Here is a 72,089-nt window from a genome sequence, read left to right on the forward strand (position 1 = left end):
CTTCCAAGCTTCCGTTCCTTCGAACTTGCCACTTCTTTTGGTAAGGATCTGGAAACTTTTCTTTTGATCTGGCAGTGGGTTTATTCGCCGAAGTTCCTGGTTTGAATCGCCGTTCGTCTTTGCAGCTTTTACTTCTCGCGATCGTGCTGTGCAGTGATCCGGTTACTCCTTCAAGCCCCAACTACCCGAATATCAGTAAGTATTTCTACTTTGCTCTTTCCTCCCAAACCTTAGGTTGTTGGCAGTTGTTAGAGTAGAGGTTTCTGCCATTATCGCCTATGTGCATGCGTGAATAGGGTTTTGGTAGGCATGTGATTGATGTGAGTCGATAAGTAGCCTTTTTTGCATGCTTTGACGATTTGCGTTTGGAAAGTCGTTCCTTGTTTTGCTGTTTTAGGGCATAAGCATGAACGCCTTTAGGGTGTCTTTCTCTGGAAAAACACTTCTTTTGGTGGGCTTAGGCTCGGAGTCTGAGTCTGGTTCCTTGCTGCCCTTCGGGTGGCATGGTGCCAACCCCTCGGCAAGCTCGGTGGGAGCCTCTCCAAGCAGTTTTCGGGGAGGGTCTCCCCGACGCCTTTGATACCACTAGGGTATGACAAGGGTGCTGACTGCTTAGAGTGTTTTCTTCTTTGTTTCTTTTGTTCAGTGACGAACATCTCAAAGGAACAAATCCTCGCTGTGGTGGAGGCTGATTCTGCCCAGGAGAAGGGTTCCCCTGTCGCTGGCGCAAAGGGGAAAGGAAAGGCAAAAGTGGTCGCGGCTAGCCCATCGACTTCCAATAGTTCAATCTGGGAGATGGACCAGAAGCCGAACCTTTTCAGGAATTATGGCATGCTGGAGCTGTATTCCTCCGAGGCAGGCCTGAAGAACATCCCAGGTCTAATGTGGCACCGTCTGTCGGTGCTGGGCGAGTCGGCTAGCCAGAGTCACGAGGGCTTTGGTACCTGGAGCTGGGCACACATAGTGTGTGGGGCGCACTTGCCCCTAAGAAGTTACTTTGCCAATTTCTGTGTGAAGGCGGGGATTGCCCCCTTCCAGTTGATTCCTCCCAGCTACAAGCTCCTAGCGGGGTGGTTCATCTTTTGCAAGTCCCGGAAACTGGAAGCTCCTACCCCGGAGGAGGTGCTGTACTTCTACGGGTTGAAGTCTCAGCCTATGAGGGGTCATTCAGACAAGGTGGGGTTTTACAGGCTGGAAAGGCACCCGGACGTGATGTGCCCCACCTGTCATACCGCGAGGGTTCCAGACCTCCGGGAGTACTGGTTCCTGACGACTGGCTTCCCGCTAAAGAGGGTGCCAGCCCTATCTTTGGACTTCAAAATCCCTGGTAAGTGCTCCTTCCTCTCCTTTTCAACTTTGTTTCTTTGCGTTTAATTTGCGTTTTGGGAGGATCTCTAATGCTCGTATTTGAATTTTGCAGAAGTTGTTCCGCGGACACCTCGCTGCGCGGAGATGATAAGGAGGTCCAAGTTCTACGAAGGGCTTTCTGAGGAAGAGTTGAAAGTGGAGGGACTTGTGACCTCCGAATCGTTGAGGGAGTATGGGCTACTCGCCTCTTTCCAAAACATCGAGCCAGTGAGTGGCAGGGGGCAAAGTCAGGTGTCAGCTGACATCCGGGAGCAGATTGCCCTGGAGCTGTCAAAGGTGATCACCCAAGCAGCCCGGGACGAAAATACTTTATCTCCTAGTTGGGCGGAGAGGTTCCCCGACCCCCAGCCGGAGGAAGAGGAGATCGAGGCTCGCCACGCCGCGGCTTACCCTAACGAAAGGGCTCCGAGGGCTAGTACCTCCGGGAGAGGTAAGACTAGTTTTCGATTGATCCACACCCCCAGCCTGTCTGAGGTTTCCCGGACCTCTCAGATGGGGTTTGATCCCCGTTTCGTTAGGCTAGATCCACGTAGGATACCCTTCGACAGATATTGCGATAGGGTAGATGAACTTCTCGGGTGTCTGAGTGACGGTAGTCTGCCAGAAGGTGTCATCATGGTTGACCCTTCTTCCCTCAGCATGTCATTCCCGGACTTCAAGGAGTACGGGAGCTGCCTGGAGCAGGAAGCGGTGTTTTGTTTTGCTCGGGGAAGGCCATCCACGTTTCTCGTGCATGGTCGTCCCTTTCAAACTTTTCTTTTTCTTGTTTCTTGTTCTCTGCTGGCCGACTTGCTTGTGCTTTTATGTTGTTGATTGTCTTGTCTTCCGCTTATCTTTTTTCTCATTGCTTGTTGGTTCGTTAACCTTGCTTTGTGTGTTTCTTGCAGAGTATCCAGAAGCCAAGATGTTGGGGAGAGTTACTTTGCTCATTAAGAAGGCTGCCACCAGCCAAGACCCGTCCACGGGGAAAGGACGGAAGACCAAGGCTGGTAGGGGGGGTAAAGGTGCCACCCCCAAGAATACAAGTGGCGAGGCGCGAGCGTCTCCGGAGGTAGAGAAATCTCCTGCTGACGGGCCTTCCGAGACTATGATGGTCTCGAGTAGCAGCAGCGACGGGGAAGGGCTTGTGTTCCCCGTGAAGACAACTGGGGTGAGCAAGCGTCCCGGAGAAGATGCTGAGGGTGCTAACAAGAAACGCCTTAGACACTCTTCTCCTGGTCGAAGGCAACAACAACAGCAACGACAGCAACCACAACTACAACAACAGCAGCAACAAGAACAACAGAGACAATCACCAACGCCACAGCGGCAGCAACAACAACATCCAAACCAGCAGCAGCAACAAGGGCAATTACTTCCACTGCCGCAGCAGCAAAAGCAACAGACCGGGGCCTTAATACCCCGTCTGCCTCCTCCTCCAGCCCAAAAGGGGTCCACCCTTTCGGGGTCTCCTTCTTCTCAGCCAACAAACCTTCCTCTGCCTGGCCTGAAGTTCCACTTCCCGCAGAAACCAACCCTTTTCCCCGCTGCCCTCCTGGAGGGTGTAAGACGGGCCGATAATTTTTTGAAGAGACGGTTGGAGGATGAGAAGGCCATTACCCAGGGAAGGGCAGACAACTTGTCTGCCGTGAAGAAAGCTGAGTTGGCCGAGGGGGTGAGGTCTCTTCACCCGGCTGGAGCGGTTTTGGATGGCCCAGCCTTGGAGAAGAGGCTGGTGCCTAGGCTTGGACGTGCATTGGCACCGTTCGGAGCGGAGATGATGGAGGACATGGCCCTGAGCTTGTGCAAGCTCAATTCTGAGAAATGGGCCATCAGTAGCAGTAAGGATCCGCTGTTGCTGACACATGCCGTGAAGCAGCAATTGTCCGGGGTAAGCCGTCAGTTGTTGTGTTTTGGGATCATCTGTCTCTTGGTTCGGCTTAACTCATTCTGTTGTCTTTCCTTGCAGGCCTCTATGATCGCGGAACGCTCGTTCCGGGAGGTTGGTGCAGTTCTGGTTCAGCTGGAGGAGAGCCAGCTGGCTCGCCAGGCCTTGGAGGCGGAGAAGCAGAATCTGACCCAACAGGCCTTGGAGGCTTCGGAGAAGATTGATCAGGTCCGGCGCACGGCTGAGGGAGAGGCGGACAAGAAATATCTTGCCAAATATCAAGAGTACCGGGCCAAGGCAGAGAATGAGTTCAGACAGCGGTCGGATGAGATGAAGGCCGAAAACTCCAAGCTCCGGGAAGAGCTGTCCCAAGCCAGGGTGGAGAAGGACACCTTGGAAGCCCGCTTGCAATCAAAAAATGATCTCCTCCTTAAGCAGCAAGAGGAATATTCCACTCTTCAGAGTAAGCTGCACGAGGAGGAGCTATTTCATAAGAGGAGCAAGGATCTCGTGTCTATGCTGGAGTTGGGGCTCGCCGAGAAGGATAAGGAGATCGGGGCCTTGCAATTCACTGCCAGGGGGCATGTGACCGAAAAGCAATCCGTGCTGAGCCAAAATAGGGAGCAGCGCAAGGAGATTGATTCTCTTAAGGGAGAGCGGGATGCCTCCAAGGCCGAGATGGACCAACTAAGGGCTTAATTGGCTGTCGCGGAGGCACAGCTGGCGACCTCCGAGGCGGAGCGCTTGAAGGAGAAGGAGGATGCTGAGGTGATACTGAACAGGACGATAAATATATCGCATGTGGTCCTCATGCATCAACTCTGGAAAGTGAACCCGGAGGTACTAGGCTATCTGGGGGAGGATGCCGACGCCATGAGGGAGAAGCTACAGGTGTGGGATCAAGGCCCAGAAGTGTACGTCCAAACTTACAACATTGACGAACGTGCTGGAGCCCCTGAGGCAGGAGATCCTGGAGAGGCGGGGACCTCTGAACCTTCTCGTGACCAAGTTCCGCCTTCCAATGAGCCGACTCCACCAGCCTCAGTTGAAGCCGATGTCCCCGAGGCCGCGGTCGTGGAAGCTGCAGCCACCCCCAATGCTTGAAGGGGTTTTACCTTTAATTACTTTTCATTTGAGTTTTTCTTTGGGGCGAAGCTCCTTGTACTTTTTTCTCATCGCAGACATATTTGCCATAATGATAGCATTCTCCTTTCTTTTCTGCCGAGTTCTTTACTTTTCTTTGCGTTTAGGGTAGACTTTTATACGGTAGAAACTGTTGTAGGGGCGCATGAGGTTTTGGTTCCAACGGCCAGAACCTATGCACTTCCCACTTGAAGCTCTAACGGCTGATGTCTTTTCCCACGTAGTTTCTAGGTTACGAAGGTTTCCTGGTTCCAACGGCCAGGCTCCTTTCACCGTACTTTAGCTTTCCTAAGGAAAATAGCCAATCCCGGGACTTGTAGTTATACTGTTCGCTGGGATTGCTTAAGGTGAGCCGTTCCATGGCTTGGAACGGGAGTTCTTTTGGTGAGCGTCGCTAGACTTAAGGTTAGATCTTTGCGAAGCAAAACTAACTGTTGTTGCGAACCTCATGGTGGCTGACTTCAAGGACCTGGCATGGAGCCCTGCGAGGCAAGGCTCGTTGCTGTCGGGGAAATCGCCATGCCCACCAGGTGTGATCCCGGAGCAGGGGCTTTGCGAAGCAAGGACTGCTGTGAGTGGGGGATCGACCATGTCTGCTCCTGGAGCTAAAACTTGCAATGGTCGAGGAGCTCATCATGCATTATTTTGTGAGATCCGGAGCTGGAGCCTGCGAAGCAAGGCTTACAACGGTCGCGGATCTTGCCATCTTTCGCCTTGCGGGACCCGGAGCTGGAGCTTGCGAAGGAAAGCTCTACAGCGATCGCGGATCTTGCCATCTTTCGCCTTCCAGGACCCGGAGCTGGAGCTTGCGAAGCAAAGCTCTACAGCGATCGCGGATCTTGCCATCTTTCGCCTTGCGGGACCCGGAGCTGGAGCTTGCGAAGCAAAGCTCTACAGTGATCGCGGAGTATCCTGCAAAGGACTTGTCTGGAAGTTGGGGGTGTTTCGGCGTAGCTCTATATACATGCCTCAACCCCCAGTTCTGTCCATCGCTGGGCTACACAGGAGATGATTTTCATGATACATACTGGCAGGCATTTCAATGACAATTTTCACATAAGCACATAATGCACATATGACACGTAATGCAAGCATGTTCATGGCAACAAATAAACCTAAGCTTAACAATTTAAACATTTCAAACAATTTAAAAATTTCAAACACAATGCTAGCACATAAGTGGTGTTCTGTGTATGTTTTGTTCAAGGGGCGTATGGCTATGCCTTAGCCATGTATACCCCCCCAAGTGAGCGTGGGGTCCGGACGTCTCCGGACCGCGTGGTCACTTGTTAAAACGCAGCTTTGAACACAGGGATAAAAAGTGCAGTAAAAGTGGAGTGAACCTCTCCGTGTTTCATTAAATTAGCCTGCTAGGCACGTGTTTTACAACAGGGAGGACTATTTCCACATTTTTCACTTTTGCTAATTTCACCAAGGACTTCCGACTAGATGGTCCGGGGCCTACTGGTAGTAACGGCGGAGGTGCTCCGCGTTCCAGGCGCGCGGGACTTTAGATCCGTCGAGTCTCTTTAAGTGATACGTCCCATGGCCCACTTTTTCTTGGACTTCATAGGGGCCTTCCCAGTTGGGTCTGAGGACTCCCACTCCCGGATCCTGCGTAGCAGGAAATACTCTCTGTAGGACCAGATCCCCAACTTCAAATGTACGGCTCTTGACTCTTGTGTTAAAGTGTCGGGCTATCTTGCCTTGGTACATTTTTAGTTGGACCTGCGACTGCTCCCGGAGCTCTTCGATCATGTCCAGGGACTCCTGGAGAAGGGTGTGGTTCCGGGTGGGGTCGTAGGTGTCCTTCCTGTGAGAGGGGATCACAGTTTCTACTGGGATGACGGCCTCGCAACCGAAGGTCATGGAATAAGGTGTGTGTCCCGTTGAAGTTCTTTCTGTTGTGCGATAGGCCCAAAGTACTCGCGGAAGTTCTTCTGGCCAGTGAGCCTTGCAGGCTTGGAGTTTTTTCTTCAACGTGGTCTTTAATATTTTGTTTACAGCCTCCACTTGCCCATTAGCCTGGGGTCTGGCGACTGCGGAAAAGCTTTTGATAATTCCATGCGAAGCACAGAAGTTCGTGAAGTGTTCACTATCAAATTGCTTCCCGTTGTCGGACACAATTTTTCGTGGAAGCCCAAAACGACACACTATATTCCTGATGACAAAGTCCAGTGCTTTTTTAGATGTGACCGTGTTCATAGGTTCAGCTTCAGCCCATTTGGTGAAGTAGTCTACCGCGACTATGGCATACTTCACTCCACCCTTTCCAGTTGGAAGGGAACCTACTAGGTCAATGCCCCAAACGGCGAACGGCCAAGGGCTGGTCATTAAGGTAATTTCTGTAGGCGGCGCTCGCGGAACCTTGGCGTACCTTTGGCACTGCTCACATTTTCTGACATAATCCACACAATCCTTCTTCATGGTGGGCCAGAAGTATCCTTGTCGAAGGATCTTTTTGGAGAGGCTCAGCCCAGAGGTATGATCGCCACAGAAGCCTCCGTGAACCTCATGGATGATGGCGCTGACTTCGGTTCCGGAAACACACCTAAGGAAGGGTATGGACAACCCCCTGCGGTAAAGCTTTCCATCCATAACCACGTATCGGGGAGCTTGATATTGGAGCTTCCTTGCGTCAGCTTTATCAGTGGGGAGCTCTCCGGTGGTGAGAAATCTGAGGATGGGTCCTATCCAGGAATGGGAATGGTCGATGATGGCATTTACCCTCTGTGTCTCGGTAGTGGGTGCTTCTAAGTGCCCGATGGGCACCAGGCCATACTGCTCGATCTCCGGGTCTGTTGCAAGCTTGGCCAGCGTGTCCGCGAGTGAGTTCTGGTCCCGGGGGACCTGGCGGATTTGGTAGCCTTTGAAATGCTGCAGTAGGCCGCGGGAGAGAGACACGTAGGCGGCCATTTTTTCGCCTTTTGTCTGGTATTCCCCGGATATTTGGTTTACCACAAGTAGGGAGTCGCTGTATACTTCGATTTTTTGGGCTCCGACTTCTATGGCCAGTCGTAATCCAGCTAACATGGCTTCGTGTTCTGCCTCGTTGTTGGATGCTGGGAACGCGAAACGGATGGCGCTCTGGAGCTGATGCCCTTGGGGGGATATTAGGATGACCCCTGCTCCAGCTCCTTTTTCATTTGAGGCTCCGTCTACGTAGACCTTCCAGGTGGGAAGTTCCGGGACAGGATCTTCCGGGAGGTCATTCATTCCCGAGCATTCCACAATAAAGTCCGCGAGAGCTTGACCTTTTATGGAAACACGTGGTTGGTAGTGGACGTCGAACTGGCTCAGTTCCATGGCCCACTTAAGCAATCTGCCAGAAGACTCGGGTTTTTGCAAGACTTGTCGGAGAGGGTGATTGGTGAGTACTTTGATGGTGTGCGCCTGGAAATATGGCCTTAGCTTCCGCGAAGCAATTAGCAAGTAGAGGGAGAGTTTTTCGATCATTGAATATCTGGACTCGACGTCCAATAACCTCTTGCTTACGTAATACACAGGGAGCTGGATACGGCCATCTTCCCGGACGAGAGCGGCACTCACTGCGTGCTTAGTCACAGCTAAGTATAAGAACAACGCCTCTCCTTCAACAGGTTTGGACAGAATGGGAGCTCGGGTTAAATGTTCCTTTAGGTGTTGGAAGGCTGCTTCGCATTCGGGGGTCCACTCGAACTTCTTGTTTCCTCGCAACACATTGAAGAAGGGGATACACTTGTCAGTGGCCTTGGATACGAAGCGGCTGAGAGCAGCTATCCTTCCGGTAACGCTCTGGACATCCTTATGCTTCCGGGGGGAAGGCATATCTATGAACGCCTTAATTTTCTCAGGGTTGGCTTCCACTCCGCGGGAGCTGACAATGAAACCGAGGAACTTCCCAGACGAGACCCCGAAAGTACATTTCTTTGGATTCAGTTTCATCCCGTACTTTCGGATCACGGCGAAAGCTTCCTCAAGGTCATCACTGTGGTCTCCGGAGGTCTTGGACTTTACCAACATGTCGTCCACGTACACCTCCATGTTCCTCCCCAGTTGGTCCTTGAACATCCTGTTTACTAGACGCTGGTACGTCGCCCCAGCATTCTTCAAACCGAAAGGCATGACCACGTAACAGTAGACACCCTTGTCCATGAGGAAGCTGGTGTGTTCCTGGTCCGCGACATGCATCTTGATCTGGTTGTATCCGGAGTACGCATCCATGAAGGATAAGAGTTCGTACCCGGAAGTAGCGTCTACCATCTGATCGATTCGCGGAAGAGGGAAACAATCTTTCGGGCAGGCTTTGTTTAGGTCCGTGAAGTCAATGCACATTCTCCAGGACCCATCGGGTTTCGGGACCAGAACTGGGTTGGCCAACCACACGGGATAGTGTGACTCCTGGAGAAAGCCTATGGACATCAACTTGTCCACTTCAGCTTTGACGGCTTCGGCCCTCACTGGGTCTAACGGCCTCCTCTTTTTGCGAACCGGAGTTGCAGATGGGTCTATGTTGAGTGCGTGGCATGCAACATTAGGATTAATCCCCGTCATATCAGCGTGGCACCACGCCAGGATATCCTGATTATTCTTCACAGTGGCCACGATCTTATCTCGAATGGCCGACGGCAGGTTTTTCCCCACCTGAATGACTTTGGTGGGATCTCCCGGGTTGAGGATCACCTCTTCGACTTCCTCCATTGGCTCTATCGCTTTCTCGATTCCCACTCTTGGGTCGAGTTCGTCAAAGTATGCCTCTTGAGCACCCCCAGTTTCTGGTAATTCTTCCGCCAAAGGAGTGGCAGCAACCGTCTCCTGGACCGTGTAGACAGATCGGACGGAGACGTTATAACAGCTTCGTGCACTTCGCTGGTCTCCTCGGAGGGTGCCGATACGCCCATCGTCGCATGGAAACTTCAAGCATAAGTGGCGTATCGAGGTTATGGCCCCACAATCTATTAGGACCGGTCGGCCTAGGATGGCATTATACGCCGTGGGGCAGTCGAACACCACGAATGTGCTGTGCTTGAAGGCACAAGCGTCGCTTTCTCCCCTGAGAGTGACTGGAAGTTGAATTTTGCCTAATGGCATGAGTGCATCCCCATTGAACCCTTGAAGCTGAATGGGGCATGGGGTCAAGTTTGTCTCGGTTAATCCGATCGCGTGGAAGGCCGCTTTGAAGAGGATGTTTACGGAGCTTCCGTTGTCGACCAGGATCCGTGAGACCTTCTTATTGGAAATTTGGGCTTCCACCACGAGGGGATCGTTGTGGGGGAAGTGCACATGTCGAGCATCGTCCTCCGTGAAGGTGATGGGAAGGTCCATCATTCGGGGACGTTGAGCGGGTGATTGAACCAAGGCGCACATCTCCCCAGTGTGTTCTAACTCCCTCAAGTACCTCTTCTGGGAGTTGCGGGTGCTTCCGGCAAGGTGCGGTCCTCCGGAAATGGTGGCTACGTGTCCGTCAACGGGTGGCGGAGCAAGGCCGAGCGGATATGGGTTGCCCGGTCCTGGAGCCAACAAGGCAATGGGTGCCGGAGCGGGTGGAGCAGGAAGCGCTGGGAACTGAGACCTGGGAGCTTGGGGGTGACCGGCTCCAGGAGCGCTAGCGGTCCCCCTCTGTCCCGGGGAATATGCAGCTCCGTGAACTACCCCCTGTCCGGGATAGATAATGGGTATCCCCACCCACTGTCCGAGGTGTCCCGCTCTTGCCAGGGACTCGATCTCATCCTTCAGCTGAAGGCACTCGTTCGTGGTGTGCCCCACGTCTCCGTGGAACTCACACCTCTTATTGGAGTCTCGCGGACGCCTTCCTCCGTGAGACACTTTCGGGGGCTTCCTGTAGTTGACCATATTACAGGTCGCCCGATAGACATTCTCTCGCGAGTCTATCAAACTGGTATATTCCGTGAACTTGGGCTCATAGTCCTTCCGGGGTTTCTTTGAATGGTCTCCCCGGTTGGAGTTTCTTCCGCTTCGTTTGCTCCGCGATTGGCTCAAATTTCGTTCTGGGCCTTCCGCTTGCGGCTGCGGCATTCCAGGAGCGATACTACATCCGTTTTGTACAGCTCCGTACCCAGAGAAATGGGTTTGACTCGGCGTCTAAGCAGACGCAGAAGGCCCATACACACTTGGAGTGAATTGGGCTCCTGGAAGCGTGAGGGCTGGTGCGGGAGCTTGCGAAGCAAAGCTCGGTGCAGTCACGGAAGGCGTTGGAGCCGGGGGAACTCCAAAGGCCTGCTGGTAGGCATCCTCAAGGTTGATGATTCCCTGAGCTTTTGACATGAATTCGGACAGCGTTTCTGCCCGTCTCCTTTGCATTTCCCCCCATAGCAGGGAGCCGACAGTAAGGCCCGATTGAAGGGCGATCAGCTTCATGTCATCGCTGACCTTGGTCTTTGCAGCAGCTTCCATCATTCTCTGAATGAAAGCTTTGAGGTTCTCATTGGGTTGCTGCTTGATGTTGGTTAAGGAACTAGCCTCCATGTCGTGGTCCCGGGCAGCAATGAACTGCCTCCTGAATGCAGACTGTAGCTCCTTCCAACTGTGGATTGATCCGGGAGCTAATCTTTTCCACCAGTCCTCCGCGGACTTGGTAAGGGTGAGTGAGAAGCACATGCATTTGGCGTCTTCACTGACACACGCCACTTGCATCATTTTGTTGTATTTAGCTAGGTGGGTACGCGGGTCCGTCCTCCCATCATATAATTCTATGTGAGGCATTTTGAAGTTGTCCGGGAGGGACGTTTCCGCGATCCTCCGAATACATGGTTCCGGGTCTTCCTCCTCAGAGTCTGACAGGGCCCCACTTTGCTTCCGGACCAGCTTGGTCAAGGCAGCAATCTGTTCCTCGAGCCTCTTCGTATCACTCTCCGGGAGGTCACGTCCCCGGATCTTGTCATTAATATGATTTCGGAGGTCATCTCCGCGAGGCCGGGCCTTTTCTCCTTTGGCCTTTTCATACTTGGCCTCCAACCTTCTTCTTAGGTCCACCGTGGACCAACTATCTTCGGAGTGCGAGTTCGCAGCCCGACCGTCCTGGTTGACGGAATAACTGGGGCGGTTGTTCCTTCCCCTAGGCCTGGGTGCCTTAGAACCGGGCCCTTTAGGCACGGAGTGCCCCCTTGGGGCTGAAGGACGTCTGGGCTTAGGAGCGCCAGAGACCTTCTGCGCGCGGGGGGGGGGGGGGGGGCAGTCGGCCTGGTGATTCACGCCTTTAGGAGGTGCAGGGGCGTCAGCGCGTACAGGCTCTCCAACTTTTTCTTTGCCCTTGTTAGGGGCGACTTTGGATGGTCCAGCAGCGGCTGGATCCGGCATAGCAGCATCAGCACCACCTAAAACAGAGGCGTCCTCGTCCGAGTCGCCTAGGTCTCCGAACTTGCTTTGGAGGCGCTCCATCATGCGCTGCATTTTTTCGGAGAGGCGCTCCTGCTCAGCAAGCTTGGCTTTGGTGACCTCCAGTTCTTCGGCTACTTGGACCAGTTCTGGGTCCTTCTCATAGTAGCCGCCGTCCTTGTAATAACCGTCTTGGACATACTCTTCTTCGTCTTCTAGGTATGTCGTATCTTCGGTACTGACCCGATCCTGGCGGGATGTCGGGTCTTCACCTTGGTAGTCCAGGGGTTCGGTTTGCACCGCATCTTCCATCACAGTATCGGGGTTGACCCTAGCATTTTTGTCAACCGCGGATTTTCTCGTAGTCACCATCTCTTTAGCACGAAGTGAATACAAAAAACGTACACAGAAAAAGAGCTGACTAACAACTTCCTACAGCTCTCAATGAAAGCACCAAAATGTTTACCGAGTTTTTCGGAAACGAATACAAACAGAATAATAAAAAGATAAGGACTGTAGAAGTACTAAAATGTAACTAAACAAACAGTGTTTTTTACGTGGTTCAGGCGTTAACAAGCCCTAGTCCACGAGTCGATGTTATTATACTTGGAAAGGATTACAGTAAGATGGCTGGTGTACAAGAACTTCACACACTCACAATGTTTCTCTCGGATTCTCTTGAAGAAGATGAAGCTAGAGAGATTTTAGTAGAGTTCTTGCTATGTGATTTGTTGGCCGTCCCCCTTCTCGTAAAATGAAGGGGTCTTTATAGCTAGGGTTTTGGATTAGGGTTTTTCTCTACGTACATGAGTCTTAATTACACCAGCCATAAATAGGGGATACAATTACTGTAGTAGCATGGCTACAAGACTCTATGTGGGTATATTTACGTGAAAGTATGGGGAACACACAAAGTCAGCCGTCTTTTCCAAGTTGTCAGCGGAACAGTAGGCGAAAAGGTACCCTTAGGCGTGCTAGGATGTGTGCGGCTTTGACCTGTCGGGCGTATCAGGCGGGATCCTGTGTCAGGTGGATATCATTCCAAATATGCCTCCTCCATGACTCGACCGTTTGGTTTTGTTCCGTGCGAGGCACGGAACTGTTTCCGCGAAGACTACTTGAAGAGCTTCTCCTGGAAGGAGCTTCCCCGAAGAATACCCCTTCGGGAGTTCGTGAGGGTTGATGAGCCTCCGTGTCGCGTTTGCTTGGAAGAGTAATCCGGACACTAAACAGGAGAGGCGAAGCCTTTCTGTCCATCCGCGAGCTCTGGTCACCTACCGTGAACGACATTGGTAATTCTGCTTCCCCGAGGGTATCAATCTAAACGCTATCCGGAAATCTGGATAACAGGACCCCAAGTAATAATGGCCATTATAGTATGTATGTGACATATGTTTATGATATGTTTTATGTTACATTATGAATTTTATGTATATGGTTTATGTGTTAGATTTTCCTTGCTGGGCATTAGGCTCATTCCTTTTATGTTTATATGTGTAGGAAGATAGCTTTGGTGGCGCGAAAGGTTCTTGGTAGTTTGGGCATGTGTATTGAGGCGGAATGGAATCGAAGGGCCGAGAGTTCGATTCGAGGATGAAGTTTCTTTACTTAATGTTTATATGTATTTTTCCGCATTTTACTATGTAATCAATTATGTTATGTTTTTATTTTAAAACAATGGGATCCCATATCCTACTTTAAATTTTATGTAAGTTTAACATTTGTTTTTACAAGCTTTAATAAAGTAATGATTATTTCATTTGTAAGTTTTATTAAAGATTAGTGTCTATGTATAGTTTTTGTTAATGGTCCAAAGTCTAGAATAGTTGGGTCATTACAGATATATGGATTGTTTGGAAGTGTTTTGTGGTGAGTTTTGAGTTGAGGAAAACAGGGGTGTTGGGTTCGCAGGGCCAAGTCGCGGCTGTGTTTTTCGGGCGTCGTGACCTATGCGAACCTCAGAGCCAAGATGGGGCTCTGTCTGCATAGCACGTCGTGCCCTCGAGGGCAAGTCGCGGCCTGCCCCTGGCACCCAAACATGGGGGTTTCCTGTCTGGGAGGCTTGCCGAGGTGCTTGGGGGCAGGTTGCGGCCCGCCTGGTTCTTTTTGGCCAGTTTTGGTTTTAAGGGCGGGTTTTCAAACCTTAAGGCTTTGGATCAAATTTACTACCCGGTTTGGTAAAATTCAAGGTCCCGGAGGCTAGGACTTGGTTTGGGAACCTTTATTTTCTCATTATTGATGGGATTTCATATTTGGTTATGATTAGGTTACCGCTAAGAGTTCAAGGGAAGGATCGTGCTCATGGGTCATTCTTAATTTATTTTACCCTCAAGTCTGAGGTAAGAAAAATGCACCCATTATGTGATATACATGATTATTGATGAACCATGTTGAGTGCTCTATATGTGGATATTTGTTGCGTTATGAATGCTTGGATGCATTGTTTACTTGAGAAAGGCACTGACTAATAAGTCAGGAATGACAATCGTGTTGAGCGTAGGTCGTATGGCATTGACTTATGAGTCAAGAGCGGAAACAGCGCATCGAGCGCTGGTCGATATGATTAGAACTAATCAATAGAGCGTCACACGCTCGTCTGACCCTATGGTTGAATAAATCTAAAGCGCTTGACTAGTTCCATGGCTAGTTACTCACAGCTAGGGCTAAAAGGCCCTGGGTGACCTAAGGGTCACATGGCTATGGGAAAAGGACCCCAGAATGACTCCATGGTCATCTATTAAGGGAAAAGGACCCTCGGATGACTCCACGGTCATCTATCCAGAGCATAGGACCCCAGGATGACTCCATGGTCATCTGATTTGGGTTATGGGCCCCAAAATGATTCCATGATCATTTATTAATACTAAATGCATGCAGTAATACGTTTTCTCGCTGAGCCTTGGCTCACAGGTGTTATGTGGTGCAGGTAAAGGAAAAGAAAGCTTACCCAACCATGAGTGGAGAGCTTAGGTGGCGACGTGTACATATGCAACCGCTTGACCACCATGGCCAAGGTTTCTTGGGGGAACTAGGGTTAAACCCTACTTTTGCCGCTTAGATAAGCGGAATGTAAATTTTGAGTTGCAATGACCATTTTGGAACTGAAAACAACTTTGTAAACATTTTTATGAGATCTCATGTACAGTTTAGTGTTTTTAATAAAATATCCTTTCATTTTGACTGATATTTAAACCTTGGCTCATTAATCACACTTAGATCCACGTTTATGGCCTAAAGACCCGTTTAGTGGGTTAAGCATTATTTAAAATACACAATATGATAGTCTTGAATAACCAGGGTGTTACAACTTGGTATCAGAGCATGCCAAGGTTAAGGGTTCCTGTAGACAGGCTGGGCATGTACACTCGCTACTAAAGACAAGCTCAACTAATGGTTTGGTAACTATTTATGTGGTTATGTGTTTAACTACTTAAATAGGATCTAAATGCTTTACTTGCATGCCTTAGTAGGTAGCATGAGATATACTGATTGGGCCTGGTCCTTGACTGCTGCATGATGAGCAAGAACATGCTTATTAGCACTAATATTGCTTAGGATTTCCAAAGAATCTCTTATTAGCGCTGTTGTATGGATTTGCAAGTCAGACCACACTTATTTGCACTGTCACAGATATATGTATGCTAGGAAATACTTACTAGTATTGTTAATTGCTAATTGTTATGTTTATGAATCGACATGCTTATTAGCATGACTGTTGAATGTGGATGAATATCTGCTTGATCTTGGACCGTAAGGTGGCAAGAAGTTTAGTTATCACTACCTAACTGGCCGCATTGATTATTGCAGCAAGGTATAAGTTGAAAATATGCTTCCAAGGCAGGTAGAATCATCAACTGGCTAGGAAGATCAAGGCCAAAATAACAGATAGGGTCGAACCCCTTAGCCAGTGTGACAGTCAGAATCCCATGATCCATAAGGGGAAAGACCGGGTAAAGCTGTGCAATCCTACACCGCCTGGGAAGGTCAAGTGTGATGATTCTAAGACTGTGTAGGTATGGGACTGCACAGTTGAAGAAGGCTTAAATGGATGGATGGGTACTACCTATATTAACAAGATGCATCTTCATTTCGGTAGCCCATCACTTGAGAACTCCAAATTTAAGTGTGCTTGACCTGGAGCAATCTGATGATGGGTGACCTCCTGGGAAGTTTTTCGCAGGAAGCGTGCGAGTGAAGACAAAGCACGCTAGAAAGACACGTGTTGGTTTGTAGGGCCATTCTTCATTCCAGGAAGCATTCATAGTGACGTGGGGCGTTACAAATGGTATCAGAGCCTTAACCCAGTCGGAAGTGTGGTCAACGGGGACATCAGGCCCGTAGGGGGGGTGATTGTGACAGTCAAAATTCCATGATCCATAAGGGGAAAGACCGGGTAAAGCTGTGCAATCCCACACCACCTAGGGAAGGTCAAGTGTGATGATTCTAAGACTGTGTAGGTATGGGACTGCACAGTTGAAGAAGGGTTAAATGGATTGATGGGTACTACCTATATCAACAAGATGCATCTTCTTTTCGGTAGCCCATCACTTGAGAACTCCAAAGTTTAGTGTGCTTGACCTAGAGCAATCTGATGATGGGTGACCTCATGGGAAGTTCTTCCCAGGAAGCATGCGAGTGATGACAAAACACACTGGAAAGACTCGTGTTGGTTTGAAGGGCCAGTCGTCATTCCAAGAAGCAACCATAGTGATGTGGGTCGTTACATTTTTTGTCTGGGATATCGCTTCCCATAAAATTTGGGCATCCTCTCGAAACATATACACGGAACAAGCCACCCTCTCATTACCAAACACCCTCATAAAATCTAGGATGGTGGAAACCATGCTCATCCACTGCTCGGCCTTTGCCAGATCTGCACTACCCTCAAAGACTGGAGGGTGTTGTTTGCTGAACCTTTTATAAAGAGGTTCCCATTTATTCCCAGCCTCTGGTGGTTGCTTAACTGTTGGCACCGTCACAGGTGGTGCCTCTAGTAAAATGTTCCCTGCAGGAACTTGTTGTTGTCTCAGAAGGCTTATTTCTTCTTCTTGCCTCAATACCCTGGCTTACAAATCAAAAATCACATGCTGCCAATTCTCAGGAGTTGGCTGTAACGCCCTAAACTCTAGGAACCATTACGGTGTGCAATTTGAACATTGCTAAATTTACTAATCGAGTTATTTGGCCATAATCGTGTAACTAAGTATGATTAGCGGTTTAGGATTAAATTTTTTGGATAAGATATAACGTTTCACTAAAATGTTTACTGTATACATTGGGATCCCAAAAATATAATTTAAAGGTTTATTACAAGAAAATATTAACAACCAGGCGATCTAAGCGGGAAAATAAGGTTTAACCCTTGTTCTTCTTTCAACCCTCGACCGTGGCGATCGAGCAGCCGCATATGTACACATCAACACCTAAGCTCTCCAACTCAAGGATGGTCCAATTTTCTTTTATCTTTACCTGCACCACATAGCACCCGTGAGCCGAAGCCCAGCAAGAAAACTCAATACGCTCATGAACAGTAATATCATGTCACAAAATCATATCTGGCATGCCTAGCAATTATAGCTCTATTCAAGCATGCAAATAAGTTCAAATAATGCTGGGGAATCTAGGATAAGATATCCTGCTCTCCTGATTGGATGACTATCAAGTCAACCCTAATCAGATGAGTGATCTAACACTGGTGGTTCCGTTAATTATAATGAGTGACTGATAAGCAAGTCACCAGGGGCTCAGCACCCACAACCATGCGAATGATGATCATTATAATCATACAGAGCTTATAGCCCTGAACAGATGAGTGAATATCACCTTGAGGTTCTATTTAACCATAATGAGTGACTGACAAGCATGTCACTACAAGGTTCAGCACCCATAGCCATGTGACGAAACAGTCACCTTGGCACCCACAGTCATGGCTCTAATCAGATGAGTGACTGACGAACAAGTCACAACGGGGCTTGGCACCCACAATCATGTGACGAAGTAGTAACCTGGGCTCAGTACCCATGGCCATGTGACGAAAAAGTCACTTGGGCCTTCTGGCCATGGCTCTAATCAGATGAGTGACTGACGAGCAAGTCACTACGGGCCCAGCACCCATAGCCATGTGACGAAGCAGTCACTTGGGCCATAGGCTAGACAAGCGCTTCTAGTTTTCATCGAACTTGAGGTCGGTTCGACATTAATGCTCAGTTGAGTCATTCAATGGAGATGTCGATTAGATCTAATCTTTGTCGACTTGCATTAAACAAGCAAAGACCATTCTTGAATTATTAGTCAATACCAGGTGACTAGTGCTCAGTACTACCGCCGAACTTGACTAGTGAGTCAAAACTTCACAGTTAATACTGAACCATTGCCAATTCTGACTATTTAGTTAGTGCCACGCACAAGTAAGCAATGCTACCAACCATATATCATATGTTAAATATCCAAATGTAGGGCATTCAGCATGCTTACTTAACAGTTGCTAGCATAATTATGATCATGCATAAACACAGAGACTCAAGCTCTGATCAATCTCATATTCAACATTCATGGCATGCCCTATTCACATGTTTCTCATGCATCACATACTGGGTGCAGTTTTCTTACCTCTGGTCAAAGCACAGGTTAACAATAAACGAGCCACAAGCACGATCCTGATTCAAGCCCCTAGCGATAACATAGTCACAACCATAAACGGTGATCCAATGAGTTCAAGTTCTAAAACCCAATCCTAGAACCAAGGCCTAGCCTCTGGGACATCGAATCCCACTAAACCGGGTAATAGGAATGATCCCGAGGCCTAAGGTTTGAGTTCCCATAATCAAAAAACCATTTTGGCAAAAAAATACCTCAAGCACTGCGGCCCATCCTTCCAAGCGTCGCGACCCTCAGGTCCTTCTGCACCATCGCCCACCTGCAATAAGCTCGGGCCGCGACGCCCAAGAACAGGGTCGAAACCCAGCCAAAACCATGTTTTCTTATTTTTAAAACCTTCCAAAATCCTATCCAAACATCTCCAAATCTAAAAATCAAAGTTCCCAAACATCCTACTCATCCAAAACCATTAAAACCCAAGTCTCAAATCATACAAAAACTCATCAAAACACAAAATCCAATTCAAGCATAAAAACTTTAATAACTTAGAACTTAAGACTTGAATTACCTCTGATTAATTTGTTTCCAAACTAAATCCTCTGGCTAATAAGTTTCTAATCTTCACTAGAACTCAAGTTTTCTTCAAAAATGCGATCGGGAGACAAAAATGGAACTTTGAGGGACAGAGAACTTACTGAACGTTATTTTTATTTCTTAATAGGTCACTTCAAGCTTAAGTAGCCTCAAACAAATCCTAATGCTCGGGGTCCCGAAAACGTCCCCGGGGGCAAAATAGTCAAAACTTCCAGAATTTCCCCTTGATCTTACTAACTCCCACTTTATCATCAAATATGTATTCCCATTACTAAATAACCCGGTAATGCTAAATACCCCTCGACTCACTCCGAGTCAAGTATAAATCCCGTTGTGACTTTCCCACTAGCTTACCTCCTAGGATCGTCTCGTGCTGAGTAACCCTAGCATAACCAAATAATAATGAAGCACCACACACATGCCACATATATGCCAAATATGGCCAAAATATGAAAAATCACCCAATTAATCATAAATGGGTTCACATGCATATTTAATACACCTAAACATGCATATAATCATTTACTAACATAATAAATCAATTATGGCCCTCCCAACCTCCTAATCAAGGTCCTAAACCTTATTAGGACATTTGGGGCATTACAAAAAATGTTAATGCTCTGAGTTGGGAAGAGTTTCAGATTATGTTTAATGAAAAGTACTACAAGGATGCCATCAGGGCTGCAAAAGCTGAAGAGTTCAGCAAATTGTTTCAGGGGAGTATGTCATTGAGTGAATATGCCTTGAAATTTGATAGACTGGCAAAGTTTGCAGGGGAACTGGTGCCCACTGATGGGACAAGAAGGGAGAGGTTTCTCCAGGGGCTACAGCCTAGGATAGTCCGGGATGTTTGCATTACCACTATGTCGGGAGTGACTACTTATGCACAGGTGGTCGAGAAGGCGCTCATAGCTGAGAGCGTAGAGAACAAAATCTGGCAGGATAATGCAACTAGGAGAGACATTAGGAGGGTGGGATCTCCATTTATGAGTTCAGGTAGGGGCGGAGGCCCCAGTGATTAGAAAAGGAATGGCCTTTGATGCCTTCTCAACTCCATACCCTGATAGAAGACCACGTCGTATTACAATGGGCCACCAGGGCGGAAGTGAGGGCTGGAGGACATTTCCTGAGTGCGCTAGATGCAAGAGGCGCCACATGGGGGAGTGTCGGGCAAACGCCTGCTTTTTAAGTGGGATAGTGGGACACTTGAGGAAAGATTGCCCGAGGGCAAGAAAGGAAGAGCCAAGAAAGGCGGATAGCTTGACCCCAACTCGAGTGTTCGCATTGACACAGGTAGAAGCTAAGGCTTGTCCCTCAGTAGTCACCGGTTAGCTTTTTACTGCTGGAACCCATTATACTATTTTCATTGATTCTGGTGCTACACATTCTTTTGTTGCTAGTAGAATTATTAATAGATTGTGTAGATCATGTGATTAGTATGTTGTGGGGTTCGGGACCTTATTTCTCACTGGGGAGTTAGAAGTATCCAAAAGATGGGTCATATCATTGCCAGTGACAGTGGAGGGCAGAGAATTATCAGTTGATTTGATATAGTTGGTTATGATCGACTTTGACATGACTCTGGGTATGGATTGGTTGGTGAATTATAGGGCAACCATAGATTGCAGAAGGAAAGTGGTAACCTTTGAGCCTGAAGGTGAGGCGCTTTTTGTATTTTTTGGCACTGTGCATGGACCCCATGTACTTATGATATCTGTTCTAAGGGCTAGAGATCTATTGCAAGGGGATGCATAGGATTCTTAGTCAGTGTGGTTGATACCACTCACGTCATGCCAGTGGGACCAGAGGAGACCAGACTAGTCTGTGAGTTTTTGGAGGTGTTCCCGGAAGAGTTACCAGGATTGACATCACACAGAGAGATTGAATTTTTGATTGAACTGGGACTAGGGACAGAGCCAATGTCTAGGGAACCTTACAAAATTTCCCCAGCAGAATTAAAAGAACTAAAGGTACAGATGCATGAGCTGTTAGACTTGGGTTTTATTAGACCTAGTTTCTCCCCATGTGGTGCACCAGCTCTGCTTGTGAAGAAGAAATATGGTTCTCTGAGAATGTGTATTGATTACAAAGAACTAAACAAGTTGACTATCAAGAACAAGTATCCTCTGCCAAGGATAGATGATTTGTTTGACCAGTTACAAGGTAGAAAGGTATTCTCAAAGATAGACCTTCGTTCTGGTTATCATCAGCTGAGGGTCAAGGAGGGAGATATACCGAAGACTGCCTTTCGTACTAGATATGGGCATTATGAGTTCTTAGTCATGTCCTTTGGGTTGACTAATACCCCAGCTGCTTTTATGAATTTGATGAACAAGGTGTTCAAGGATTACTTAGACCAATTTGTGATTTTTTTCATCGATGATATTTTGGTTTATTCTCAGTTAGAGTTAGAACATGAGCAGCTTCTAAGATTGGTTTTACAGAGACTGAGGGAGCATAGGTTATTTGCAAAATTCAAGAAGTGTGAATTCTGGTTATCTCATGTAACTTTCCTTAGTCATATTGTTAGTAAGGAGGGGATTAAGGTGGACCCAGCCAAGATTGAGGCAGTCAGAGGTTGGCCAAGGCCAAAGAATGCTTCATAGGTTAGGAGCTTCCTTGGGTTGGTAGATTATTACAGGCGTTTCGTGGAAGGATTCTCAAAGATTGCCACTTCATTGACTGAACTGACACGCAAAAATCAAAAGTTTGTGTGGTTAGACAAGTATGAGAACAACTTCCATGAATTGAAGCAGAGGTTGATTACAGCTCTAGTTCTGAGTCTCCCGACAAATCAGGAGAAAATTTTGATTTATTGTGATGCCTCACATCAGGGTTTGGGTTGTGTTCTTATGCAGTCAGTGAAGGTAATTGCTTATACCTCACGCTAATTGAAAGAGTATGAACAGAGATACCCCACTCATGACATAGAGTTAGAAGCAGTAGTCTTTGCATTAAAGGTATGGAGGCATTATCTTTATAGGGAGAAGTGTGAGATATACACTGACCAAAAGAGCCTGAAGTACTTTTTTCACACAGAAACAATTGAACATGAGACAAAGGTGTTGGGTGGAGTTAGTGAAGGATTATGATTGTGAATTCCTATATCACCCAGGAAATGCCAACGTGGTAGCTGATGCCTTAAGCCGGAAGGGTCTGGGACAGATTTTCAATGCGAGACTGATATCCAGAGAGTTAGAAGATGATATGACCAGAGCTGGTATAGAGTTGTTGGTAGGCCAGTTGGCCAACATTACGCTACATTCTACGCTGTTAGAAAGAATAGAGGAAGGTCAGTTGGGTGATCCACTGCTGAATAAGATCAGAGAGGACGTCCTAGTCGAAATGTCTAGGGACTATATAGTGTCAGATATAGGCTTCTTGAGATACAAAGATCGGATATGTGTTCCGATGGACACTGTTATCAGATGGGAGATTCTGGATGAATCTCATACTACTCCTTACTCTTTGCATCTAGGCACCACGAAGATGTATCAGGATGTGAGATCGTTGTACTGGTGGCCTGGGATAAGGAGGGATATGACAGAATATGTGGCTAAGTACTTGACATGTCAACAAGTCAAGGTTGAGCATCAGAGATAGTAGGGCTATTACAGCCTCTGGACATCCCAGAGTGGAAATGGGAGGCCATCACGATGGATTTCATGGTGGGGTTACCGAGGACTATGGGTCAACATGATTCAGTGTGGGTTATCGTGGATCGATACACCAAGTCAACTCAATTCTTACCAGTGAGGACAACTTATACAGTTGAGCAGTACGCAGATCTCTATGTGAGAGAGATTGTGCACCTTCATGAGGCACCGAGGTTGATCGTGTCAGATCGGGATCCTACATTTACTTCCAAGTTCTGGGGAAGTTTACAGAGGGTCATGGGTACATAGTTAAAGTTCAGTACTACTTATCATCCTCAGACAGATGGACAATCTGATAGGACTATTTAGATATTAGAAGACATGTTGCGAGCATGTGTGCTGAACTTTTGTGGGTCTTGAAGTAAGTAACTGCCATTGATAGAGTTTTCCTACAATAATATATATCAGTCGACCATTGGGGGTGGCTCCTTATGAGATGTTGTATGGTAGGAAATGCGGATCTCCCATTCATTGGGATGAGACAGGAGAAAGGAGATACTTGGGTCCTGAGGCAGTTCAGATGACCAATGAAGCCATTGAGAAGATCAGAGCTCGGATGCTTGCTTGTCAAAGCAGACACAAAAGTTATGCTGATCCCAAATGTAGGAACGTGGAGTTCCAAGTGGGAGATTGTGTCTTCCTTAGAGTCTCACCATGGAAAGGGGTGAGAAGAATTGGGAAGAAGGGCAAGCTGAGCCCTAGGTTTGTAGGACCATTTGAGATCCAAGAGAGGATTGGTCAGGTGACCTATATGTTGGCCTTACCACTGGCATTGTTGGCCGTGCATAACGTATTTTGTATTTCAGCTCTTCATAAGTATGTGTCAGATGTGACTCATGTATTGAGTTACGAGGATCTGGAGCTTGAGGAGGATCTCTCCTATGAGGAACAACCAATCTAAATACTTGAAAGAAAGGACAAGGTCCTAAGAAATAAAACTATACCTTTGGTTAAGGTATTATGGAGGAACAACAAGGTCGTGGAAGCGACCTGGGAGCTGGAGTCAGAAATGCAGAGTCATTATCCCGAGCTGTTCAGGTAAAATTTCGAGGACGAAATTCTTGTAAGGAGGGGATAGTTGTAACGTTCCAAATTACCTAATATGGCTTAGTGCCTGGATTAGGGGGCCAGGAGGTCAATAATTGATTTAATATGTTATTATGTGATTATATGCATGATTATGTGGGTTGTATTACTATATGGCTGTATTTTCATATGTGTGTGGTCGTTTCTTATAAGAAGGTCATTGTCATTATTATGTGGATATATTTGAGATATTCGACATAAGATGATCCTAGGAAGAAAGTTAGCGGTTTGGTCATAACGGGTTTAATTTCTGGGCTCGGGGTGAACCTAGGGGTAATTGGTATTTAGTATGTTACTGGGATTGAGCAGGTAATGAGAAATGATTTGGTAATTATTTGAGGATATTAGTAGTAACGGGAATTGAGGGACGTTAGTTATGATTTACGGGGTAGGTGGAAATGACAAAATTTCCCTTGGGTGGCTTGGAGGGAGTAGGTTAGCCCTAGGGGCATTTTAGTCATTTTAAGTTAATTAGATATTTAGCCTAGGGGAAAGCTGTGGAATGAACCAAAGAAGCAGGACACTCTCTTTCTCTCTCTCTCTCTCTCGGTTTGATTTTTGAGGCAAAGTTAGAGGACATAAGCATGAGGATCAAGACTTGGAGTCTAAGATTGAATTACAACTGCTTGAAGGATTCAATTCATAGCTGAGGTGAGGTTTACTAATTCTGTTTTGGTTGGTTTTCTTTAAGGTTTTGTTTGCTTATAAGCTTGAAAGTTTGATTATGGAATTGGGTTTTAGGTAGTGTTTTGAGTGTTTTAAAGTTTGGGTTTAATTGCTAGATTGGTGATAATGTTGTTTTGAGTTATAATTTTGATATTGGGAATGTTTGGAAGTGTTTTGTGGTGAGTTTTGAGTTGAGGAGAACAGAGGTGTTGGGTTCGCGGGGGCAAGTCACGGCTGTGTTCTTGGGCACTGCGACGTGTGCGAACCCCAGAACCAAGATGGGGCTTTGTCTGCATAGCGCGCCACAACCCTCAGGGGCAAGTCCCAGCCCACACCTGGCACCTAGACAGGGGGGTTGTCTGTCTGGGAGGCGCGCCACGACCCTTGGGAGCAGGTCGCGACCCACCAGGTTCTTTTTGGTAGAATTCAAGGTCCCGGAGGCCAGGACTTGGTCTAGGAACCTTTATTTGCTCGTTATTGATGGGATTTCATATTTGGTTATGATTAGGTTACCACTAAGAGTTCAAGGGCAGGATCATGCTCATGGGTCATTCTTAATTTATTTTACCCTCAAGTCTGAGGTAAGAAAAATGCACCCATTATGTGATATACATGATTATTGATGAACCATGTTGAGTGCTCTATATGTGGATATTTGTTGTGTTGTGAATGCTTGGGTGCATTGTTTACTTGAGAAGGGCACTGACTAATAAGTCAGGAATGACAATCGTGTTGAGCGCAGGTCGTATGGCATTGACTTATGAGTCAAGAGCGGAAATAGCGCATCGAGCGCTGGTCGATATGATTAGATCTAATCAATAGAGCGTCACACGCTCGTCTGACCCTATGGTTGAAGAAAACTAAAGCGCTTGACTAGTTCCATGGCTAGTTACTCACAGCTAGGGCTAAAAGGCCTAGGGTGACCTTATGGTCACATTGCTAGGGCAAAGGACCCCAGGATGTCTCAAAAATCATCTATTCAGGGCAAAGGACCCCCGGATAACTCAACGGTCATCTATTCAGGGCACAGGACCCCAAGATGACTCCATGATCATCTCATTAGGGTTGCGGGCCCCAGAATGATTCCATAATCATTTATTAATACTTGAATGCATGTAGTAATAAGTTTTCTTGTTAAGTTTTGGCTCACGGGTGCTATGTGGTGCAGGTAAAGGAAAATAAAAGCTTTCCCAACCATGAGTGGAGAGCTTAGGTAGCCACGTGTACATATGTGACCGCTTAACCACCATGGCCAAGGTTTCTTAGGGTGACTAGGGCTAAACCCTATGTTTTGTGCTTAGGTCGGCGGATTGTAAATTTTGAGTTATAATGACCATTTTGGAATTGAAATACTACTTTGTAAACATTTTTATGGGATTCCATATATAGTTTAATGTTTTTAATAAAATATTATTTCCTTTTAACTGAGAGTTAACCTTGGCCCATTAATCACACTTAGATGTACGTGTATGGCCTAAAGACCCGTTTAGAGGGTTAAGCACTATTTAAAATACACAGTGTGACGGTCTTGGCTAACTAGGGAGTTACAAAATAGCTCAGGGGTAATTTGAGTTTTGAAGAAGTGCAATAATTTCAAAATCCAAGGTGTTTGTGTTATAAGCCTATCATGATTAATATTTATGGGGTTATTGACCAAGGATATAATCACAATTTTTCTTGGAGATAAAACCTATGTTGACGCCGTTTTTCGTCAACAGATAAAAGAAGAGAGCACGTAAACAATTAAAGACAATGGCCAAAAGAAACAAACGAATCAAACACACAGTTTTTTACGTGGTTCAGCAGTTAAATCTGCCTAGTCCACGAGTCTCTGTTATTAACCTCAAGATTATCTCTGAACAATTCTTTAGCATGAATTCTCCAGAGTTTTCTCTCAAGGATCAGAATTTCGGTCCTTTACAATGGTGCATGGCTTCTCTATTTATAGAGAAGGATGCAGAATACTATCCCACATATTTTGGGTAGTTACTCTTTTGTGAATAAAAATAAATGGCTTTAAATGCCAATAATCAGATATAAAAGGAAACATCCCCCAAAGATCAGGGGGCGCATAACTGAATAAATAATATCCCACAATTCTTGGGGATTTACATCAATTAATGAGGGTTACATCTCATATTTATAATACTTGTAGATATTCAAGGTGGTTATAACGTATCTTCAAGGCTTCAGCGTTTCAGGTTTCATGTCATTGTGCGAGCCACTGACATCTCCCGAGCTAACGTTGCTTTCGAGATAGGATATCGAGCTCAAGACCCATGCTCCGAAGTTCCTAAAGATGAAGGTGTTCTCGGAGCTACCTTTCGAGATCGAGATCATTTCGAGATCACCGCATTCGAAATCATATATCATACTTTGCAGGCTCGACTTACAATCCTAGATCACTCTAATCCTCACGAGACCATTTGCTGCGAACTCAGCTTTCGAGGTCATATTTACTATGGCTCGAAATCTGGGTATAACATCTTGCCCCCTCAAAAGTATTTGTTCGAATCCTAAGAGAAGGAAACTTTTGAACTACTCTTTCTGGGAACCATACCGTCACACTCTTGAAAATGGACACGTGCCAGATGGGTATTGCTCACTTTAGGTACTTGAGTACCTTGGGAACACGCCCACGATCGTTCGTCTGACAACTTTTTGGCGCCATCTTGTCACCGATCCCCATCCATTCGATCTGTTGAGGATTTTAATCAACGCTCCTGATTAATTTAGTTTTTCCATCTATATATACAAGACCCCCCTCTTCGTCTTCTTCTTCACGTTTGTTCATCATAAACAAGAAAAGAAAAACAACCAGAAAACCAGACTCTCTTAAGAAGCTTCTGTCCTGCGCATGTTTTCTCGACCCAAGAAACAAAGAAATCCTGGTATGTTCAAGTCAGTGAGTTCTTTCTTGCAACCTCTTCTCCAATCGACGATTTCGCTGCAATCACCATCACTGTGTAAGTACGCCATTTTTGTTGTTCTTTTTATACTGTATTTGCTGTGTATGCTAGTTTACGTTCTTAGCATAATAAGATAGGGGGTTTCGTTTCGATGGGCTTTCAAGTTTCCTAGACTTTCCCTGCTGGATTTCGCATCACTGGTTTATATCCAGTTTTAACGTTTGAGCGAAGTTTCAACTTTCTGGGTTTTGAAAACTTTAGGCCATGTTTCTTGTACATTAAGTTTTCGGGTAAGAACCCTTGTCCTTGACAAATGCACGAAACCTGAGAATGCCCTTCCTGGATAACCGCCACCTTTCTTTCCCTTGAATTTCAGGATTTTCAAAAGATCACCCACGCTCCTTTTCTCTCCTGTGGAACACACGCTCTAACTCTTTAGTAAGGGTCCCAATATTTAATTTTTTTTTTGTTCCTAAATCCCCGAGCTCATACCATCGAGCTCGTGATTCTTTCATGCATGGCCCTCACCATTTTTTCTTTCTCGTTAGATGTCACAGAATCTGGAAAGACGGTGGGGGTCATTGCGAGCCATCCCTTACGAGCCTAAATCTCTGAGCCCAGAAACGTTGTTCGCCCGGAATCAGCGTCGGATAAAAGAATACGAGCTTGCGCGCGAGCAAGAGGACATTCGAGCCCACTATCGCCGTCAGATAGACGAGGTCATCGAAAAGAAGAGAAGAGTTCTTCGGGAGGCCATCTACCCGGAGCCCAACCCAGGACCTAGGCCAATCCCCCTCGACCCTGCGTTAAAAGTCACGGTTGCATATCATCCGAGGGAACTCCAATTTTCTTTAATGGCGGAGCCTTCGTCTTCGCAGCATAGGAGGGAGATGTTCGAAGTTGAGTTCTACCAGAGCTCGGTTACCACCTCCGACCAAATAACTGACATCCTGGCCCTCCATGGCCTTAGTTCGTTGGACACACTGAAGTGTCGAGCTCCGACAAGGCATGAATGGAGCTATTTCGCCCCTGGGGGTCGCGATTCCAGTGTGAAATACGCGGCCTGGAGCCAGGAACATATAAGGGCAGGAGCTTTGCTGCCCCTGAAGTCCTTTTTCAGAGACTTCATTGATTTCGTTGGGTTGGCTCCATTCCAACTCAACACCAATTCATACAGGGTGCTGTCTGCCCTGAGGTCCTTGTTCCACGAGCTGGGATGGACAGGACCCTCACCTCAAGAGATTTTATATCTCTTTTGTTTGAAGAGTAATCCCTCCTGAGCTCGGGGAGGAGATGGTTTTTACTATCTTTCGAGCTACCCCAAAGAGACAAAGATCTTTGAAGATCTTCCGAACCACCCTCCTGACTTCAAGAAGGCTTTTTTCTGGACAGACGGCCTGTCCCCGTCTCGACACCGTTCGTTCAGGCGGATTCGTAAGTGTTCTCGTTACTTTCTAATTTTAAGCTCGGAATTTTAGCCCTGAAATCCATATTTAGTTGAAGTGTACCTCGTCTTTCAGCTAACTTTCAGCGTCCCACCCCTGACGAAACTATGAAGGATCACAGAGAGGCCCTGCTCCGACTCCCCTACGGCAGGAGGTCTCTCTCATTTCTATTACATGAGGACAAGCTACGAGCTTGTGGGTTGTTGGGACAGGGCCAGTCAACCTCTGACTGGTCCAGTAAAAAATATGAACGCTGGGAGGAAGTGCCACTGCCCACAGGCATCCTTCCTCCGAGGAGAGAAAGGAAAGCATCTCTCCCAATTCACTCGAGAAGTCCGCGGTCAGGAAATGAGGCCAATGACGAAGCCTCGAGTTCGGACTCCGGTGGAGGTAAAACCCTTCCTACTTCGTGAATGTGGTCCCCCACTTTGCTAAAACACAGGCCCAATAGACTAGTCTCGTGCCCACAGGATAGATACCACATCTACATATGGAGTTGGGTAGATGACTGTGTCCATAGGTTTGATAGTGGGCTCGGGAAATACGACACTATGTACCCCACGGACGAGGTGTGGAATGGGATAGCTGTGCAGTATGGGACCAATGATTATAGGGACCTTTCGAGGTTATCACCAACTTATAGGGAAGGCACTCCCCCCGCCTCTTCTGAAGACGGGGGAATTTCATGGTCCCCAAGCTCAAGCTCGGGGGAAAGTTCCAGTTAGGTTTTTTCTACCACCACTCTATACGTGATACTGAAGTAACTTGTACACCTCTCTTACTGACTCACTGTGTTGACTTGTGCAGGCGATATGGACTCCGACCTCGACGCCCTTATCGACAATGCGGGTGCCAAGAGGAGCAAACGCCCCAGGGCAGGGGGACTGAAAACCAACCAGCCTGGGAAAGGCTCCAAGAGATCTAGGAAAATGCCTCCTCCTCCCCCGCCGGCTTCGAGCTCTGCTGCTGCGTCGACTGGCCAGACTAACGCCCCCACGACGATGCAATCCTCGCAGGCCGTCGTCTCTGCGGTGGCACCGGTCTCGCAGGCTGGTATCCCTGCCGTGGTCGAATCCCAACCTCCTATGGTGGGTCAAACGTCTTCTGCTCAGCTCGCCAAGAGACCTTCTGCTTCTCGAGCTCAGAAGCTAACCATCTCCACCCATATGGACTCGTATGTGGTGGATAACGCTGCCGGACCTCATGGATCTACGCTGATTTCGGATGTCATGTCCCGGATCGGCCAGAGCTACGGCAGTTTCGAGGCTCCTCAGTGGCAATGCCTAACTGGCACCCGAGACCGCACTGTCCTGTATGAGAAGAGTATCGAGCACACTGCCGCGGTAAGTATCCTTCTATATTCCTTTTGCTTACATTCATACTGTCTCGAGGCTAATGGTGGTTTCTTCCTTTTTTCAGGCTCTTGCTTTCACTGCCCAGCTCAATTACGAGCTGAACAACGAGATCCATTCGAGCAGGACTCTCGCCCAAGAGGAGAGGGACCTCCACCTTAGAGCGAATGATGATCTGAAGGCGGCGAATACTAAGCTCGAGGCAGTGGTTAAGGAGCGTGAGGAAATGGCCAAGGAGCTCGGAAAGCTGAAAACTGAACTCGAGGAGCAAAAGAAAGATAACATCCAGCTTCGGGAAATCAATAAGAAGCTCGAGGAAGACAAGACCGCCACCTTCGACCTTATAGAGGATGTCAAAGCTCGCCTTACTGCCGAGTACAAAGAAAAGAAGGAAACGGCGGTCGACTCAGCCATGTACCGGATGTGGGCTTATAACGAAGAACTGGACACCAGATTTTTGGGTCCCCACGAGGCGCCGTTCCTTGAACGATGGAATGCTCGGTTCGAGAAGGAAGAGGCTGAACGGCTTGAGAAAGAGAAGGCTGAGCAGCTCGAGAAGGAAAAGGCTGCTCCGGGTACCGTTTCGGAGGAAGCTCAGGAGGCTAGTCATGCTATTCGTCCTGAGGGGTCCGGTGCCACTGATGCTGAGAAGGCCAAGGAGACTCCTCTTCACTGAATCTGACCTCGGGGAGATCAGTTATCGGGGCTGCGTCCCCTAATGTAATTATTGTAATTTATGCCCATGGGGCTGATACATTTCTTTAACTAATTCTTTTACATGCTTTACATTTCTTGGCTCGAAATATTTTGCACATTTTTATAATTGATGAACCGGTTATGTTTATTTATGCATACAAACATAGTTTGGATTTAGGCTCGAAATTCGATGCATTCATGCATAGTTTATTCGAATTATCCGTTTCCGACCTCGTTACTTATCAAGGTCGGACATTACTTTAACCATGAACTGAAAAGTACTTATATGGCATGTAATATGAATGATTTGGTTAATCTTTTTTAGTTACTTTTCCTCATCCTCAGTATCTTGGCTCCGAGGTTAAGAGTTCGAAACTATATTTCTAAGATATTCCAGCCTCGACTTTGAATTATCTCGCAATAGGTTTAGGCTCCCATTTATCATCGATCGATAATTTGGCTGGTTTGTTCCAAACCTGTTAAGCTTGCACATCTGGTTAACTCCAAACGTTTTAGGTTTTTGGTAGTTAGGTTATGTCCGAACTATCTAAGCCCGCGTATTTGGTTATATCCAAATACTTCGTATGTTTTTGATAACTCGGTTAAGTCCGAACTATCTAAGCTCGCTCGGTTAAGTCCGAACTATTTAAGCTCGCATATTTGGTTATATCCAAATACTTTATGTATTTTTTATTTTTTTAGCTGGAGGTATGTATACCAATGATGCCCCCTTAATATCCTATGAGTGTGACCATAGGTTATTAAATTAAGAGAGATTGCAAAAATAAAAATAAATTACATGTGAAACAAAGTACACATTTTATTTGATGAAATTCAAAAACAAACTAATGTGGATAGAAAATCATGGTTACAGGCAACACTTTTCCTATACTATTGATAATAAGGTTTAAGGTGTTCGCCATTCCATGCTCGTGGTATGAGGCTCCCATCTAAACTCGCAAGTTTGTATACGCCAGGGCGGATGACTGATTCTATCTGGTATGGTCCTTCCCAGTTTGGCCCGAGTACTCCTGCTGCTGGATCTCGGGTTGCTAAGAATACGCGTCTCAATACCAGATCTCCTACTCCGAACTTTCGACTTCGAACCCTTTTATTGAAATATCTTGTGGTTCGTTGCTGGTAAGCAGCATTTCTCAGCTGAGCCTCCTCCCTTTTTTCTTCGATCAAGTCTAGGGTTTCTTCGAGCTGAGTATGATTGGAACTTTGGTCATAAATCTGAGTTCGAATCGTTGGAATTTTGACCTCAATGGGCAACATTGCCTCGCAGCCGTATGCTAGAGAAAATGGGGTATGTCCAATTGATGTCCGAGCTGTAGTTCTATATCCCCAAAGGACTTGAGGTAACTCCTCAGGCCATCGTCCCTTTGCTTCTTCCAACTTTTTCTTCAAAGAACTTTTGAGAGTTTTATTAACGGCTTCGACCTGACCATTCGCCTGAGGGTGAGCCACTGACGAAAAGCTCTTTATTATATCGTTCTTGTTACAAAAGTTGGTAAATAAGTCGCAATCAAACTGGGTTCCGTTGTCAGACACAATCTTTCTTGGCACTCCATATCGGCATACGATGTTCTTTACCACGAAATCTAGGATCTTCTTCGAAGTTATGGTCGCCAATGGTTCAGCCTCCGTCCATTTTGTGAAGTAATCAACCGCGACCACAGCATACTTTACTCCTCCTTTGCCAGTTGGGAGCGAGCCTATGAGGTCGATGCCCCATACCGCAAAAGGCCATGGGGATGTCAACATGGTCAGTTCGGAAGGTGGAGCTCGGGGTATCGTGGCGAATCTCTGGCATTTGTCGCACTTTTTCACGTACTCGAAAGAGTCCGTTTTAATGGTTGGCCAGAAATATCCTTGGCGTATAATCTTCTTGGATAGGCTATGCCCCCCGGTATGGTCTCCGCAGAACCCTTCATGAATTTCTTCAATAATCTTCTTTGCCTCGGGAGGAGTTACACATCTGAGCAATGGCATGGAATACCCTCTTCTGTATAGCCTTCCGTCCAGGATGGTGTAACGAGGAAGTTGATACATTAGTTTCCGAGCCTGATTTCGATCTTTTGGAAGAATTCCATTTTCGAGATACTCAACTATCGGGCTCATCCAGGTCGGCTCTATCTCGATCATACACACATCTTCCTCGTCAGGCTCAGTAATGCTGGGTGCTGACAGGTGTTCTACGGGTACAACATTCAGCTCCTCATTTTCGGCGGAGGTGGCGAGCCGAGCTAAGGCATCTGCATTTGAGTTTTGTTCTCGGGGAACCTGTTCGATTGCATAAAACTCAAAAAACTCTAATGCGGACTTTGCCTTCTCCAGATAAGCTGCCATTTTTGTGCCACGAGCCCGGTATTCTCCCAAGATTTGATTAACCAAGAGCTGGGAGTCGCTGTAGCAATGTATAGCTTTGGCCTTGAGCTCTTTTGCTATTCGTAGTCCCGCAAGTAAAGCCTCGTACTCAGCTTCATTATTAGATGCTTTAAAGCCGAACCTTAACACAGAGTGAAATTTTCTTCCTGCAGGAGTGATCAGAATAACTCCTGCCCCCGCTCCATTTTCATTTGACGACCCGTCGACGTAAAGTTTCCACAGCTCGTGGGCCGTGGTTGCTACCTCATCGTCGGCGATACCGGTGCACTCCACTATGAAATCCGCCAACGCTTGTGCCTTAATGGTCGTTCTCGGATGGTAGGTGATCTCGAACTGTCCGAGCTCAACATCCCACTTTAGGAGTCGACCAGACGCCTCTGGTTTAGACAAGACTTGCCTTAGTGGTTGATCTGTTAGTACATGGATAGGATGTGCCTGAATGTAAGGGCGGAGCTTGCGAGATGAGTGGATCAGACTGAGGGCGAGCTTCTCCATCAGTGGATATCTTGACTCTGCCCCCAGTAATCTTTTACTGATATAGTAGACGGGTTTCTGTACTCTCTCTTCTTCTCGCACGAGCACCGCGCTTATCGCGTGTTCGGTAGTTGAGAGGTATAGGAACAGTACTTCCCCCGTCTCAGGCTTTGATAGGATGGGCGGTTCGGCTAAGTGCTTTTTGAGCTCCTGAAAGGCTAGCTCGCACTCATCTGTCCATTCGAACTTCTTACTTCCTTTCAATAAGTTGAAGAATGGGAGACCGCGGTCCGTTGACTTCGAGATGAACCTGCCCAAAAGACTGTTTTCCCCTGCCGAGAATTGACCAGCTCGTAGACGCCACGGCGGGGCATGGTCTGATGTCGTTCATGGATGCCTATTCTGGATATAACCAGATTCCCATGCACGCCCCCGACCAAGAGCATACGAGCTTCATCACAGATAAAGGGCTCTACTGCTACAATGTCATGCCATTCGGACTCAAGAATGCCTAAAGACCCGTTTAGAGGGTTAAGCACTATTTAAAATACACAGTGTGACGGTCTTGGCTAACTAGGGAATTACAAAATAGCTCAGGGGTAATTTGAGTTTTGAAGAAGTGCAATAATTTCAAAACCCAAGGTGTTTGTGTTATAAGCCTATCATGATTAATATTTATGGGGTTATTGACCAAGGATATAATCACAATTTTTCTTGGAGATAAAACCTAAAAGCTGGATATAGTTTTTCTAAAAACCACCCTAAATCCTTCTCTTAAAGAGATGGATCTCCTAATTCATATTTCCAGAGATTCCTTGATCCAAAGATTTAAATAACCATAATGTTTTGCCTATTTACATGTTTATCTTTAGAAAGTACACAAAAAATGGATCAAACCATAACATAAAAAAGAAAATTTGAAAAAACTCAAAAAGTATAGAAATTTACATGGAGTCCTATTTTGATGAAAAACTTGAAGTCGGCGATATGTTTTTGGTGACATTTGATGCTCTGGTAGAATGGGAGAATTTTTAGGCTCTGGTTTTTTACAGTTTTTCTTTTGTTTGCTGAAAATATTGAGATGTGAGAATAAAGTAAAATGGCTTAGTCCTATTTATATTGAAAATAGATTATAGATTTGGGACCATGGGCTTTAAAAAAAATTAATCTGACAGTTAGGGTTAATTTTTTACAAATGGGCTGCAAACAAGGCACTTGAAAAGACAACTACTTTTTGTAGACCTTAGAAGTGGCACTGTCCCGTTGGAAATCTGACATGTGTCCCACACTCAAGTAGGGTGGGTGGCCATATTTTCCAATGACGGAATATGAAAAGCCTCTCCAGCATACACACGAGCATAGGCTTTTTGGGAGCAGATGTTGTGCCGAATTTCTGAGTGGTTTGATATGAGAATTAGTCAAATCAATTCACTATTAGGAATGGTGCCCTTAAACATATGTATTGGACAATACTTTTATGAAATAAATAATAGAGATAATTTTTTTTGTAAATATAAGAAAATTCATAAATTCATTAATGTGACTACAATCTTATATTGGTATGAGGGGATTAAAATTGTGGGGAATGAATTTAAACAATTCATAGTAAATATAAAGTTAAAAGAGAATCTTTAATTAACTAAGTGCAGTTCACTAGTACTATGAATACATGTGATCTAGATCTTGATCATTGATGTAGTAGGACATCTTAGTAAATGTATTATGTATAATTTGATTATACATAACTGAACTTGATATGTAATTAATACTTTATCAAGTGCTATTTATCATAAAGAATTAATAAAACATATCAGTGGTGATCATATACTGATCGATTTAAATATTGAAGTTATTATGAACTCTTGTTCATGTCAATTTGGTATTTTGATTCACTTGTTAGGGTTTGTCCTTATGATCAACCTAACGACTTTTGTTTTTCAAGCTTATTGATGTATATGGCTGGGAACATAATATACAAATATGGAATATATACCTTCTTTTTTGAAGAACTGAATAATGTTTCTCTTAAGTGTTAATTTTGGAATTAAACGGTTATTGAGCTCAATATCATAAATTAGTTTAGTAAATTAATGTTTCCCTTAACTGTGTGTCAGGTCAAATTGGATTTATATTATAATTTATATAAATAAATAATTATTAGGTTAATTAATTAATAGTAGATAATTCTAATTGGATTACGATTATTATTTATTGAAATATCTTATTTGAATAAAAGTTTGAATAAGTTAATCACAGTTTAGGATATTATTTTTTAAATAAATATTAAAATAAAATTGGGACACATGTCATAGTGTGGTGACATGTGTCACACACACATCACTATTCAACCACAAAGGTTCCGTGTAACATTGAGTGTTGACTCAGTGTTTGGATCTTTTGTTTATTAAATGATTATTTTATTATATATGATTTATTTATTTAAACAATAAAATATAATTATTAGCCCTGAAAAAAATAATACAAGTACATATTATTCTTTTTAGGGTTAAGAGACTAATGCGTGTCGTGTATCGTATCAAATTTACTAATGATATTATTTTTGTATAACAAATTACTTAGTATAATGGTAAATACCAGTCGAACTTAGGAGGACTATTGATCAATTTATTATTCAAAACATAAACAAGAATTAAAAATGGGATTTTGTTTCAAGATTTGAAAACATCAAATAAAATAATAATAAACAATTGGTAATAATGATTTTAACGAGCAATTAAGAATTATTCTGTATTCTCAATTAAACTATTAACCCCGAAGATAACACTTAAGCCACCACTTATCTAGTTTCCCTATTATAAATTAATTAAAGCTAAGTGCTCATTAATTAATCTTTTTTACCAAGCAATAAACTCATTAAGCATGTTTTAATGCCCTGGTTATCCCAAGACCGTTATGGTGAACTTTGAACCGTGAATTTAACTCGCTAACCGAGTTCTTTGGTTAAAAACGTGCTTCTAGGTGTTATTAATAGGTTAAGGTGGAAAACCAATCGAAAAGAAATGATATATTTTATTTAAAACATAAAAATTTTCATGGGCTCATAAAAACGTTTATAAGTTATTTACAATGCAAAATGCTCACTACAGTATAAAATTTACAACTCGCCGATCTAAGCTGAAAAAATAGGGTAAACCCCCTAGTTCCCCTGAGAACTCCTTGGTGGTGATGGTCAAGCGACTGCATATGTACACATCACAACCTAAGCTCTCCACTCAAGGTTGGGTGAGCTTTTCTTTCCCTTTACCTGCACCACATAGCACCCATGAGCCAAAGCCCAGCAAGAAAACACAATAATGCATATAAATATTATCAAATGATTATCATTATAATCACACTGAACTTAAAGCTCTGAACAGATGAGTGAATATCACTTTTCGATTATGTTAACCATGAAGGAGCTTATAGCTCTAACCAGATGAGTGATTTAACACTTGAGGTTCTGGTAAACCACACTGAGTGACTGACAAGCAAGTCACTAGCTTAAACAAATGAGAGACTGATGGGTAAGTCTCTAGCTTAAACAGATGAGTAACTGATGGGTAAGTCACTATGGGGCTCGGCACCCACAGCCATGCGACTAAATAGTCACTGGGGCTCGCTAGCCCTGGCTCTAAATGACTAGCCTTTGGCTAGACAAGCGCTTATAATAGTCATCGAACTTAAGGTCAGTCCGGCATCAATGCTCATTCGAGTCATTCAATGCAGAGGTCTATTAGATCTAATCTTTATTGGCTTACGTTATGCACGCTAAAGCCGTTCTTGACTTATGAGTCAATACCATGTGACCAGTGCTCATTACCACTGCCGAACTTGACTAACGAGTCACAACTTCACAGTTGATACTGACACCATTGCCAATTCTGACTATTCAATCAGTGCCATACACAAGTGAGCAAGTTTTGCTAAGCATTTAATATTCAATCCATGTCCACATTTAAACATTCAACATGCCTCATGAATAACCATGCATGTCACATATGGGGTGCAGTTTTCTTACCTCTGGTTCGAGCGAGAATTAGTATAAGAACAACCCTTGAGAACGATTGACCTTTTGATTCCTTAGTGGTTACCTAATCATAACCAATTATAACCTCCATTAATGAAAATCAACAATAATAGGACCTAAACCCCACTCTCGGGACCCCGAAATGTACCCACACAGTGAGTAGATTCAATTACGGGCCTTAAGGATTGAAACCCCGAGCCAAAAACCCTTAAAAAATGCCCAAAATGGGAATTTGATGGAACAGAGTAGCACCCCAGTGCTACCCCACTAGCGCCCCAGTGCCATTTCCATAACCAAAACCACCCAAGCACCCCTGAGTAGCGATGTAGCGCCCCCTTGTGGGCGCTATGGCGCTACACCCAGCCAGAAGTGCCCCTGAACTTCTCCCCTTCGACTCCTCCATTTCTAACTTGATTCTAATGCTTCCAAACATCAAATTATGTGCCAAATGAACCCCAAAACCACCCCCACATGTCCTAGGCATCACAGCCCCAAGAACCGTAGCCAAAAACTCCAATCAAATCCATTCAACCTACCTAGAAATCCCAGTTGAAAACCAAGACAAAAACAGAGCAAACCAGAGATTTATTGGCTAGAATCTTACCTCAAACTCAGATTATGATGTTCTTCAATGGAGGAAAAAATCCCATGCCCTCAATACTTACTTCCCAAGCTTCAATCCTCAAATTAAGCTAAAAAATCCAAAGATAAAAAGAGAAGAAAATAGGTACGGGAGGAAGTTTTCTATGCTCTATTTTCTTCAGGTTTCTATAGCCTTCAATGGCTTAAACCAATCCTAGGGGTGAAAGACTAAAATACCCCTAGGTCTAATAAAAGTTTCTAAAGGCTCCCAAGTACAAAACCGTCCATTCCCGCCTATTTCGTTAATCATAATTAACACTCTCCAATTCCCGTTACTCTCGATATTCTCAATTACCAATAATTCATATCCTGTTACCCTTTAATTCCTGGCAACGCTCAAATCTCTAAATTACCCCGAGACTCACCCCGAGCCCCGAACTTAATCCCGTTATGACTAAACCGCTAATTTTCACTCAAAGATCATCTCATGCCGAATGGCTCGAACAAATCCACATTATAATGTGGCCTCAATAATAGATCACCGACATGCATACAAATATACAATTACGCCCTCAACGGGCCAAATTACCAAAACACCCCTGTAATGAAATGTGGATCCACATGCATGCATTTAACATCATATTATAATATAATTTACATAAACATGCATATAATCATTTGATGGCATAATAAAATAATTATGGCCCTTTCGGCCTACTACTCCAGCCATTAAACCACATTAGGGATTTCGGGGCATTACACATGTGATCTATTTAACCAGGGAAAAACATTACATTCGGTGGAAATAAGTAGGCAACAAATTCATTAAGCATGCAATTCATTTAACCTAGGTTCTATTCTTCATCACAAGTAAAATACTTGTCACAATACATAATTGCAATTTATCACTTTGCTTGAACCCTAGACTATTAGGTTAATAGCAATCCTAAGATGATAATAGAACAATACAGTACCCTAATTAGCAGTCGTCTAAACAAGATATCACAAGTTTCATAGTATTCAATTAGAAGAATAGAAGCAATTTAATACAAGGGAATAAAATGAATAAAATTCATCATTGCATTCAAGATTTCATTTCTTGGGTTTTGAAATATCCCTTAATCTAAAAGAAAAATACTCCATAATCTCAAACATACACATGAATTGTAAATAGGGCGTGTGATATCTCTCTCTCTCTTCCCATGGCTCGGAAGAAGAAAGGTTTATCGAAGCCGGTGGTGATTTCCGATGAGGTGGTGGAAGACCTCCTCCAAGTAGAGGTACCTGATCTATTTCCTGATGATGAATTTCATGATCCGTGTGATGAGCTGGAGCTGGAACGTGGTGTTGAGTTGAAGCGGGTTGGAAGTGTGAATCGTTCCTCTCCCACTCCAGTGAGTTGGGCTGAGGAGGCTGAGGGTTCTGAATTCCAGAGATCGGCTAAGGAAGTATGGAGTAAGTTTAAGTCGAACCAGGTACTTACACCTTCTACTCGTCTGAATTATACTGAACCTCTGAAATTGGGTGACCAATTTGTGGCCCGACTAGACATGGAGGAGGTTGAGACTGAAGCTTCATTCTGGAAGAATGCGATTGTTTGCATTGTTCTGGGAGCTAACCCACCCTTTATAGTATTTGAAGAATTTGTCAAGAGAATTTGGGGCAGCTTAGGTGTTGATAAGATAGTGAGAATGCACTCAGGTTTTACCCTTGTTAACTTCAGGGATGAAGCTACTCGGGATCTGATTTTGGAAACGAGGGTTATACATTTTGATAAAAAAACCGGTGGTTCTTCGTCCTTGGACACCAGATATGGACTCTATGAGAATGGTCAAGTCGGTACCGGTTTGGATTAGGCTGAATGGTTTGGGCTTGCAATACTGGGGAAAAAATAGTCTCAGTGCTATGGTGAGCACAATTGGGAGGCCGGTTATGGTGGATAAAGTGACGCAAAGTAGATCGATGGTGAAATATGAGAGGATATTGGTGGATATGGAGATTTCGGATCATCCTCCGAAATCTATTTCTTTTATTAATGAAAGGGATCAATTAACTGAACAATTGGTGGAGTATGAATGGCTTCCCTCTAAGTGTGCTGCCTGCTCGAATCTAGGTCATGTTATGGAAAATTGTAATAAGAACAATGGTTTGAGTTGGAGGAAGAAATCTAATGATGAGAATGGCGCTAAATCAGACAAGAACATAGTCAATGCAGAGGAGGAGATTCAACAGCCTTCTGGGTCTGTTAGTCCTACGCCCAGAGCGGGTAATTCATCTAGCTATGGAGAGGAAGAGAGGACCAGTAGATTTCTAGAGCAAAAGGTCTCAAAGGTTAGTAGTGTTGTTCAGGATAGCTCAAAAGTTGTTCAGCAAGCTGGAAAAGGGAGTTCTGATGTTGCTGGAAGCTGGATTACTCCCAAAAGGAGAGGTGCTAGACAAGGGGTGGCAGATGCTCACAAGTCCGATTTAGCTCTAGGCAAGGCTAATTCGGGCAATGGTTATGCTGTGCTGCAAGATTTTGGGATTGGTCATTTGGTTACTAATTCTATCCCAATTAAGTGATGGAAGTTTGTAATATGATAGGGTGGAATGTGAGGGCTATGAATAAAAGAGATAAGCAAAATGCTATTCTTAGTATATGTAAGGAGAATAAGGTTGGTTTTGGAGCTTTTTTTGAGACTAAGTTGAAACATGAGAAAATCAAGGAAGTTTTTTAGAATAATTTTCACAATTGGGATTACTTTTCTAGTCCTATTGTTTCTGGTAGGATCTTAGTTGTTTGGCAAACTAAGTTTGTGAAGGTTGATATCTTGCTTGAAGATCCTCAACTTATTCATTGTAGGATCAGAGTGAGTGGCCAGCAGGAAATATTTTTCGCTACAGTGGTTTATGGTAGCAATTCTATGGGGGAGAGGAAACAACTTTGGGATAAATTAGCTAGTATTGGTCAATTAAAGTTTCCTTGGATAATTTTTGGAGACTTTAATGCCATGTTTAGCTACCAAGATATGAATGGTGGGAGACAAATCCTTGCTAAGGACATAGCTGATGCTCAAGATTGGTTGGCTTTAGGCCAAGTAGAGGAACTTAAATGTGATGGAGCTCTCTATTCGTGGTTGAACAAACAGGAGGCAGGAGGCCGTATTTTCTCTAAATTAGATAGAGTTTTTATTAATGATCTGTGGCTGGATGCTTTTCCGAAGACTGAAGCTCGCTTCAAATGGGACTGCATTTCTGATCATAGTTTCTATGTGATTCGTAATCAAGAAGTTAACAAGGTGGGATTTATCCCTTTTCCTTTTGGTAACCACTGGATGCAGTATAGAGGCTATAGAAATGCAGTTCTTCGTTGCTGGAATGCACCAGTTGTTTCTGGTGGAGGTCTTTGCAAGGTAGTCCATAAATTGTATCGGGTGAAGCATATTTTGAAAAGGTTCAACAGAGAGGAGGTTGGTAATGTTGTTTTGAGTTATAGGGAGGCTAAGGAGGAATTTAGTAGAGTTCAGGAGGCATTGGCTACTAATCCTTCTGATCTGTCTCTGCATCAATCAGTTACACAAGCTCAACTCAATGTTTCAGTCATGTAGAGCCGTTATGCCAGTTATCTCAAACAGTAGAGTAAACTTAATTGGATCAAGTTTAGTGATGATAATTCGAGATTTTTTCATGCATTTATGAGGAAGAGAAGAGTTGATAATAGAATTTCTTCCTTCACTATAGGAGGCAAAACAGAAGAAGATTATTCTAAAGTTGTTGAGCACTTTCTATCTCATTTCAAGAATTTTATGGGGAGGAGAAATTTGGCTGCTATAGAGATTGATAAAAATTGTATTCTTCAGGGAAACAGATTGTCTCTGGATCTTCAAGTCAGATTACAGAGACCTTTTACCAAGAGTGATGTGAAGAAGGCTCTTTTTAGCATTCACTCCTTCAAAAGTCCTGGTTTGGATGGCTTTGGCTCGGGATTCATTAAGGGGTTATGGTCAGATATTGGTGATGAAATTACTTCTGGTGTGTTGGATTTCTTTCAGGATGGGTACTTGCCGAAGGATCTAAATGAAATTGTGATTTCTCTTATTCCTAAGATAGCTGATCCGAGCTCAGCTAGTGACTATCGTCCTATTGTGTGTTGTAACACTCTCTACAAGTGTATATCGAAGATGATTTGCTCTAGACTATCGGAAGTGCTTCCCTTCCTTGTTCATAGTAATCAAGGGGCTTTTATAAAAAATAGAGTTCTAGCTCATAATATTATGATATTCCAGGACCTCCTCAAAGGGTACACTAGAAAGAATATTTCAGCTAGATGTTTAATGAAGATCGATCTGAGTAAGGCTTATGACACAGTTGATTGGAATTTTGTGGAGGAGTTGCTTAAGCATCTTTGTTTCCCCTCTAGATTTATTGGCTGGATTCTAGTTTGCTTAAAAGGTACGAGCTACAATCTGCTAATGAATGGGAGAATTCAGGGCTCTTTCAAAGGGGAAAAAGGCCTTAGGCAAGTGGACCCCATGTCTCCTCTCTTGTTTGTGCTCATTATGGAGTACCTTACTTGATTATTAGCGCATTATTCTGACAAAAAAGGCTTTGGTTTTCATCCATTGTGTAAACATCTTAGGTTGACTAACCTTTGTTTTGCAGACGATTTGATTATCTTTTGTAAAGGTAATATCAGTTCAGTGAGTAAGATTCGTGAAGCTTTCACTGTGTTTTGTGATTCTACTGGGCTTTCTGCGAATAAATCTAAATCCCATATCTATTTTGGAGGGGTTAAGGAAACCATCAAAGCTCAGATTCTTGAGTTGTTGCAAATGGAAGAAGGCTCCTTTCCTTTGAAGTACTTGGGGGTTCCTCTTCGGCTTACCAAGTGGAAAGCTTCAGATTGTGGGGTGATTCTGGATAAGTTGAACAAGAAGCTTAATTGTTGGGCGAGTAGGAACTTGTCTTTTGCTGGTCGTGCCCAACTTATACACTCAGTTTTGCTTGGTATAAAGAATTTTTGGATGAGTATATTCATTCTTCCATCCAAAATTACTGCTGCCATTGATAAAAGCTGTCGGGATTTTCTTTGGGGTTCTAATGGGAATAGAAGTAAGTTGCATCTCCCTTCATGGGAAAAGGTTTGTCTCCCCAAAAAGCTGGGTGGAATTGGTTTTCGTGAAGGTAAGAAATGGAATATGGCTTTGATGGCTAACTTTATTTGGGCGATTACTACCAAACAAGACTGCCTGTGGATTAAGTGGATTAGTTCCATCTATTTGAAGGAGTTTAACGTTTGGAATGTGCCTATTAGTCAGGATATGAGCTGGTATGTTAAGAAATTATTGAGGCTGCGACATGTTATTGATGAGGGATGCTTGATGCAAGCTGTTAAGGGAGGTAAATTTCATAGTAAACACTTTTATTCTTCTCTTATTTCTGCGCATTCTGTGGGTTTTGCTGAGACAGTTTGGAACAAACTTATTATGCCCAAGCATAGATTCATTTACTGGCAGATTTTTAATAATCAATTACTTACTAGAGACCATTTGAGCCGGTTCTTGCATATTTCCTCTGATCTCTGCCCTGTTTGTGAGTCCAGTTTGGAAACTCATAGCCATTTGTTCATGGAGTGCATTTATTCCAGGAAAGTGTTTGAGGAAATCGGTAGATGGCTGGGTTTTTTCCATTGGCCTGAATCTTATGAGGAGCTTACTCATTGGTGCTTATTAGCTAAGCATAACTTGAAGAACCAGATAATTAATGCAGTGTTATCAGCTTCCTGGTATTTCATTTGGTGCAACAGAAACAGCTGTATTTTCGAATCAGTTTGTAAAATGGCCAGCAGCATTAGTTTGGATATCAAGGATGTAGTTAAGTATAGGGTGTTTAGTTTGGGTTCTTTTTCTCATAGAAAAAGGGACTTATATTTTCGCAAGATTGTAGAAAGCTGGTAGGTTTTTCTATTTAGTTTTCTCTTGTTGTTTGGCTGAGTTAGCAGTCTGCTGGTTTGTAGCAGCTGTTCTCTTTGTTTTGTACTCTTGGTTTGTTTTTTATTAAAGTTTTTCTTTTGTTCAAAAAAAAAACATGAATTGTAAATAAAGAAGTTTTAGAAATGAAGAAATACTATATTGAATGTTGAAAGTAACGCTGTCTTTTCTTTTCTCTGCCGCTCTAATCTCCAAAATTTGTAATCCAAAGACATTCTAAGAGTTAACCCTAAACCTTTTTTATAGCCCTCTTAAAATTACATTTCAAAATAAAAATTAAAGCTGGAAATTAGTCGCAGGTCGCAGCCACTGCTATTGCTCGCAGCGGCCATGAAACACATTTTTCAAAAATATTGAGTGTAGGCTGGGACCTGGAATGTGGGTGGTCGTAACCATGAGGAAATTTTTCAACTTCTTTATTTTCCTTCAATTTCTTCAATTCCAGCCTTGAACCTCGGGTTTAGGGACTTCTAAAACACTTCAAATTCCTTCGAAACTTCATTTTCTTGAGTCTTTTCGTCTCCCATCAATATCAAGCCACAAAATACACAAAATTTGTCATTAAACTCTCATAAAATGTTTTGTTGCCTAAAACTCAAAGATTAATAAAACAAAGCTAGAAACACATAAAAATGTTGGAAATCAATAATATCTAATTGAGAAAGGACCACATAAAGAAGAAAATAGTGATAGAAAATAGAAAGAATCGTTTAAAGCCTGATTTCTCAAATCCAATTCATTATATCTCATGTGTTGAGAGGTTCTAGTGAATCACAAATATATTCATTATTTCTCTTTGTGCCCACATGCATCTTGAGGTGTAGATAAGATTTTGGAAGATTGTGGTTTGAGTTCTTCACATAAATCTTTTAGATTGGATGTTCGAATATTAATACAAAAAGATAGTGAGAATTCTTGATGGTCATCAACTGGTATATTCTCTATTATTTTCTATGGTTTAGATTAATGTATGTATATTAATGTATCTTATAATTGAAATTGTTTTAAATAAATAAAAAATTGAAATTAACTAGACCTAACAAACGTTCTTCCGTTGTGCATCTTGGAAATCCATTTCCAACATTCACCTTTAACATAATCAAATTATATCTCAGATTCCATGATGTTGTATCTCAGATTATAAAGAATTAGAAAGTTGGGGGAGAGTGAGACTACACCGCCATAATAAATAGAATCTACACAAAATTATGATTGACAGAGACCAAAGAAAGATTGAGAAAGATGATGCAAACCCTAATGTTGGAACACAATCTTGTTGAGATTGGTTAAATACATGGTGGAATTCTTTAGTCATGAAGAGGTGCTAAAACAACAACGATTTCACAAAAGTCATCATGTGAAAGTTGACTTTGAGTATAGGCATTTTTAAATCAAACTTTTGGGTCCAAAATGTTTATTTGGAGTATATAAGAGTAACCAAAAAGTTTGGGAGAATTCAGATTTGTTTTGAGACACCTCATGGAGCCAAATTACCAAGGTACAGGTCATACGTCGCCTGGGCTCTCAAAACCCTAGAGAGAGAAAGTACTAGGCGCCTGGTCCATGATAGAATGTCTGTATGGTTACGTGTTTTAGCTCCAAAACTTAAATTTAAAAGCTCTAATCTCATTGGTTGAGTCCAATGATGATCCTATCCTATTTAAGGTGTTCAAATGAGTTAATTGGTGACTTGATGTAGAGTCCAAGAACTTTACTTAGCTAGTTAGATAGTAGTATTATAGTATTTATAGTATTATCTTTGTAACTGTGGATTTTTGGTTCAGACCGGGAATTATTTGGACACTCATAGTAGTACTTATAGATTTTCTAAGTTTAACCTATAGTTTAAGAATATTAATGTTAACCTAAGGTTTGATTATATGACTGATATTAAGGATAATATTTATTATACTATAAGGTTTAGATAAGGAACAATAGGATTTTAAGCACATGTTATGTATGGATGATTAAGGATTAAGTATTTTTTAGGATTAAATTTAATAAGGGTAAAAGTTTGAATGCTATAAGGTCAGTCAGCAGCTTTGAATACGTTGAGGGCTTAGTCAAGGCTGTTTACTCCATTCAAACTTAGCTAAAAATGTGTAATTTCGTGTTTAATTAATCAGCCTGTGCCGATATATCGCAGCTATAGGGGGCGATATATCGCAGCATGTAGATACGGAAAACACGAGACGATGCACGACAGCCTCGGGCATACTGGCCTAGGCGATATATCGCCTACAGGGGCGATATATCGCCATAGGCGATATATCGCCTCCTTCAACGTATTTTGAAACATTTTGAATTTGTTTTCCATTCAGCCATTCAACCTCTTGATAAGTCCAGCACCTTTTTGAACGAGTCTTCAGCCTCTGCTGAACGATTATTCAAATTATTTTCACCTAAAAAGCTATTATTTTTATTCATGTAAAATTAAGATCCTTTCATTCCTAAACTCTATAAATAGGACCTAGTACCCAGCCATTATTCACCTTTTGCTCTAAGTTCAGAGGTTGCAAGTGCTAAGTGAGTGTGAGAGTATAAACACCTGGGTTGGGGAATCATAAGCTTGATCATCATAAGCTTATCAAACACTTTGGGAAGTAAGGTTCTATAGTATTTCGGTTCGAGATTTAGATTGGTCTACAAGTCTTCAAGGTATTTCCACACTCTAGTTCATTGGTTTTATGTTATTTTCCATAGTCTTCTACTCAGTCTTCTAACCTCATTCTTATTTTGGTTAGGAAATCTAAGAACTTGCTCATAAGTTTTTGGTGAGTATGTTTCTCAAAGGTTTAGTCATTCCATTCCTTCCATTCTTTTCATTACTTTTTCTTCAATCTACTCACCCAGTTATACATGGTTTTAGGAGTGTTCCAAAAGTCCCAACGTTGTCCTCTTATCCCGGTAACTTTGGTAAGGAAAATAGGATAGAAATGCATATGTTATATGTTCTATATGTTATCTTATGTTTCTTATGTTATGATAAGTGTTATGATATGTATGTTTGTAGGCTTGGGCATATGACCCATATGACTAACAAGACCCCAAATAGATTATGGGCATATGACCTACTTAGCTAGTAGGACCCCACTAATCTCATGGGCATATGACTTGTTTAGTCTATGGGACCCCAAGTAATAATGGCCATTATAGTATGTGTATGTAATAAGTATTATGTTATGTCTTTATGTTTATTATGAAATTTATGTACATGATGTATATGTTAGATTTTCCTTGCTGGGCATTAGGCTCATTCCTTTTTGTTCTATGTGCAGGAAAATAGCTTTAGGGGCGGTAAGGTTCGTGGATGCTTGGGATTGTGTATCGATGGTGAATGGATTCAAGGAGTCGAGAGTTCGATTTTCGAGGATGTAGTCTTGTTTTTTTTTATGATCTTTACATGTATTTTCCGCACTTCTTATGTAATTCCTTTCATTTTAAATCATGTTTTGTTTTTAAAGACAATGGGATCCCATATCCTTCTTGATATTTTGTAAGTAACTCTTATTTTTACAAGTTACCTAATAAAAATTATGGTATTTTCGCAATATAAGCTTTATTAAGGATTTGTATGTATAGTTTCATTAATGGTCCAAAAGTCTAGAGTAGTGGGTCATTACACTTGATCACTCACCTCTTTCTCTCACTAAAGAACACACTCTCTCTCTAGCTCTAAGATTACTACTTTTCTCCAAGATCTTCATCAAGAAAGCTTGAATTGCATGGAGATCTAAGGCTTGTGAATCCCAATCTCATTCCACTAGTTGTTGCTTCAAGCATCTTCAAAGAAGGCTAGGAATAGAGATTTTTGGACAACAAATCTTCATTTGTGTCAATCCTTGTCACTTTTGTGTTTCATGTAAAATCATAGCTTGTGATTTTATGTCCCTAGGGTTTTGTTCTTCAAGGAAGGTCTACTCTAAACTTTATCCATTGTGTTTAACTATTTTATGAGATTGATTTACTTGTATGATTTTTTCATTGAGTTGTAAAACAAACAAAGGTTTGTGAAGCCTAATCCCAACAATAAAAAATATCTATCTCTAAACCTTTGTTTTGTGTCAAAATTCTTATGTTTCTAAAGGTTTTTGTGCTAGATAAAATTATGGAAGAAAGCTCCTCAATATCAACCCTAAAGTTCATGTCTCAAGATCTAGTTAGATTAGATAGATTTGATGGTTCTAACTTTGTTAGATGGCAAGAGAAGATAAAGTTTCTCTCACAACTTTGAACGTACACTACATCCTTGACAAATATTTGAAGATATTGGAGGCTCCAATGGATGACGACTCTCAAGAAATGATCAAAGAAAGGAAGAAAAGGGAATAAGATGCAATCATTTATGGAGGCCACATTCTCAATGCATTGTCGGATTGTCTCTATGATCTCTCCAAGGTTCTTTTAAACAATGTGTTGTATGTTCCGAATATGATTATGAATCTTGTGAATGGGCATTTGTTGAGCAAACCAAGCATCAAAGCGGTGTTTAAGGCCAGTAAGCTAATTTTATCAAAGGGCAACTATTTTGTAGGAAAGTGTTATACTTGTGATGGGATGATTAAATTGTGTACGAAGAACAATGGTTTTGATGATAATGCATGCTCATCTTCCCCTTATGTGCTTGGTTTCGATTCTATTACTTTATGGCATAATATAATTGCTCATATAGAATTTAGTACAATTAAAAGAGTTACTAAATGTGGTTTAATTGTATGCAGTGATGTGAGCATGAAAAATGTGAATTATGTGTTAAATCTAAGATGGTAAAGAAATATTTTCCTAGTGTTGAAAGGAAAACTAATTTGTTAGATTTGATACATAGTATTTTATTACCTTTATTGATGATTGTTCTAGATTCACATATGTATACTTGCTTAAAAATAAAGATGAGGCCTTTAGGATGTTTAAAATATATAAAGCTGAAGTGGAAAATCAATTGGAAAAGAAAAATTAAAGTGATTAGAAGTTATAGGGGTTGTGAATACTTTTTCAATAAGTTTAATGTGTTTTGTGAGATGCGTGGTATAACACATGAATGTACAACCCCTTATACTCCCCAACAAAATGGTATAGCAGAAAGAAAAAATAGAACCTATGTTGAAATGATTAATGCTATTCTATTACATGAGAATTTGAGTTTTACTTTGTGGGGAGAAGCCTTGCTTACCGCTTGTCATATTCTAAATTGGATTCCTCTAAAGAAGAATTAAATTTCACCTTATGAGATATGGAAGGGAAATAGGCCTAGCCTAGGATATCACAAAGTATGGGGGTGCCTAGATTATTGCAATATCATGGAGCCTAAAAGGATCAAGTTAGGTCCAAGGGCTATCAAATGCGTGTTTGTAGGCTATGCCTCAAATAGCAAGGCCTATAGGCTATTAAACTTGGAGCCTAATGTGATAATTGATTCAAGAGAAGTGGAGTTCTTTGAGAGTTTGTTGTATAGTGACAATAAGCCTCAAGAACCAATCTCATTGGAAGAAACTCAAGAGGAGTTACCTTCAAAGGTTGTAGAGCAACCAATATTGCCTAGAAGAAGCCAAATTCTTAAAGAGAGGGGATCACAAAATCAAACTTCTCAATTGGAAACTCTTTACCTAGTAGAGGGAAACCATAAGGTGGTTACTTGGAAGTATCCTATGGTAATTCAAGTGGAGGATGATCTTAAGACTTTCCAAGAGGCTATGCCCTCAAGAGACTCTAACTTTTGTAAAAAGTCAATAAATGATGAGATGTATTCAAGCATGTCAAACCACACTTAGGAGATTGTTGATCTACCACAAGGATCAAAGCCAATAGAGTGTAAGTGGGTATTTTTAAAGAAGTACAATACTAATGGGACCATTCAAGCCTACAAAGCAAGATTGGTGGCCAAAGGGTTTAGACAAAGGGAAGGCATGTACTACTTTGATACCTATGCATTGGTAGCAAGGACAACATCTATAAGATTTTTGTTTGTGTTATCATCAATATACAACCTATACGTTCATCAAATGGATGTCAAGATGGCATTCCAAAATTGTAACCTCAATGAGGAGGTGTACATGGAACAACCGGAAGGGATTGCTCTAAAGGGGAATGAACATAAGGTGTGTAGGCTAATCAAATCATTATATAATTTGAAGCAACCACCTAAACAATGGCATGAGAAGTTTGATGAGGCCAATGTTTTGGGTGGGTTTAGACACAATAATGCGGACAAGTGCTTATATTGTAAAACTTGTGATGACTATGTAATATTAGTGTGTCTATATGTTGATATAGAGTAATGACATGAAAGGAATAATTGAAACAAAGATGTTTCTATCTTTTAAAGCTTGAAAATAATGAAGGGACAGCGATGGCTCAACTAGAGTATGCAAGTGCAATTAAGAGTTTAATGTATGCCACTCATGGTGATAGAGCGAACATTGCATTTGCGGTTAGTAAACTTAGTAGGTTTACTAGAAATCTAAGTATCTTACATTGGAAGGCGGTTGAAAGAGTGTTTGGATACCTTAAAAGGACCAAAGAGTTATGCCTCCAATATTCTAAGTTTCCTAAGGTACTTGAGAGATATAACGTGTAAGTTGGATATTCGGCGTAGGAGATAATCTCTCCACAACCGGTTGGGTGTTCACCCTTGGTGGGGGTGCGGTTTCTTGGGGTTCTAAGAAACAAATATGTATATGTCACTCAACCATGGAATCCGATTTTGTAGCTCCAGCGGCAACCGACAAAGAGGCCGAGTGGTTAATAGATCTCATGTTGGAGATACCAAGAACCACGATTGATGTATCGACGATTTCAATAAATTGTGATAATCAAGCTACTTTGATTAGAGCTTACAACAAGATTTACAATGGTTAGTCTAGACATATAAGTCTAAGACATGACTATGGGAGTGAATTGATTGATAAGAGTATCATATCAATTTCATATGTGAAATCATTTGATAACTTAGCAGATCCATTTACCAAACCTCTTGGAAGAGATTTTGTTAGTTCTAAAAATAGAGGAATGGGACTAAAAATCCTTGATATATAGATTCCCCAATGATGGCAACCAACCTCAAAACTTTTTTACATCAAGTGTAGAGTTCAATGGGTAAGAACAAGTCATTCAATAAGGGAATTGTTTCAACATTAACAATCTAAAGTCTCATCAAGGGTGAGTTAATGTTGGTTGCTGCCAAAGTGAGGGTTAAGCCTAAGGCTTTTAATGAAATTCAGTTAAGAGTAACAAGCATCTCTAAGGGTAGCAAAGATGATATAACAATTTCACCTATGTGAACCTAGAGGTGAGTCGCCTTTCAAGAGAGTAGGAGTTTTCTCTCCGGATGGCTCATGAATGGATCAATCACAAGGCCATTAATAGTGCTAGGCGTGAACAGTGGAAAAAACATAAGTAATAAGATAAAGGTGTGTCAGACATTACCAGTTTTTATCACTAGGAATGTTGGGTTTAATCTTTTAAGAATACCTTAACATTTCGATTTAAGCTTTGTAGTGTTTTCACTAAGGTAAAGTTCAAACCCAAAAGGTACTTTATTTTGGGTGCTAATATCATTGGCTAGAAAATAGAGGATGTATTTAACAAAGTGGGGGAATATTGAGATTGGTTAAATACATGGTGGAATTTTTAGGCACAAAGAGATGCTAAAACAATAATGATTTCACAAAAGTCAACATGTGAAAGTTGACTTTGAGTATAGGAATTTTTAAATTAAAATTTTGGGCCCAAGATGTTTATTTGGAGTATATAAGAATACCCAAAAAGTTTGGGAGTATTTTGAGACACCTCATGGAGCCGAATTACAAAGGCACAGGCCATACGTCGCCTCCTAGGAGGTGACATGTTGCCTAGGCTCTCAAAACCCTAGAGAGAGAAAGTACTAGGTGCATTGTTTCCTAGTAAGTGATGCATCGCCTAGTCCATTATGGAGTGTCCATTGGGTAACTTGTTTTAGCTTCAAAACTTAAAATTAAATGCTCTAATCTCATTGGTTGAGTTTAATGGGGATTCTATACTATTTAATGTGCTCAAATGAGTTAATTGGTGTCTTGATCACTCACCTCTTTCTCTCACTAAAGAAGAACACACTCTCTCTCTCTCTAGCTCCAAGATTTTCATCAAGAAAGCTTGAATTGCATGGAGATCCAAGACTTGTGAATCCCATTCTCATTCCACTAGTTGTAGCTTCAATCATCTTCAAAGGAGGGCTAGGAATCGAGATTTTTGGACAACAAATCTTCATTTGTGTCAAGCCTTGTCACTTTTGTGTTTCATATAAAATCTTAGCTTGTGATTTTATGTCCTTAGTGTTTTGTTCTTCAAGGAAGGTCTACTCTAAATTTTATCCATTGTGTTTATGTAATTATTGTTTAACTATTTTATGAGATTGATTTACTTCTATGATTTTGTCATTGAATTGTAATGCAAACAAAGGATTGTTAATCCTGACAAATTCTTCTACTTTGATGATGCTTCAAAACCCTTGTTGAATCCATCACTTTGAACTTCTTCTTATTCTTCTTCAATGGAAAAACACAACCAAATACTTATACACGATTTGTATCATTGTCCTAATTCTCTATTTCCTAGTCCACCATAGATGCTTGTGGCTTTTTCTAAGAGGAAATTGGTGTTGGGGGATAGTAAGATAATAACACCTCAAAATTTAGAATCTACACAAAAAAAAAGTAAATGACAGAAACTAAATAAAGATTGAGAAAGATTATGCAAACCCAAGTTGGTGAATGATCTTCTTCAGCTTTGTTGAACCTTCAAAACCCTTGTAGAACCACCACTTTGAGAAAATCCTTATAACAAAGCAAAACCACAAATCAAAGGCTTATACACGTTTCTTAATGTTTTCCTAATACTCTATTTCCTAGCCACCATTGATGCTTGAGGCCTTTTCTAGGAGGAAATTAGGATTGAGATTGAGCAAGCCTTAAACTCAGAAAGCCAAGCCCTTTCTTTACGAGTTATTGGAGAAAACTTGCGATTCTTGGAGCTAGAGAGAGAGATTAGAGGGAGTGATCAAGTCTTCAAAAACTATATTTTTATTTATATTTAGAGTAGGCACTGTCATTATGTCTAACCAATAGGATTAGACTTGTAAAACACGTCATTTGGAACTAATTTACATAACTCGTACATACTCCGTAGGTGACGCATTGCCTGCATGCAGGTGATGCAATACGTCGCCTCCATGCAAGTGATTCTATGCCATTCTCTCTACTTTTGGATCCCTCAAAAGGTCTTAAAAAATCTCCAAATGCTACCAATTTTTTTGGGGACCCTTACATACCTCCATGCATCACTTTGGACCCAAAAACACATTTTTATGGTTCCTACAATTGAAACTCAAATTTCACATCTTCACTATGTGAAATTCACTAAGTGTTTATATCTAGCTTTTATTTTAACTCTTAACTTTTGTATTTAACCAATCATAACAATCCCTCACTTGGTTAAATATAAGCCTCATTCTCTAGCTTAAACAACTTTTTGTTCATAAAATAAAGTACCTTTCGGTATGAACTTTACCTTTGTGAAAATACCACAAAGTCCTATTGAAATCATTATTTGCTTAAAAGATAAACCAAGTATTCCATATGATAAATTCGATGATACCTCACACACCTCCACCACATCTTTTGTTTTTCCACTTTCTCGCTTAGCATTATCATAGCCATGTGCTCATCTCTTCATGAACTTTCTGAGGAGAAACTCCAACTCCCATGAGAGGCAGCACCACCTCTGAGTCCACGTAGGTGAAGTTCTTACAACATCTTTGCTTTCTTTATAGATTCTTGTTACACTCAATTGAACTTCATTAAAAGCCCTATGCTTAACCCTAACTTGGTAGCAACTAACACTAACCATCTCTGATGGAACTCGCCATAAGTTTTAGTGTTGAAACTATTCACTTATCAATGACTTGTTCTTACCCATTGAACTTTTTCCCTTGATTGTAAAAGTTGGGAGTTGCATTGCCATCATTGGTGAATCTATTATTCTAGGAGTTTCAATCCTATATCTTTTAAAGTAGAACTTACCAACCTTCTCACAATATTTTTTGTAAATGGATCTGCTAAGTTCTCACTTCTCTTAACATATGAAATCCATATGATTCCTCCTTGAATCAATTCTCTCACATATTCATGTCTTAGACTAATATGTCTAGACTTTCAATCTTACACAATATTATATGCTCTAGCAAGTGCGGATTGACTATCACAATGTATTGAAATTGTCGATATTATATTCGCGGCTAAAGGAATATCCATCATGAGATTCCAAAACCACTCTGCCTCTTTGCCGGTTGTCGCTAAAGCTATAAAATATTCTTCCATGGTTGAGTGTGATATACAAGTTTTCTTCTTGGAGCCCCATAAGACTGCACCTCCTCCAAGAGTAAACACCCAACTGGTGGTGGAGAGATTATCTCGAACTCCCGATATCAAATTAGCATAGGAATATCCTTTAAGTATCTTTGGAAAGTTTGTATAGTGAAGAGTATACTCTTTGGTACCCTTAAGATAAACAAGAACTCTCTCAATAGCTTTCCAATGCTTGATACTTGGATTGCTAGTAAACCTGCTAAGTTTACTAACTGCATATGTAATATTCACTCTTGTGCAATGAGTGGCATACATTAGGCTTCCTATTTTACTTTCATATTCCAGTTGAGTCATCACTCTTTCTCCATTCTTTTCAAACTTCATGTTTGAATCAAATGGTGTATTTGCCTCTTTAATTTTGAGATGACTAAATTTGTCGAGCCCTTTCTCAACATAGTGGGTTTGACTCAACACAAAACCCCCACTAATACTTCTAACTTTGATACCTAGAATGGTATCTAACTCTCCATGGTCTTTCATTTTAAAGTTAGAATATAGAAACCTCTTCATTTCTATTATTCATTTCATGTCATTACTTAAAATCAACATATCATCTGGATATAGACACACTAATATGACATAGTCATTACAAGTCTTAGACTATAAGCACTTGTCCACATTGTTGTGTCTAAATCAATTAGAAACAACGATTTTATAAAACTTCTCATGCCATTGTTTTGGATCTTGTTTCAAACCATATAATGTTTTGACAAGCCTACACACTTTATGTTCATTTCCTTGAAGAACAAAACTCTTCGATTGTTCTAGATAGACCTCCTCCTCGAGATCCCCATTTAGGAATGTCATTTTGACATCCATTTGGAGAACATAAAGGTTATTTGTAGACGATAAGGAAAATAAAATTCTAATAAAAGTAGTTCTTGCTACTGTTGCATAAGTGTCAAAGTAATATATTCCCTCATTTTGTTTGAATCCTTTAGCTACTAATCTAGCCTTAAAGGTTTGTATGCTACAACCTATATGTCAAGTGTGGTTTGACATATTTGAATCTATTTCATCACTAATTACCTCATTCCAAAAAGCAGAGTCCCTTGAGAACATTTCTTCTTTGAAAGTTTTGGGATCATTCTCTATTTGAAGTACTATTGGATATAGCCAAGCCAATTCCTCATTGTTACCTTCAAGAAGGTATAATGTCACTATTTAAGAATACTTCTCACTTGATCCCAAGTCTTTGGGCCTTTGGCTCCTTTTAGGCAATTGAGGTTGCTCACCAACCATTTTAGGAGTCTCCTCTTCAGGCTCTCTAATTCTAGTTGGTTCCATTAACTTGTTGTCATCGCATGACATGTTCTTAAAGAACTTAACCTCTCTAGATTCAATTATAAGATTCAAAGTCTAATAATCTATAAGCTTTGCTATTTCGGGCATAATCCACAAATGCGCATCTTATACCCCTTGGACCCAACTTGGTCCCTTTAGAATCAATGTTCTTGCAATAAGCAATATACCCCCACACTTTAAAATAACCAATGTTTTCTTTCTTTCCTTTCCATAACTCACATGGAGAGATATTCTTTTTCTTCATGGGAATACGATTTAAAATATGACTATTGGATAGCAAGGCTTCACCCCACAAACTAAAACTCAATTTGGAATGTAAGAGCATAGCATTAATCATCTCAAGAAATGTTCTATTTTTCTATTACATTTTCTTCACAGAACAAGTTGAAATCATTTAAAAAATAATCACCACCCTTATCACTTCTAAGCACTTTATGTTGTACCATAAAATTAGCACAAGTTCAATTACTAAGCTCAGGTACAGCTGGCAGATCAATAAGTAGAAAAATAGCCAAGTAGAATATAATCCTAACAGTGATGTGAATAGACCGAGTTTGGGGGATGGACAGCATGATACATAGGTTATTATCAAATTGCCTCTCAAGATAACAATTAAGTTCGAGACTTATAATAACCATATCCAACTTTGGGCGCTCTGAGTTTGCTACGAGCTAGGGTTCAGATAGTCGTTAAACACAAGCTCGGGTGAGACATTCAGCTCGTGAGAACCTAGACAGAATGCATACTGAAGGATCCCAGGAGATTCGGGGACTCCTTATATGCTCATTAATGCCCAGGCTGTAATACATATATATCATTTATTATCCGAGACAGCAGGAGTATATTCTATTATGTTATCAAATCATATCCCAATGTAAATGGGAAAAATCTGTATAAATTATATACCTTATTTATTTACGCAGTTTATTTATGTTGTTACCCAAAACTGTCCATGGAATTCCCCTATAAATACTACGAATATTGGACAGGAAAAGGGGGAGCCATTTTTGTATTACCGAAACTTTGCAGAAATAGAGAGAGGAAAGTAATAATATTGACTCGTGGACTAGGAGGATTTCAACCACTGAACCATGTAAAGGTTGTGTGTTTTCGAGAGAGTGTTTACTATTTCATTACTGTAGCATCCCAAATTTGCTAATAAGGCTTAGGGCCTTAATTAGCATGCCTAGAGGGCAATAAGTGATTTATTATATTAATATGTGAATTTGATGAGTGTGTGATTAGAAATGCATGTTTAGGTGAATTAAATATGCATTTGGGCCCCATTTGGTTATTAGGGGCATGTTTGTAATTTTTAGCCCGTTGAGGGCGTAAATGCAATACTTGTGAATATTGTGACCGTTACCATGTGCGAGTGGTGATAGATTTCTGATGCATGATCTGAGACAGTCCTAGGGAGCAGTTCAGCTAGGAAGTCACAGCGGGACCCAATACCTGGCTCGGGGCGAGTCAAGGGGTATTTCCGAGCATTAGACAGGTTTATGGGTTATTGGGTTATGAAAATAAATATTTGATGTTAGAATGTTTAGGAGGGAATATCGGGGTAATTTACCATTTTTCCCTCAGGAACGTTTTTGGTACCCTGAGCCTTGGAGGTAACTTAAGTTACTTAGGCTAAGTAAAACAAAGCAGAGAGACACTCAGAATTTTCCTAAACCGGCCCTATCTTCTTCTCTCTTCCTCTTGTTTCCTCTAGACTTTTCCAAGCAAAACCATTGAAGACTAAGCAAGGAATTGGAGCTCTAGACTTGGGGATTAGCTCACCTTTAACTTGTGGATTCAAGCAGAGGTTAAGGTAAGCTTTGAATTGTGATTTTGGCCATTTAAATTCTGTAGTTCTTGGCTGATTTTTAGTTTTCTTGGGGCTTTGAAGCTAAAGATTTAATTAGGCATTTGATGAGGTTTTAGGCTAGCTTTTTGTTAGGTTTTTTTACTGGGATCATTCTAGAACTATTGTGATGATTAAATTGAGTTTTGGGATTGATTGTGGGTTAAACTGGCTGGGTTTTGTTGTGAAAATGGGGGATTTTTGCTAGGGAGGCCAGGAAGAAGGGCGGGTCGCGGTGCCCCTTAGGTTGGGTCGTGGCACTTGTAGGAAAAAGTAGGAGGCTGAGCCTCTGGTTGAGGCGGGCCACATCACAGGGTCTTGCGGCCGCAGCACTTAGTGAGATTTTGGACCCCGAGAAGGGTTTTGGCTCGGGAATCCAAGAGTTAAGGTTCGGGATGGATTTTATCACACTGATTGGTATAATTCAAGGTCCCGGGGACTAGAATTTCATTCCAAAGTTATTTAATGGATTAAAGCTTGATGGATGGATGTTGTTGATACGCTGTGGCTAGGTTTTCAGCAAGGCTCAGATTAGGGGACTATGCTCAGGATATCGGTGGTCGGGAAGCACGGGACACAGGTAAGAAAACTATTGTACTCGTAGAGCAGGGTGTGGCCCTATAGTTTGTATTGCAGGGCATGGCCCTATGTGATTGTGTTGCAGGGCGTAGCTCTATTGATTATGTTTGTACTTTTTTAAGCATTTGTTAAATTTGTGCTATGTGTTGCATATTTGTGAATGAACGGCAAGGGCCGGGAACGGCGATGGCCGAGTATGGCAAGGGGCCAGGAGCAGCGTTAAGCACGCGAAGTGCGAGTCGATAGGGTAAGACCCTTCTCGGATGCCTAGGACATCCTCACGATGTAGACCGTGAACCCAGGGCCTGGTAAAGCGCCTGGGATGGCATGGCCGTTATGTGTTTATCCTGTTGGCTACTTTGTTATATGTTGATTGATAGTTATTCATATGTTGATTGCTTGTGTTGAGTTTTCTTGCTAGGCTTTGGGTCACAAGTGCTCTATGGTGTGAAGTGGCGTGTACATATTTGGCCTGCCTGGATGTCACGACCAGGGGTATTTTTGGGAGATGTTATGTATTAATCCGAATTTTGTAGTTTAGTCGACTTTAATCATATTTTTGAGTTGTAAATACTCCTAAACAGTATTTTGGGATCCCAGATGTATAACGCTTTATAATTTCAATGAATGACTACATTTTCAAATTATACGACTTTTATTATAGTTTAGCTACACTTTTAACCTAAAACCTTGATTAGCGAGTTAATTGAACATTTTATACTCACTTAGTAACAGCTCTAAGGAAGTATGGCGTTACAATTACGGTTTATAATCTATCACTAATCTACCCGTTTAATTTCTTAATACACTGTTGGCGAAAAACCGCGTCAACAATTTAATTTTCCTTTCAATTGATTTTCAACTTCTGCTTTATAATCTTTAAATATATTAAATTCTTCATCATTATTCTAAATAAAATATATACATGTGAGAATCTAGGGAAATCATCTATGAAAGTAATAAAATATCTACTTCCTCCTTTAGTCAACATTCTATTTAGTTCACATAAGTCACTTTGTATCAAATCTAACAACTTAGAATTTCTTTCAACACTTGGAAAATGTTTCTTTACCATATTAGATTTATCACAATCAAGCAATCCACATTTATTTTCTCTTTTAATTGTGCTAAATCCTATATGTACAAGTCTAACATGCCACAAATTAATAGAATTTGAGTAAAGCATATAACAAGAAGAAGATGAAACTCTATTGTTTGAGTCATCAATAGAAGTACAAATTTTGAACATGCCATCACAAGCATATCCCTTTCCCAAAAATATATTTCCTTTGGAGCTATCACAACCTTGATTCCTGGTTTGGTAAGCAAATTACCACTTGCTAGGTTTCGACTCATTTCCGGTACATACAAAACATTTATGAGTAGAACCTTCTTGCCGGAAGTGAAGAACAAATCAATAGTCCCCTTGCCTTCAACCTTGGACCTTTTCTCATTGTCCATTTGTATCCCATGCCCTTCTTTTTAAGATTCAAAAGTCTTGAAAAGAGATATATCATAGGTAACAAGGAATGGTGGCACAAGTATCATTCCACCACTCACTCACCTTTACATGGATGACATTGACTTCTCTTAGTGTTGCCATTAACTCTTCATTGGTTGAGTTGAATCTTTCTTCATTGTTATGGTTCCTCTTGAACCTACAATCTCTAGCAAAGTGCCCATTCTTGCCACACACAAAGCATGGTCCCTTGGAACTTTTGAATTGTCCCTTCATTCTTCTTGGGCCCAAAGGGTTTTTGACCCTTGCCCTTGTTCTTCCCAATTCTTTTGCCCTTGTTAGGAGGATTGGCCAGTGCATTGGCCTTTGAAATCTCTCCATTAAACTTATCTTCCTTTTTATCTCTAAAACGGGATTCCTCCTCATTCCTTATGTAACGTCCCAAAACTACTAATATGATTAAGTACTTGATTAGCGTGCTGGGAGGACACGTGGGATTTGAATTATATGATTGAGTATGCATGATTACGTGTATTAAATGTGTTTAAAAATATGCTTTTCTTATAAAATGGGTATTTTTGTAATTTTGACCCGTTGAGGGTATATTTATAATTTTTATGTGATATGTGATGGGGACTGCATTATTAGGTGAATATAAGTGATTTTCGGCATGAGTGGATCCTTACGAGTGGTTTTAGCGGAAAAGTCACAACGGCGATAAATACTCTGCTCAAGCCAAGCCTAGGGGTATTTTTGGAATTTCAAGAATTTGAGATAATTGGTAAAATAAAATTAAGTGGTATAATAATTATGCTTGGTGGTTTAGTTGATCATTTGGGAATTGGTTTTGTAATCTTAGGTTTAGTGGGAATTATAGGCAAATGACCATTTTGCCCTTGGGGTGTGTTAAGAAATGAGTTTATAGGGAGGTATATTGGTTTTTTGGCCATAAGAATGGACAAATTTGGCTAAGTATTGGCATTCTCTATGCACATTCAAGTTTATATCAAGTTTTACAATTAGACCGAAGGATCAAGTTTTGAATTTTTGAGGAACTTTAGACAAGATTGAAACTTCAAGGAGGAGTTGGGAGCTGCTTAGGATCACCACTGACCTTAGGTTTCGAATTTGGTTAGCAAAGGTAAGCTTATTTTCTTCTTAAATTTTCAAGTTCATCTTGTGTTCTGAGTTTTAGGGGTTTTCAGTTCAATTTCAAAAATTGATGGTGATAGGCTGGTTTGGGTACTAGATTAAGGATATAAATCACTTAAGCTACTTAATTGAAGCTTGAATTTGGATTGAAATCCAAGAATTGAGTTGATTTTTGGATTGGGGAAAAAATTAGTTTTGGAACCCTAAATTTGCAATTTTTTAGTTTTGATGGGTAATTGGTGGTAATTTGGGGGTCTCGATGTTGTATATTTTCTGTACAATCTTTTTTGGGGTAAAAAACCATGTTTGAAGGAAGTTTAAATTAATTTGAATTAAGTTTTGAAGTTGGGAAATTGCAGGATTTGCTCTCTGACTAGAGTCGGTTGACCGGCTTAGGGCACTCGGTCGACCGGCCTGCGATTTGTGGTCGGCTAAGGTTATTAGCGAACAGGTCGACCGACCCATGCTAGAAGCCTAGTGTTTGGGTTATTTTCTTGGGGTCTTGATGGGTAACCCTAGGGGACCGTAAGGTAAGGTTTTCTAGGGCATAATCAGACACATTTAACTAGTATTTGGGGCTTAGTGAAGTCTATCGAATATTTATGGCGGGTTGTGGTTTATGAGAAACTAAACCTACAATATATTGTTGAGACTAGGGTTTAAGAGAGGCTCATGAGAGGATTGCACTCGAGGTCGTTCTAATTCTCGCACCAGACCTGAGGTAAGAAAAGTGATACATGCACCTAGAGTTGGGCATTGGCCCTGATATATGGACACGCTTATAACTGTGCATTGAATCATTTTATGGTTGTGTACCCCTGCTTTGTAATTTTATCTGTTGCATCTTATTGCTTTATATTTATATGTTGTTTATCAGCATGGGCCGTATTCGGTAATAAGCATGCAGAATGCAGGTCGTGATGAGGGGGCCACCAAAAGGGTGTTGTACCCACTCGCTCGGCACATGTCGTGTAAATGATTTATAAACTGAAATGAGTTGTTTATTATTTGTGAAGCACGTGACAGTCAGTATCCCGTGATCCGTAGGGAGAAAGACTGGGTAAAGCTGTGCAATCCCACATCGCCTAGGGAAGGTCAAGTGTGATGATTCTAAGACTATGTAGGTATGAGACTACAAAGTTGAAGAGGGCTTAAATGAAATCGTTATAGGACTTAGTCAAAGCTATTTACTCAATTCAAGTTAGGCTGAAAAAGTGCAATTACGTGTATAATATTTCAGCATATGCCGATATATCGCAGCTCTAGGGGGCGATATATCGCCACTCGGGGAATATGAAAAACACATAACTTCGCATGAACACTTCGACGAGCCTCGGGAACATAAGCCCAGGCGATATATCGCCTACCATGGGAGATATATCGGCTCTGGGGCATTATTTTTTAATGGTTTTGAAATCGAGCTCATTTTATTCCATCACCTCTTGATAAGCTCATAATCTTTTGACCGAGTCTTTAGCCTCTGCTGAACGATTATTCAAATGTTTTTCAATTAAAAAGTCATTATTTTTATTCAAGCTAAAAGAAGATCTTTTCATTCTTGAACTCTATAAATAGGACCTAGTACCCAGCCATTTCTTTCATTCTTCAAGTTGAGTTCAGAGCCTTCAAGCTGATAGGTTTACTTTAGAGTGTTAAACACTTGGGTTGGGGTTATAAGCTTTATCATTTTAAGCTTATTAAACACTTGGGAAGTAAGGTTAATAGTGTGTATTTCGATATCGAGGTGTAGTTCAATTATAGAGCATTCAAAGGTATTCCTATTCCTAGTTCATTTCTGTATATTTCATTAGTTTTTATAGTTTTTCTCTACTCGAATCCTAACTCAATATTTCCATTCTTGGTTAGGTAATTAAGTTCTTTGAACTTGAGGTTATTTTCGGTAAGTTCTTCTTCTCGGTGGTTTAGATTCATTTCTTTTTCATCTCCTTCTTTTAGAAATACTCTCATCTTCTCATTAATGGTTTTTAGAAGTGTTCCAAAATCTCGTCCTTGTTCTCACATCCCGGTATTTGGTAAGGAAAATAGGATAGTTATTATATGCTTATATGATTATGCTATAGTATGTTTTTATATGTTATGATATATGTATGTTTTGGGGGATTATAGTTGCTTAAATAGAAAACTCCAACCCTTTTATGTTTTTGGGGCTTATAGTTGCTCAGCTAGCAAACCTCATTGTATTTTGAGGCTTATAGTTGCTTAGTTAGCAAACCCCAATATTTACCATGTACATGGGTTAGAATTATGATATATGTTTATAGCTTATGTTTATGTTTATGTTTATGTTTATGTTTATGTTTCATGCTTGTAGTAGATTTTCCTTGCTGGGCATTAGGCTCATTCCTTTGTTTTGTATGTGCAAGAAAATAGTTATGGCAGCAGGAAGATTTTTGGCAGCTTGGGATTGTGTATTGAGGGAGAATGGATTCGGTGGACTGCGTGAACGATTTGAGGACGAAGTTGTTTTCTAGTCATTTCAAGTATGCTTTATATGTATTTTCCGCATCTGATTTTGTAACGAATTGTTTAAGATTTAAGTTATGTTTTATTTCAAATAATGGGATCCCATATCATACTCTGAATTTTTATGTATTTAACTTTTGCCTTACAGTTTTTAATAAAGTTATGACTATTTCGTATGTAAGTTTTCTTAAGGATAGTGTCTATGTATAAGTAGTTTTAATGGTCCAAAGTCTAGAATTAGTTCGGTCATTACACATACTCTATAGGTGGGTTATTTGAGGCAAGTACAATCAACTGAGTGTACTGATGAATTATTTGCTTTAGCAAATGGGTCCAATAAAAAGGCTTACTCCTACACGGCTTGCATTGTTAACAGTGTGAAGTTTTTGGTCCATAGTCGTAACAAAAGACGTACCACTCAAAATAGTGGAGTTTCAGTGCCAGGAACGATTGGTTTCACTTTCTATGGCCAACTTGAGGAGATTGTAGAGTGATGCTATTCCCATGGTTACTAAGTAGTATTTTTTCGATGCAAATGGTTCAACACTAATGCAAGCAATGGTCAAAATATGACTGAGAATAACATAACTATTATCATGATTAATTCTGAATGGTACAAGAATGATCATTTTATTCTCGCCACTCAAGCAAAACAAGTTTTTAACTTGGAAGATCCTTAAAGAAACAAAAATTGGAAGTAGTAGAAGAAGTCAATCATCGAAAGATATGGAATCATCCAAGTATCGATGATGATAACGAGGTTGATGTCTTACATGATAGCACTTCATCAAATTTTGTACTCACTGTGGAATTAGGAGAGTTGGAGATTATGCATTTGGATCGACCTGGTCACACCAGCATAATTGGGGAAGTATCTCGATCTGTTCCGGATGTGGATGATGATTTCATCTAAGACGATGATGATGACGAAATTAGTGAAGATGATTTAGAAAGTACAGATGATGATGTAGGAATCGAAATTGATGAGCAATAATATTTTCTTATGCATATTCATATTTGTATGTTTAATGTGTATGTTTTAATTTGAAGACTTTTCAATAAATATATGATTTTTCTCAACAATGTTTGTTTTTCAATAGTTTCAACTGCATTACCGAAATTATTTAAGTTATGTAAGTAACCTCCAACAATAGCTGAGTTTAAGTTAATAATTATTTAAACTGCAAAGATATGTCTATATTGTTGCTCGTTCCCATGGTGGTGATGGTGTGGATCCTTCTCCTCCAGATCCCACACGAGTTCCTACTTCTTGTGAGACAAGTAATATACTATAATTAGTCTATCTTTTATCAATAAATGAAAAATTGTTATTATTTTATTCAATCTAATTGTACTTTTTTAATTAACATATGCAGCAGCTCCCGCAAAAAGAAGAGGTAGGTCTCAATCCAAAAATTTGCAGCAGCTCGTCAACGACAATAAAGGTCCGTTGACTCTATAATTTGATCTGAAGGAGGGAACCCACAAAGCAGTTGGTGATTTTGGGACGTTGTTCACGAGACTTATTGGCAACCTTATTGGTCACCATGTCCCGTTATATTATGACTCGTGGCAGAATGTTCCGGATGAGCACAAGATTGGATTGATGCAAAAACTTGAGGTAAATTTATCTACTTATTCATATGTAATGTTTTTTTTATAATTTAAAAAATCTCACCTTTTTTTTTTAAGGAATTTTTCATTCTTCCCCAAGCTCTCCCTAAGTGGTGACTGATAGAGACTGGCATTGAGCGAGAGTTTCAGGATCGCTACAAGAATAGAAAAGGTCGCAAGAAAAGACACTTCGATGAACAAGGAGGGTATGATGATATTGAGGCAGCCATAAAGAATCTACCAGAGGACATTGACAATGAGAGTTGGCAGAAGTTGGTTGACATTTTCACCACTCCACAGTTCATGGCACACTCAAAGGAAAATGTTGCCAATAGAGCAAAACAGAAGTATCCAAGTCTCCATGGATCGACTTCTTATGCTTCTGCTCGATTTAAGAAGGTAAATACAAATATATAGATAATTTGAAATATTTTAAGTTATCTTGATAATAATTTCAATATTTAACTAAGATTTTGTTAATTTTTTTTTTCTAAAGATGAATATTTAGACCAAGGAACTGCCCAGCATTATCGATATGTTCCATGACATGCACAATCATCCGACACGAGGATGGGTGAACACGAATGCTAAGAATGCATATGTAAGTAACTTTCTATGTTTTGTATCTATGTATATTATTCAATTATATTATGTATTAATTGTCTTGTTTCTAAACTGCAGGATGCCTTGCAGCAAGAAGTCCAGACACAATCCCAATGTCAATCTCAATCTGAATCTGAAGCAGGAAGTGCCACTGTCAATGAGACACAAGTCGTCTCAAAGGTACTTGGTCAACGTCGTGGCCACAACCAAGGTACTGGATGGAAGTTGAAGGGCACTAGTACCTTTGCCTCAAGCGCCACCAGATCATCTTCACAATCAGAGGCATCACCGTTTTCATCCACCACAGTTGGCCCTCCAACGACACCACCTGAGGCTTTCCAGACCATGATTCAACACTTCAGTCAAGCCTTTATGACCCAGAACAACAACTTCCAGCAAATGCAACAATATTTACAAACAACAAATTCAAGCATCCAACCTCCACAATTTCAGCTTGTCAACTTGGACATGAACAGGATACAGTCCACGATGGCAAGCATTCAACCACAGCAGCCACAACCACCACAACAACGACCACCACAGCCACCACAACAGCCCGATGATAATGACTTTGGAATTGATTTTGATGACATTTAGTTTTGTTATATTACTATTTTTAAATTATTAATATTTTGGGTTTTTTATATTTTGGATACAATACTACTTATGTTTTGTTATCTTACATTTTGAAGACTATGGATATTGTTAAATTGGTTTTATTATTTAATTAATAAATTGGTTTTATTATTTAATTAAATAAGTTGGTTTTATTTATTTATTGAATTAATATTTAATATTTTATTAAATAAATTTTAATAAATATATATTTTTAAAATTGTATAACTACAGCGATGACATGTCGTCGCCGTAGGGTGAACGCTGAATAAAAAATATGAGTTTCCATGACACTACAGCAACGTCATGTCGTCGCTGAAGGCATATAACCCAATGCACTCTACAGCGACGACATGTTGTCGCTGTTGATGGAGAGGTCGATGGACCTACAGCGACCACATGTCGTCGCTGTAGAAGTTTTTTAAATTCAAATTTTGCAACCACCAACAGCAACGGCATGTCATTGAAATATCCCAGTCCAACCATAAAAAAAAAGGATTTCCTACTGCGACCGACATGTCGTCACTGTAGTAAAACACTACTGCAACAATTATGTTTTGTCGTCGTCGTAGATTGCTACACATACAGACCTACAAGGACGTCGTTTTGGTGATGATATATCGTCGTTGTATACCTACAACGACGCTTTCTTGATCTACAACGACGACAAAGGCGTCGTTGTAGGCTCTTTTTCTTGTAGTGCCTGGTACTGGTGTAGAGATCATACAATCAGTCTAACATCGCATTGAGGATGTCACCCCTACATATCAACTCGTCTTCTTCGTTCTTCTTCCTTTCTTTGATGACTTCTTGAGTGTCGTCTTCCTTGGATGGATCCAATGCCTTTAGGTCGTTATCCAAGACATCGAAACTTTGAGAGTGGTTAGCGATAACTCTACAAAATAAAGCTATTTTATCATATTTTATATGCTAATTGTTGCTTAGTTTTTGAGTTTTTAATTAATTTATTATGCTTTTAAGTAATTTTGAATTTATTAGTCTTATCGTGATTTTATATACTTTTGTGTGTTTTATAGTTATTTTGTTGTAGTTTAATTATTTAAATTATTGTGTTTAGTTAGAAGTAAAAAATGTGTTTTTTATTGAAACTAAATGTTAAATTAAATTAAGTTTTAATTAATATTTTCAAAGAATTAATATGGTTTATTTTATAATTGAAAATGTTTGATTTTGATTTAATTTATGTTTATTTTGTAGGGACTATATCGTATTTTTCTTTGGGCTTTGAAAAATAAAAATAAAGAAAAGAAAAGAAAAGTAAAGGAAAGTGATAATTTTGAGAGGAAAGCAGGGGAATTTGACATTTTTCTTCAACAACCAAACCGTGGGCCTGCCTGCCTCCTGAAGCCCATTCGGCCCAGCTGTTGCTTCCTCCTACCTCCAGCCGATCTCAGCCACCTGGGCCCGTGCCTCCCAACAGCCCAACCCAGCCTGCTCTCCTCCCAGCTCCAGCCGAAGACCCCTCCAGCCCGCCTGCTGTTCCAAGCCATGGATTGGGCCCGTCTCTAGCCTTCCTCCTCAGCAGCTTCTCAGCCCAACAACAGCCACAATAACTCAGCCCACTTTCCATGCCAACCCCCCACGCCTGGGCCTGCCCACAGTAGCCAGCCAGCTACCAACAACTACAAAACCACCCCTTCTTGAGCCCAACAAAAGCATATATGTTCCCTTGTCCCCTTTGCCCAAAAATGTCATTTTTTACCCAAACTTTTCTACACATTTTACCTCAAAATCATTATTACACCCTATAATTTACCCATATTTGCCATATTATTATTAATTTAATCAATTTAATTAATTTAAATTGATTATTTTAATACTCTCATTTTGGTTATAAATAGGGAATTTTCAAGACGATTTGAGGTGGTTATTTTAGGAGAGGTTACACTACACAAGTTCTACACTTTCAAGACATCTCTATTCTCTTCATCTTTTTCTTCTTTTTGGTCATTTTTTCTATGAGTTTTTAAAGGAAAATTTTGGGGGTTCCTCCTCCAAATTTTCCTATTTATGTTTGTAATTTTTTGGTTTGTAATTTCTATTCTAGTTATGAGTTTCTAATCTTTTTAAGATTATTAAGGTGATGATGAAACAATATGTAACTAGATAGTATTTATGTTGTATGTTGATTCCCCATTTTGTGCAATAAAGTTTATGAATTTTCTTCCTCAAATATTTTCTTTCATCTTAAATATCTTGTATTTTTTATTGTTAGAACATATTTACACTTTGTTCTTCATTAGTGCAAAAACATAATATTCTTTGTGTAAGATGTGTCATTAAATTGTACACATCGAATGCTTAGAACAAAAATATTATGTTTTGCCTTATAAATAATGTTATTTGATTTTTTGTAGTTTTATTAGGTTGATTCACATTAAATACTTTGAAATTATACTTTTTGAAAAGTGAAGAAAAATCTTATCTTTTTATAAGTAATTTGTGCTTAAAATTATAAATCTATTTGGAAAATGATAGTTTGATTTATTTTAACTATCACTAAAACTTGGGAATCAATGTATTTATAAATATTATTGAACTTATATTTTGTGGTTTCTAATACCTTAATAATCTTCTTTTACCATATTGATTTCTACTAGTAATTTATTCTTATTTATTTTCTTAAATTTATTTATTATTATCTTTTATTTTATTTTCATTATACAAAAATCTCATCAATCTTTGGAGCTATGTTAGAATTTATTAATTTTGATTTAAAATAGTTTTCTTTTTTATTTTAGACAACTCATTTGAGTTCGACATCCTTGCTTACACGTTCACTATTCTATATGAACGATTCGTGCACTTGCGATATAAATATTTAAAACATACCCGTTTTGGGTCCATTAGTTAGCAAGAATCTAATCTTGTCCTGCCAACGGACAAAGTTAGTCCCATCAAACCTATCCAATCTTACAAAGTCTTGAGTCTTGAACTTCAATGCCGAAAAAGAGTTAGATTCTTCCATGATGTTATATCTCATATTATAGAGAATTAGAATGTTGGGGGAGAGTGAAATTACACCACAACAATAACTAGATTCTACATAAAATTATGATTGACGGAGACCAAAGAAAGATTAAGAAAGATGATGCAAATCCTAGTGTTGGAACACAATTCTTCAACCTTGATGATGGTTCAAAACCCTTGTTGAATCCACCACTTTGAACTTCTTCTTCTTCAATGGAAAAACACAACCAAATGCTTATACACGATTTGTATCACTGTCATAATTCTCTATTTCCTATCCCACTATAGATGATTGAGGCTTTTTCTAAGAGGAAATGAGCATTGATATTGAACAAGCCTTAAACTCACAAAGTCAAGCACTTTCGTTATGAGTTTCTTAGAGAAAACTTGAGATTCTTGAAAGCTAGAGAAAGATATAAATATTAGAGAGAGATTTGAGAGAGTGATTAAGTCTTCAAAAACTCTATGAGAATCTTTTTATAGTGTAGGTACCGTCATTAGGTCTAACCAATAGGACTAGAGCTAAAGAACTCGTCATTTGGAGCTTAAAACACGTGTATGTATGGACACGTGACGCATCACCTGCTAGGGCTTTTTGAGCCATTTTCAACCAGGCGATGCAAAGCCTCCTAACAAGCGACATATCACCACATTCTCTGACTTGTGACCCCTCCAACGGGCCTAAAATTGCTCTAAATGCTACCAAACTTTTTTAGGATCCTTAGATACCTCCATGTATCACTTTGGGCCCAAAAATACAATTTTAAGTGCCTACAATTGAAACTCAAATTTCACATCTACACTATGTGAAATTCACTAAGTGTTTTATACCTAGCATGTACAACAACACTTATCATTTGTATTTAACCAATCATAACACTAATTGGTTCACAAGATTCTAAAATTGACTTGCTCAACCATGTTACCACCATCTTTATACTTCCAATTGACAAATCTTTACGTAGATAAATTTTATAGCCAATCGTTCTTTTTGCAAAAAGTTTTCTAATATTTTCCAAACAACATTAGCTTTTGTTTCATTAAAATTGTGCTAATGTAGATTTATATCCATCCATTGTCTAGTATAAACAATCACTTCTATGTTGAACTTTCTAGTCCTCATCATTCTTCTTAGACAGTTTGTCATTATCCTTAATAGACTTGTATAAATCTTTACAATAGTTCAAGTGAAATAATTTGATAAGTTTATTTTTTTTCATGTCATTCGATTCTTCCATTTTTTAACACACGGGCAAACTAACACCAAACAACTTTGGCTCTAAAACCTTATAGTGAGAATATCCTATAACAACAATTAACAATATTTCCCTCTTTGCATATTAAATATAGGATTCTCACCAAACACCACAACTTAGAGCTATCATAAATCCACCAAAACACCTCAAGCAATAGAAATAATAAATCAAAGATGCACAAGTTTTTACATGAAAAATTCAATAAGAGAAATTATGGGACCATAATCCACTTCAATGTTCCACTATCTCCAACAATAATAATGACTCCTAACAATATCAATAATACAATCTTAGATGAACAATATAATATTCAATATGAAAAATGTTAAATACACTCTATATTACACTTTCTTAAATCAATGAATGACACGTGGATTCCACTAATGATTTGAAAAAATATTATAATATAAAAAATTGAATAATATACACATGATATGCATAGATGAATGATCTATAAAATATGGATACAATTAAAAAAAAACTAGATATCACTAGATAGGTATAGCAAGAGAACACCTTAGCAATGACAAACTACAGATTAAAATGATAGATTTGTAAATCACCTTACAAGAATTTACTACCCAAAGTTTGAGCTAAAATAGACAACTTTTAGCCACTTGATCTTCAACCAAAGCTCTAAATCCATTCTTTCTCTCCGTAGCTTTTTCTCTTCTTTTCATCTCTACCTTCTCTTTACTTCTTTGCACAACGAGTTTTTTTTTTTTTTTTCATTTAGAATCATTGCAGTAGCTCCTCGCCCTCTTTGTTCAATTGGGCTTTTGAGTCATTATTGGTCCAGAACCACAAATGGGGCTGACCCACGATCAAAGCCTAAATAATAGGTCACATATTGTTGGGTGACCAAATCCCAAGCTGGTAGCTCAGCAAATAACAAATGGAAGAGTTACGCATATCACATCACTATAAATTTAAAAACAAATACTGAATTTTATAAAAATTACAAAAATTCATAAAACAATATGTATTTCTGCTTGTTGCAAATTTATATTTTGTCTCTAAATATTGTTTAAAAAATTGGAACATATGGCTACAAACTTATAAAGTTTTGCTTAAAAAAAAACTGTATTATTACAAATTTATAAACTTTATTTAAAAAAAGTTATCATCCGTATTTATAATTATGTCTCTCTGTATTTTTATAATTTTTTTTGTCAGAATCCATAATTTTAGTATTTTTTTTAAATCTTAGATATTTTGTAAACTTCCCGTAACCAAATATATTACAACTCGGTAAGCTCAATATTAATCTGGTCTAAGTTGATCCCAGATTAATTGTCAATGTCGCTATTACTGAGAAAAAAAAAGGGTAATAGGAGTTCGTCATATATCTCCTAATATAATGTTAGTAATCAAGAGAAAGAAAAGATAAATGACAGCTTTAACCGTGAAATTAATTATTGAAGATCAAGTGATATATAGTTGCTCAAAAAATAAAATTAATTATTTGTTCAATTATTGTAGTTGGTATCAATGTTCCAGATTTCGACAGCAATATTCTTTCCGAACTAAAATTTGAATCAAAACTCAGGATGAAATCAATTTTCTCTGTATTATTATTTTAGATTTAGCAATTAGATGATTAGAAAAATTCTAAAATTTATGTAGTTAACAAAAATCTCAGTCAACAT

At 41.0% G+C, this 72,089-nt stretch overlaps 2 protein-coding genes across 2 annotated transcripts; both read left to right on the plus strand.

The window, feature by feature from the left end:
* Window positions 1-40,072: 40,072 nt before the first annotated feature.
* Window positions 40,073-41,754, plus strand: LOC133833012 (uncharacterized). The gene is made up of 2 exons (XM_062263278.1): window positions 40,073-40,725; window positions 40,917-41,754. Exons 1-2 carry the CDS (start codon window positions 40,073-40,075, stop codon window positions 41,752-41,754), a joined length of 1,491 nt encoding a protein of 496 aa, XP_062119262.1.
* Window positions 41,755-41,841: 87 nt separating this feature from the next.
* On the plus strand, window positions 41,842-44,103 carry LOC133833017 (uncharacterized). Its single transcript, XM_062263284.1, has 2 exons — window positions 41,842-42,598; window positions 42,809-44,103. The coding sequence occupies exons 1-2, from the start codon at window positions 41,842-41,844 to the stop codon at window positions 44,101-44,103; spliced, it is 2,052 nt and encodes a 683-aa protein (XP_062119268.1).
* Window positions 44,104-72,089: the final 27,986 nt, after the last annotated feature.

This window comes from Humulus lupulus, chromosome 1 (assembly GCF_963169125.1).
Source record: "Humulus lupulus chromosome 1, drHumLupu1.1, whole genome shotgun sequence".
NCBI lineage: Eukaryota > Viridiplantae > Streptophyta > Magnoliopsida > Rosales > Cannabaceae > Humulus > Humulus lupulus.

Bases quoted from the DNA above. Each gene is read 5' to 3' on its own strand.
- LOC133833012 (XM_062263278.1), top strand. From the start codon at position 40,073: ATGGTGAGCACAATTGGGAGGCCGGTTATGGTGGATAAAGTGACGCAA. The intron at 40,726-40,916 runs GTGATGGAAGTT...TTACTTTTCTAG, and splicing joins ACTAATTCTATCCCAATTAA to TCCTATTGTTTCTGGTAGGA.
- LOC133833017 (XM_062263284.1), top strand. From the start codon at position 41,842: ATGAGGAAGAGAAGAGTTGATAATAGAATTTCTTCCTTCACTATAGGA. The intron at 42,599-42,808 runs GTACGAGCTACA...TTTGTTTTGCAG, and splicing joins GATTCTAGTTTGCTTAAAAG to ACGATTTGATTATCTTTTGT.